Source organism: Pelophylax lessonae (genome assembly GCF_965119305.1).
Source record: "Pelophylax lessonae genome assembly, chromosome: 9".
NCBI classification, from domain to species: Eukaryota; Metazoa; Chordata; class Amphibia; order Anura; family Ranidae; genus Pelophylax; species Pelophylax lessonae.
Genome location: NC_138776.1, coordinates 269,771,107 through 269,843,195, shown reverse-complemented (window position 1 = coordinate 269,843,195; position 72,089 = coordinate 269,771,107). Strand labels below are relative to the sequence as shown.

Genomic DNA, 72,089 nt, shown 5'->3' with positions numbered 1-72,089 from the left:
TCTAGATTAAACATCATAGGGAAAAAGGCAATGCACTCCTTTGGAAGTGCTAAAAATACTTGCATTGCAGTTACCTCTGCAGGAAGGGAGGTACAAAAACCTGCTTATAGGCCGTCCTCATCTTCCTTTTAGGAATTGTTTGAAGAGGGTTAAATTGGTCAGTTGACTGATCCTACAAGGGAAAAGCTTGACATGGTCAGAGTTGAGACTCCTTGCACAGGGAGAGATGTAACAAACTCCTTTACAGTGTCTTGACTACCTGTGGCAACCTGTTGGTAGGGGCCATCTTCCTCCCTGGATGTCTGAACAAAGCAGGACATTTATACAGGGATTTTCCTGTAAAGCACCAAAGGCCCAGTCTACGGTGTGCCTAATACATGCAGATCTGGAGAGGCTTAATAGAAAGTGTCCATCAGTCAGCTTCCCATACACCAGCTTTATGAGGCCTGCAGAAGGGCTGACAATCCAGGAACAGTATCAGTAAGGAAGACGCTGCCCCCTCCAGCTATAACCTGCATAGAGCAGCCACAGTATAGAGGGATTAGGCTGCAGCGGCACAAGGACCTGTCGCAGTAAGAAATAAATCCATGATAAACAGACACGGTGCAAAGGAGAACTCCATATTATAAAGAAATAAAATATTATAACATATAAAATTGTTACTCTAGCTATGTTGTATTTCTTTTTTTTTTTTTTTTAATTCGTAATTCAAACTACGGCTGCTAAAGTCTCCTAAGCTGTCAAAAAAGACAGTATAACAGTTGTTTGATTGCTGGGTGAGAAAAACCCGTAAGGGGTTAATTACTGCTAAAGGAATACTGACACTGCAGCTTCTCACATCAGAGCACCGTCCCAGCAGGTGAATAATCAAACAGACCCTGCCATACAGATGTAGAGCCCTCCTAGGTAGGGGCTAGAATGAGTGGATATAGTTTTTGGTTCCTCTGCCTAACAGGGACACAGCTCATGCTGTCTTGATGTTTCACACTGATCCAATAGCCATGGAGTATATTGGACAGTGGGTGGAGTCCTGGCAGATGAGAGCATGGATGTCTGTAGCAATGTTGTTGAAGTATTTTTCTAATTTGGGTATGTTGTCTAGTATAAGGTGTTATTAAACCGACTATTTCTGTTTTTGGTTGTTTCAGGCCTCGGAACATAACTTCCTCTCTTTTGTGCTTATAAGCCCTATTGTAAACTTTTTCGCAGTGTAGTAGCCTCTAATAAGCAATCTCTTTGGAAGGGAGTCCGCCTCCCGTTTAAAATCTTCGTTGTTCGAACAGATTGGATGCAATCTAAGATACTGGGAGTAGGGTATACTATGTACCGGGGGGTATGGATGAAAGCTATTGGCATGTAAAACCGTGTTCCTGGCTGTTGGTTTTCTATAAAGTTTAGTTTCTATCCCGCCTTCTTCTTGTATAAGAATTTGTAAGTCTAAGATCACACTACTACACATATACGGTATCTCACAAAAGTAAGTACACCCCTCACATTTTTGTAAATATTTTATTCTATCTTTTCATGTGACAACACTGAAGAAATGAGACTTTGCTACAATGTAAAGTAGTGAGTGTACAGCTTGTATAACAGTGTAAATCTGCTGTCCCCTCAAAATAACTCAACACACAGCCATTAATGTCTAAACCGATGGCAACAAAAGTGAGTACACCCCAAGTGAAAATGTCCAAAGATGAAGAAAAACGGCGTTATCGGTTGATCCCTCGCACTTTCGTTAATTGGTTGCAAGCATTTGCGATTCTAGCTAGCATCATTGGAGAGCGGAACCCCCGAACATTGTTCGGCTCTTTTCTGCTTCTTGGATGCCATAGGCGAAGCTTACAGGGTTTATGGTAGTTCGGCGTGGCTGCTGTAGGACGAGCAGTTCTGGCAGCGCAAAGCTATACGATCGTCCTTGAGGTGGGACCACAAGGACATTAGCCTCTGGATGCAGCTTATGTCATTGGCGATGGCCCCAAATCAGTTTTTTCCAGGGTGGGCCGGCGTTCCAAGGTGTGGTGGGAGGTGCTGTGGGTAGCGGATCTGGATAGCAGCGACCCAGACGTTCGTTTGGTGGTTCTATATTTTATGGCTAGACAATTCGAGCAGGACGTGTCAGCATCCGCCATAGCTCGCAAGTTGTCCAGCCTGGCTTTCTTGTTTAAGTTGCAGGGGAACTGTGATTTTACGAAGGATTTAGTTGTTCGGCAAGCTCTGAAGGGGTATGGCCGGTCTCACGTCCTGTGTCATTTCCCCTCCTGTTGGATATTGTCGCCACTGTGTTTTTCAAGTTATGAAGTCCACATGTTTAGGGCAGCATTCTGCCTCGTGTTTTTTGGGACTTTTAGGATTGAGGAGCTGGTTAGCCCTTCCAAGGTAGTTTCAGGGGGCTTGCTGGCGCATGATGTCTCCTGCACTGGGGATGAGGTCAGCCTGTTGCTCCGCAGGTCCAAAACGGATCAGACGGGTAGGGGCGCGCGGGTCAGGTTGTTTGCCATGCCTACATCGCCTTTGTGCCCAGTGGGCGTGGTGCAGGATTTTCTGTCAATACGGGTGTGGGTAGCTCATTTTTAATCCATGCTGACGGGTCTTCTTTGTCCAGATTTCAGTTTATCGCGGTGTTTCGAAAGTGTTTGAATGTACTGCGTTTCGATGCCAAATGCTGTGCCTCACACTCCTTCCGTATCAGGGCGGCCACGGAAGCCGCCCGATGGGGGTTGGATGAGGAAGCGGTTAAGCGGATTGGAAGGTGGGATTCAAAGAGGTTTTTGTTGTATGTTCGTCCTCATCTGTTGTAAGTTTAGTGGGGTATGTCAGTGTTTGTGTCTGGTTCCACAATTTACCTTTTAGACGGGCTCCAGCACTTAGAGACCGGCTTGTTCAGAGCGAGTACAAAGGACATTCCACCCTTAACCCCTGTAACTACAAAGGGACGTACATGTGTGGGTCCTGCAACTATTGCAGATATATGTACACATATAAAAATCCCACATTACCCAATGGCACCAAATTTCAAGCTAGACACTTTGCAAATTGCCGCACGCATGGGGTTGTGTATCTATTACTGTGTGATTGCGGCTGTTTTTATGTCGGGAAAACCAAACGAGTTTTGGAGACGCATTTACCGACATATCAGAAGTATGCAAACCTGTGATCCCAAGTTGCCACTGGGACGCCATGTCACCCTGGTACATTCTGGGAAATTCCCCAAACCCAAATTTCTTGTTCTAGATCGTATCCATCCCAGCTCCAGGGGCGGAGACTGGAACAAGCGTCTCCTGCAGCTGGAGCTGAGATGGATCTATTCCCTTAAGGCTACTGAACCCCCAGGCTTGAATGAGGCAGTCTCTTTCAAGCCGTTTTTGGAAGGTTTTAATTCAGGAGGTATGGAGAGATAGAATATTACTAGTTTTGTCCGGCCCCCTTTTCGGGGTTTTCTTTATAATCTAGTCTTGTCATCATTCTCTGTTCTTTTTTGTAGTTTCATTTGTTTTTTCCCTCCACATATAATAGCTGTCTGATTGTAAAAAAACAGGTATGATTGTTCCTTACCGATGCTGATAACAATGAGGACCCTTTAATAAAAACAAATGATTTCATATCCATTCTTATAATGAATCCCTATTACGCTGTTATATACATCTCAATGTTTAAAAGATTATTGTCAGTCATGTAATACTATGCACAATTTTTATTGATAAATTAAATTGTGTTTTCCTATAGGTAGTTGATGGGTTTGTGTGTCCCCTTCCACTTGGTCAACCCGGTGTTCTAAAATTTAGTCGGACCCTCGTCACTTCCGGTGATACTACGTCACCACCAGCTGGAGCGACAGCTGTTGCGAGCCCCGGTGCGCATGCGCCCAAGACATTTTCCAGGTCAGATGAAATTTTAAGACTTTGCTAACAGCTGACTGAGAGGAGGCGGGGCTGAGGTGGGACGACAACACCGCCGCAGGAAAATTTTACAACACCGCCGCATCAAGAGCTGACTTAGAGGGGACTGTCCGTCCCGAGGAGGCGGGAAGGAAGTGAATATATATAATTTTAGAACACCGCCTGAGGTCCCTAGACTTTCGCACTCAGAGCCACTTCCGCCTGTTCTCCCGATACTTCCGCCCTTACTGACACATACCTCCGCCTGAGGTCCATAGACTTCCGCCCTCACATAGAAGTGAATTCCGCATTCTCTATGGAAAGTAATAGAGAACTAATAGAGAACCCCTCTAAGTCAGCTCTGCTTGCTCGATGATGCGGCGGTGTTATACAATTTTCCCGCGGCGGTGTTGTCGTCCTACCTCAGCCCCTCCTCCTCCTCCTCTCAGTCAGCTGTTAGCAAAGAATAACATTTTATTGGACCTGGAAAATATCTTGGGCGCATGCGCACCGGGGCTCGCAACAGCTGTCGCACCAGCTGGTGGTGACATAGCATCACCGGAAGTGACGAGGGTCTGGAATTTTCACGGGTCCGATGACATTTTAAAACACCGGCACGGGAAGAGGCACCCCTAGGCAGCGTAGGTCTTTTACTGCTGACACTTTGCAAGTGTCCACCGCGCTTCCTCCCATAGCTTCGCCTACGCATGACGCAGCGGTAGCATCACTTCTGTGCCGGTGGGGCGCGAGTAGCCGACCACGCCCCCAAAGCATCACACGGCAACGTGCGTCAGGTAAGAGACTTTGAGATCTCATCTGGCAGCCTTCAATTAATTTGCTCTGGAATATCTTGCACTCTGGGGGCTTCTATTCTAGAGGATTCCCCACTTTGCATACATTTTTGTATTTTTACATTGAAATGTTTTTTATTTATTTTTTCTTTGGTTTTCAAAAGCAATTGGACACTTATATGATCAGTATCTGATATATTGTTTGTGGTTGTTGGTGCCCCAGGTCAAGTATGGGATTTTATGGGCAGGAGTATGCGACAATAAGCAGAAATAGTATAATACACAAAATTTATTGCATTGTAGCAATATATATACAACAATTAAATAGTGACTTTAATGGGTAAAGTCCCATTGTGCAGTGAAGAGGAAGAAATAAAGTGTGTTTGGCATGTGGTAATAAGTGACTTAGAAGTGGTTAGTAAGTGGTCTTGCTCTGCTGTTCATCATGTCAAAGACTGGGATGAGTGCAGAGAAGGTGCCAGATCGGTGATCCGACATGTTTCGGCCAACTTAGGCCTTTATCAAGGATATTTCACCGATTCTACAGATAATCAAAAAAAGAGGGGTATCAGGTAGGGCAATATTGTACTGAAAACATACATAATTTAAACATCTGTAGGTTAACCTACAATTGTATTGTCCACTTCCTAAGACCATGCCTTCCCAGGTTTTGTCCAGGTGCTGCAGGAACAAATATGCTGCATGAGTACATTGAAGGAGTATAAAAAGTGTTTAAAAGGCTTCAAAACTGGTGGTATTTACTTGCTGAATCGAAAGACCCGATCCAGGATCCAATGTGGCTTTGAGTGGCAGAATCCACATTGATTGAGATCGTCTAACAGTTTGGGAGATTTTGTAAAAATATATATATTTTCAAGTAAGTAGATTGATTATCTTTGTTTATATAAAATTATATAAATTATATATTAAGGTAAGTAGAAACAAAAAAGGGGATTAGAGAAAAGAAAAAATCCCCAAAGTTTTGGAGGGGGATGTAGGAAGTTCCCCTCATCTGTTAGACTTACGTTTTGAGAAGGTATAGTTAAGGGCAGCACATGTTCTCCGGGTCCATCTCCTCCCTCGGTGTGGGAGAGACTGAAGCAACCGGAGTGTTCCCCGGCCTTTTAAGGCAGCCGCGCATGCGCAATGATGCGCTGCGTGATGCCGGGCAGGTCGAGTCCGTCGCACGGTGAGATGTGCGTCTGCGCAGTGTCAGGGCGCATCCCTTGTAACCGTGCGGACGTGCCTGCGAGGCCGCCGACACAGTTGTAGAAGCTGAAATCCCTGTGCGGGATCTAGGAGGGTGAGGACACCGACCATTCAGTTTCAGGAGCCCCGAACGGGGCTTTCTGTGCCGGGAGCCACTGGATTTCTATGTGGGGAGGCAGAAGGAAGTGGATACATATTGTTCCATATTGTAAAGGCAAATAAATAAATCAAATAAAGTGTAATAGCAATATAAGATAATAAGGTAATAATTTCAAAAGTACAATTGCAGCAAAATAATACAAGGAGGAAAAGATTCCTGCGGAGAGATATGCAATGGGTCAGGGTGGGAGACATAGAGTCGGGTACCCTTGGTCCAGACTTACGGTCAAAGATCCTCAAGAAGTAACGTAGAAGGGGGATATTTGTGCGGAAGTTTTATTGATTGGACCTTCCAGACTATAGAGTAAAAATGAAAAAATATTGAATAAATGGAAATAAAGTAAAATAAAATAAAATAAGAAATAAAAAATAAAATAAAATAAAAATAAAAATAAAAAATAAAAAATAAAAAATAATAAAATAGAAAATAAAATAAAAATAAATAATTATAAAGTTAAAGAATGAAAAAACGAAAAAAAATGAAATGAAAATAAGGAGAAGGGGGAAGCGAAATTGATAAATATAAAGTGATCAATTCGGTAGGATTGGAGCATGTATGTGATACCATCGGTTGGATGGAAAGGAGAATAAGTGGTGATAAGAGTCAAACAGGAACAAAAACAAAAGATCGGTGCAATCTAATTCTATTTACTCATTGTATAGAAGTAGGTTGATTTGGAGGTTGGTGGCGCCCCAATCGATTGCATTGTGGTGCAATCTGAATAATTAGGGGATAATTCCAAATGTTTAGGTTGTTTGGGATGACCAGACTAATCTGTTTTGCCAGATGAAAAGCCCTGAAGAAATGGGCGGTAGCTTTGTGCTTCGTTTAATCCGGGTGAAGTTGTGGCTTTAAGTTGTACAATCCAGCGCATTTCTAGTTGTAAAAGAATCTTATTCCAGTCACCGCCTCGTAACGGGACATGGATTCTGTCCAGAGCCATGAAGTTGATTTTAGGCATTTTATAATTGTGATGATCCCTTATATGTCTCCCTAATGGGACGTAAAAGTTGCCAACGTGCATAGTCTGTAAATGCTGGTTCACCCGTTTGCCGAACTCCTGTCGGGTCTTCCCGATATAGAAAGATCCGCATTCACAAGTCATCATATAAACAATTCCTTTCTCCCAAGAAGAAAGGATGACGGAAGAGGAGGAAAAGAATGTGGGGGATCTGGTTGGTGATGAGTGGGAGACACTTATGTCTGGTATTCAAACCAGCTTCAGGGTCAAAGAACAAACCGAATCAGACATTCTAGCGTTATTCAGAACCCTCCAAAAACACCTAGAGAGAAAATCCTCACTACACTGGCATATCAAAACTTTTGAACGCTATATCAGCGAGAAAATTAATCCTGTAGGCCTCAGAATTCAAATTTTTCCCACTATGGAAAATATTACCGCCCAACTAAAGAAGGAATGGGAAAACCAACTCAACGAATGTTCACGCAACCTGATGATTCTTCTACAAGAAGAATATCTAAGGCAAATAAAATCTTTGGATCTTGACATCAAAAAGACCTATGAACAACTGGCCCCCCTTAAAAAAGCTGAGTTATACAGTGAACAAGAAAAGAAACTCAAACTACATATAGAAGAATATGGCAAAGATATCCTTCGTAAAAAAGAAAGGAAGTACTGGCGGGACAAAAACGCCTTTGCACAAGGCAGGGCCTACAAATGGTCCAATCAACGCCCTAATCGCAAAACTCAATACGGTAGATCTACTGACAGAACAGGACAACCATACTACTCCTCAGATTCCTCTTCATATAATTCTGGCACAGAACACTACAAAAACAGAAGACGTGAACCCACCAAACCACATGAACCTCAACCAAGACCAGACGAGGAAAATACAAAAGAAACAGAACCCCAAGAAACGACCCTGACTCAGGAAGAACAAGCATCACATTCCGGGAACCTACACCCACCTCTTAAACATCATGATATCTTCACGAGATCTAAAGTGGACCTCAAACAACAGCAACAGGGGGGTTTTTTAGGGAAAACCCCAAAACCCCCAAAAAAACATCAAACGGAGAAGAAACAGGATCTAGAAAAACGGTCATAAATCTATCACCTCATATTCTGACAGAAGATCAAAAAGAGGTACTGTCACTTGGACTCTCCTTTTGTCCGAATACCAGTATAGACAGATTTGAAACTATTAAAGATGTAAATCTATTTGCCAGAAACCTACTACTAAAAACCTTTTATCAAAAAAAACAATCTACACAACAACAAACCACACCAGCATTCACTGCGGCAGAGTTCAGAGCCATCCGCGACCTCAATTTACTGCTTCAGGAAAGTGATCTTGATGATTGGGAGGATCCAACTGAATCGGACAAAGAACCTGATGGCGACGACCAGGAAACCACCCCTGACCAACCGCCCTTCAAAAAGAAATCCAACAAATTCCCATCTCTCAACATCAATCCGGCTATCGCACTATTTGTGCGACAAACGTCTCAAGACATCGAAGCGATCAAAGAGAAAAGACATGCATCTAATTTAACGAGAAAACAACAACAAGCCCTTCAGGAACTCAGAGATAACGACGACATCGTTATCAAGCCTTCAGACAAAGGAGGGAATGTGGTTATCATGTGCAAAGAAAAATACAAAAAAATGTGCCATACTATACTTTCCAACACAAAATGCTACAAAAAGATTTCCCCCATAATGACAAAAGCACATGATCAAACCTTTTACTCTAAAGTAGACAATGCATTCAAGGAAGGCACTATATCGCAAACTCTGTGGGAATACATAAGGACACCACATCCCAAAATACCTACATTATACGCATTACCTAAACTACATAAGAACATGGAAGAACCACCGGGAAGACCAATTATCTCCGGCAACGGAAGCATCTCAGAGTCTATGAGTACAGTAATTGATAGGTACTTACGTCCTCATGTCAAAGAATTACCATCATACACACAAGACACACTCCACCTCCTCAAAATACTTAACGATATCACCATACCAGAAGACACATACCTGATCACCATCGATGTCGAATCGTTATACAACAACATACCCCACGCCAAAGGGCTACAAATAATTGAGAAGACACTCCGATGCCACAGTGAACGAGACCAAAAGTTTAACAACTTCATCACGGATATGTTACAATTTATACTCAATCATAACGTCTTCTCCTTTGGCGGCAATTATTACATTCAAACCTGCGGGGTAGCAATGGGGACCAGCTGCGCCCCCTCCTATGCAAACATCTACTTGGGCTCATGGGAACAAGACTTTCTATCTAAAGAGGAGAACTCCATCTACGCTGAAAAAATCCTTATATGGCAACGATATATCGATGACATATTGATAGTATGGGACGGACCGGAAAACATGATACAGGAACTACTAACGAAGATGAACCAGAATGAACACAATATGTTCTTTACAATGACCTACAGTAAACAACAAGTATCTTTCCTCGACACTTCAATTTACAAAGACCCGACGGGAAAAATTTCCACCACCCTATACAGAAAGGAAACAGCAGGCAACTCCATTCTTTACGCCTCTAGCTTTCACCCACAACCCTTAATCAAATCCATACCTTACAGCCAATATCTCAGATTGAAGAGAATCTGTACTGATCCAGCCAAATTCCAACTGGAAGCCAACGCACTGACTGCCCGATTGCTACAAAGAGGCTACACCAAAACCTCGTTACGCAAGGCATTTAACCGTGCCAACTACAAAGATAGACAAACACTTCTCTTTAAAAACAAAGAATCAACAAAAACCGAACCCGACACCCGAATTATTATAAGATATACCAACGAACATCAGCAGATTCGAAATATCCTTAACAAAAATTGGTCCATCCTCATGGAAGAACCAAACACCGCAAAACTCCTACCAAAACATCCACCTATCACCTTCAGGAAGGCAGGCTCCCTGCAACAACAATTAGTACATAGCGAGTACAAAGAGGGATCGAGAAAAGACCCTTGTAGAACCAAGGGCACCTTCCCATGCGGGAGCTGTGCTCAATGTCATGTTATCCGTCCAACCACAAATATTACCTTACCTAATGGGGAACTATTCCGCCCCAAACATTTTTGCAACTGCAAAACGAAAGGAATTGTTTATATGATGACTTGTGAATGCGGATCTTTCTATATCGGGAAGACCCGACAGGAGTTCGGCAAACGGGTGAACCAGCATTTACAGACTATGCACGTTGGCAACTTTTACGTCCCATTAGGGAGACATATAAGGGATCATCACAATTATAAAATGCCTAAAATCAACTTCATGGCTCTGGACAGAATCCATGTCCCGTTACGAGGCGGTGACTGGAATAAGATTCTTTTACAACTAGAAATGCGCTGGATTGTACAACTTAAAGCCACAACTTCACCCGGATTAAACGAAGCACAAAGCTACCGCCCATTTCTTCAGGGCTTTTCATCTGGCAAAACAGATTAGTCTGGTCATCCCAAACAACCTAAACATTTGGAATTATCCCCTAATTATTCAGATTGCACCACAATGCAATCGATTGGGGCGCCACCAACCTCCAAATCAACCTACTTCTATACAATGAGTAAATAGAATTAGATTGCACCGATCTTTTGTTTTTGTTCCTGTTTGACTCTTATCACCACTTATTCTCCTTTCCATCCAACCGATGGTATCACATACATGCTCCAATCCTACCGAATTGATCACTTTATATTTATCAATTCCGCTTCCCCCTTCTCCTTATTTTCATTTCATTTTTTTCGTTTTTTCATTCTTTAACTTTATAATTATTTATTTTTATTTTATTTTCTATTTTATTATTTTTTATTTTTATTTTTATTTTATTTTATTTTTTATTTCTTATTTTATTTTATTTTATTTTACTTTATTTCCATTTATTCAATATTTTTTCATTTTTACTCTATAGTCTGGAAGGTCCAATCAATAAAACTTCCGCACAAATATCCCCCTTCTACGTTACTTCTTGAGGATCTTTGACCGTAAGTCTGGACCAAGGGTACCCGACTCTATGTCTCCCACCCTGACCCATTGCATATCTCTCCGCAGGAATCTTTTCCTCCTTGTATTATTTTGCTGCAATTGTACTTTTGAAATTATTACCTTATTATCTTATATTGCTATTACACTTTATTTGATTTATTTATTTGCCTTTACAATATGGAACAATATGTATCCACTTCCTTCTGCCTCCCCACATAGAAATCCAGTGGCTCCCGGCACAGAAAGCCCCGTTCGGGGCTCCTGAAACTGAATGGTCGGTGTCCTCACCCTCCTAGATCCCGCACAGGGATTTCAGCTTCTACAACTGTGTCGGCGGCCTCGCAGGCACGTCCGCACGGTTACAAGGGATGCGCCCTGACACTGCGCAGACGCACATCTCACCGTGCGACGGACTCGACCTGCCCGGCATCACGCAGCGCATCATTGCGCATGCGCGGCTGCCTTAAAAGGCCGGGGAACACTCCGGTTGCTTCAGTCTCTCCCACACCGAGGGAGGAGATGGACCCGGAGAACATGTGCTGCCCTTAACTATACCTTCTCAAAACGTAAGTCTAACAGATGAGGAGAACTTCCTACATCCCCCTCCAAAACTTTGGGGATTTTTTCTTTTCTCTAATCCCCTTTTTTGTTTCTACTTACCTTAATATATAATTTATATAATTTTATATAAACAAAGATAATCAATCTACTTACTTGAAAATATATATATTTTTACAAAATCTCCCAAACTGTTAGACGATCTCAATCAATGTGGATTCTGCCACTCAAAGCCACATTGGATCCTGGATCGGGTCTTTCGATTCAGCAAGTAAATACCACCAGTTTTGAAGCCTTTTAAACACTTTTTATACTCCTTCAATGTACTCATGCAGCATATTTGTTCCTGCAGCACCTGGACAAAACCTGGGAAGGCATGGTCTTAGGAAGTGGACAATACAATTGTATGTTAACCTACAGATGTTTAAATTATGTATGTTTTCAGTACAATATTGCCCTACCTGATACCCCTCTTTTTTTGATTATCTGTAGAATCGGTGAAATATCCTTGATAAAGGCCTAAGTTGGCCGAAACATGTCGGATCACCGATCTGGCACCTTCTCTGCACTCATCCCAGTCTTTGACATGATGAACAGCAGAGCAAGACCACTTACTAACCACTTCTAAGTCACTTATTACCACATGCCAAACACACTTTATTTCTTCCTCTTCACTGCACAATGGGACTTTACCCATTAAAGTCACTATTTAATTGTTGTATATATATTGCTACAATGCAATAAATTTTGTGTATTATACTATTTCTGCTTATTGTCGCATACTCCTGCCCATAAAATCCCATACTTGACCTGGGGCACCAACAACCACAAACAATTTCGTCGGGATGGTGGCAGAAACGACTATAATCTTCCAATGTAAGATCCAAAAAACTTATCTCTTCAGTATCTGATATATTATTATTGTTATATTTCCCGTATCTGGTTTTTCAGTTTCATTCAGGTACAGACCCATTTCTTACATATTAAATACTTAGACTGCAACAAACTTATTTATTGTCAATTCTTCATGAATTGACATAGATTTTTATAATTTTTTGAGGCAAAAAAACATATTGTAAGTTTGTTTCTTATACTTGTCTTACTGCAGCTTTGCATGATTTGGTCTGGTTTGAATTGCTAAGCCCTATTGGACTCCCGCTGTTCCGAGTGATTCGTGGGCGCACTACCCATTAACTCCTTGTGTTTGGCTACAATCATCCATAAGGGTCTCACCTCATGACCACGCAGCACCGGCTGGGCTCAACCTTTCCCTGTTTTTATTTAACAAGCACTTTGTCATTTACTGTGCAAACCAACCACGTAAGTGAAATATGTTTTTTTCTCAGATGTTTTTCTATGATCAGTCAAGTCACTGTGCATAAGTTTTGTGCCAGATTGTATGAATAGTTACATGTTATATACCATATACTGTTATATACATATTTCAATACTTACAGAAAAGTTTCCAGAGTAACCCCTGATGAAGAGGTGATTGACCTCGAAACGCGTCGGGTATCCAATTTGGAATGGATGGGTGAGTTTCCACAATCTTGCACATGTCATATATGCTTGTTTATGCTTTTAATGCGACACATTTGTCTGCCTTTTTTTGTATATTCTACTTGTCAATAAATTATAACTTTTTAAACACGACCTTTTTGGCATCTTCATTGTGCCTAAAAAGTCCCACCCAAGGGGAACCACAATTTTTTGTTTTCCATAAAGGGATGTGGCACATTTTTCTAGAGGACCACAACGGGAGCACACACAGATAGTGTTTGTGTCTGTGTTTTTTCTATGTGAGGCTATTGAGGTTGGCGTTATTTCGCTTTGTTTTTTGTTCTTTTCTTTCAGGTACTCAACCATGCCACATCTGGATATTGGGACACTCCTATGTGTTTTGGGGTGCCAGGCGAGCAGACATTCGTACCAATGGGAGACAACTAGGGCTCCCTAGACAAGAGGCCTGCGTCCGCTGGCTGGGGGTGCCGTGGATGATGTGGAGCAGGGTAGTGCCAGAAATGTATAGGTTTCCGAGATTAGATAGGCAGCCGGTGGTGCTAGTGCTTCATGTGGGAGGCAACGATTTGGCAGTTAGGTCCATGCAGGAACTCACACGGGACATCAAGCTTGATTTCCTTCGTCTCCGGGTTTCGTTCCCGCAGTTGATCATTGTATGGTCTAACATCGTTGCCCGCACTGCATGGCGTTATGCCAGGTCGGTGGAGCGTATCAACAGGGCCCGCATCAAAGTGAATAAGGCGGTTGGAAAATTTGTTTGTCGCAATGGGGGAGTGGTGGTGTGGCATCTGGAGTTGGAGGTTGAGACCTTGAGGTACCTGCAGGGGGATGGTGTGCATCTTAATGCAGTTGGGACAGATTTTTGGGCTCTGAGGCTGCAGAACGGTATACAGCGGGCTTTAAGGGTGTGGAGGGGCACTCAAGGGTAAGGTTTCACCTTTTGGTGTGCTATGGCTGTTTTTGTTGGTCTTTGCTGGCAGGTGCATGAACATTGAAGACAAGATAATGGTTCTGGACCCATTGGTGGTAGGTGTCCCTCTGGTGCGTTCCAGTTGATGTTAGTTTAACTGGAAGGTAAAATGGGTGCACTGCGGGTAGTGTGTTGTCTCCAAGCTTGTGTTTTGCGGCTGGAGGTCTTATATGATTAGGGGGCCCACAGTGTATTATCGGAACATTTAATGGGGCCTATAAGACAAACAAAAAGCTTAATGACATTTTTTATGTTTCTGTTTTAAGGAATGTTTTTTCCTTTATGTTAATTTAAGTTTTGATTTGTTAATAAAGGGCCGCTATGGCTAATTTATTCCACTCACAGTCGTTGGGATAAGGTAAGGGGGTAAGGTGCTTGTGGGTGGGGTTTTGGGCCTTTCAGCCAGGTATGGGAGAAGGACATCTGTTCTACACTGATCATGGACTGGGAGAAGGGACCACGCCATTTTTTTCTATTGCTGGGCAATGCCGGCATTCTTTTCTTTCCATTCATCTGTCAGTGGGGAAGCCCGATGAAAGCTGATGAGTTATGGTTGGCAAGGATGCGGGTAGGGATGATCGAACTTTTGAAAAGTTCGGTTCGGCCAGAACATCCGAACTTCCCGAAAGTTCGGCCCGGATTTCAGAACCCCATTGAAATCAATGGGACCCGAACTTCGGTAATCAAAAAACACAATTTTTAAGCCCTAAAACCCAATAAATGCCCCTAAAAAGTGCCTAGGGTTCTGGGTCATGCCCCATTAACTATTAATCACACAAAAAAAAGCCAATTATTGGAAAAAAAAAAAAAAAAAGAGAGATTTTTTGATTTTGACTTTGGATTTAGTATCTGGGGGGTCTAAAAGGTGTACATGTGAAGTTTCAGCTCTGTAGCATGTCCAGAACCATAAAAAAAAGATTGTTTGTATTAGAACACTTTCAGATCACCAATATGGCTTCTCGGTTTGCACAGCACCTTACCGCTTTAATAGCAGGCATTTTTTTGGGTTCTTTGGAGTCAGAAAAAACATCTGAACTTGTGTATAGTGGTACTGTGCACACGTTCAGATGTTTTGCCTGCCTCCAAAAACCCCCAAAAAATGCCTGCAACAACACACCTGGGCGTTTTTTTTTTTTTGACGCTAGCGTTTTTTTGTGCATTTTTTGGGGTTCTTTTGAGGCAGGCAAAACATCTGAACTTGTGTATAGTGGTGTATATACACACATACTTATATGTTTATACACACCTAGACATATATAGGTGTGATAGTAGCAGAAATATATCAGTGTAAATGATTTAATTAGCGCAAGCATATATTTCTGCTACTATCACACCTATATATGTCTAGGGGTATATATACAGACATATATGTGTATATATACCCCCTATACACATGTTCAGATGTCATGTCTGACATCAAACATGTCCTCAAAAAAGCACTGGCAGTGGCAACCCCTGCAGCATAAAAAATGCTTGCTGGTGAGAAGCCATATGCCTGTGCCGAAGCAACTCAGAGAAATTATCATTTCTCTATAGCGGTCACCCTGACATGGAAGGGTTTGGTCACCCTGCCATGGCAGTCACTGTCAGTTCACCCTACACTACATTACGGTCACCCTGGCACGTCACACTTTCCCTACAGAAACTAAATTTTTGAAGCTAACTAAAGTGTAAAGGAGCACTCTAACTACACTAGATATCCCTTTCCTCACACTAATAAATGCTAAATTACACTTTTAAAGTAAAATTAACAGAACTGCTTCCACTCTCTTCCATGTCCTGTATAACAATGCTAGGAATTTGGCGGGGGCTATCTTATATACTGGGGGGCGTATTCACTAATGATTGGTCTAGAGACCCCCTAGTCACTACAATCACATTCCTAGCATTCTCCTGCCCCCTCAATTGGCTTTTACTAATGGTTCTGGTCCAATCACGGGCTTTTAAAGCCCATTTCCTGAAGCATTGCATTTTGGTCGGTTCTGGTTGCCGAATTCTGAACTTTTTGGGCAAAAAGTTCTAAATTCGGCCGAACCTCGAACACCCAATGTTCGGGCCGAACCAATGGTGGACCCGAACCGTTCGATCATCCCTAGATGCGGGCGGCCGGCTTCCCAGCTTGCTGCTTAACAACCAGCTATTTCTTCACACAGAATTTGCATCGGTTGATCGTTTTTTTTTTGACTGATCCAAATTCGAATTGTTCTGAAAAGTTGGAATTCGTTAGAAAATGAATAAACAAAACTAATTTTAACATATTTCAATAAAATTCATTACAATTTAATATTGAGATTTGGATACATCCGAATCTAGGAATAAACAAAAATTTGTCCGAATTTGTATTCGCACCGAAACAAATTTCACGTGTCTAACACTTAATGGCCACCCGCTCCCAGCCAATGCAAATGGCCTCCGATGGCAGGGCCAACTGTCCAGGCATGGATCCTCTTCATATGTGTGCCAGAACACCACCCCGCTGATAGCTGGGGACTCAATGACCACTCAGGACATCCTGAAAGACTTCTGGAAGCTCCTGACATCCCGCACAGCTGCCCAGCACCAGCCCCGCCCACGAATACTTCCAATAGGTAGGAAAACTTCATACAAAAATGGTCCTATATGTGAGGACAAAAAAGGAACGCAGCCAGTGGCTTATCCTGAACATTTATGGGGGTGGGGTCTCATGGGGGGAGGAAAGAGGGCGGGGCTACCCAAACATATGCTGCCATGGACATCTGTCAGGAAGCACATTATGGCCACTAGATGGAACTGACCATTATAGGAAATCCCTTTTCACCATGACTGGGGGAATGCGGGTCACATTTCCTCAACACATTTATAACAACCAGACCTGTAAGTGTTTGTGAAATCTTCCCGCACAAAATGTACTCAGCCAATGAAAGGTAAGGACTCCATTTTTATTTTTCTCCTGCTATCAATGGCCAACATGGGACAACACTTCATCCATGTCTTTGGTGATCTCTGATCTCCTTATGAAGTGTTTCTTACATGATGAAGATCAGCCATGGAGTATATCTGAGGTGTATATCAGGGTGTGCTTCTTCCCCACATGTCCACCAACATTCATATACAAGACATTTCCCGCACTCAAGGCACTAATACACCTCCGGGGTTGTGTGAGACCCCTGATGTACAGGAAGACAGGACTTCAGTGAGGAACAATTCCCTCACTCAGGACAGGAAAGTTCATTCTCCTCCGTGTGAGATTTCTGATGTGTGGAAAGATGGGACTTCTGTGCAAAACATTTCCCGCACTCAGGACAGGAATACGGCTTCTCCCCCGTGTGAGATCTCTGATGTCTGTAAAGAGTGGACTTCTGTGAAAAACATTTCCCGCACTCAGGACAGGAATACGGCTTCTCACCAGTGTGCGATCTCTGATGTGTGGAAAGAGCGGACTTCTGTGAAAAACATTTCCCGCACTCAGGACAGGAATACAGCTTCTCACCAGTGTGCGATCTCTGATGTGTGGAAAAAGCGGACTTCCCTGAAAAACATTTCCCACACTCAGGACAGGAATACGGCTTCTCACCAGTGTGCGATCTCTGATGTGTGGAAAGATAGGACTTCTCTGAAAAACATTTCCCGCACTCAGGACAGGAATACGGCTTCTCACCAGTGTGCAAGCTCTGATGCTTGGAAAGAGTGGACTTCTCTGAAAAACATCTCCCGCACTCAGGACAGGAATAAGGCTTCTCTCCAGTGTGCGATCTCTGATGCGCAGAAAGAGTAGACTTCTGTGAAAAACATTTCCCGCACTCAGGACAGGAATACGGCTTCTCACCAGTGTGATATCTCCGATGTTTGGAAAGAGTGGACTTCTCTGAAAAACATTTCCCGCACTCAGGACAGGAATACGGCTTCTCACCAGTGTGCAATCTCTGATGCTTGGAAAGAGTGGACTTCTCTGAAAAACATTTCCCGCACACAGGACAGGAATACGGCTTCTCACCAGTGTGCAATCTCTGATGTGTGGAAAGATTTGACTTCTGTGAAAAACATTTCCCGCACTCAGGACAGGAATACGGCTTCTTATCTGTGTGCAATCTCTGATGTGTGGAAAGATTTGACTTCTCTGAAAAACATTTCCCGCACTCAGGACAGGAATACGGCTTCTCACCAGTGTGCAATCTCTGATGTGCGGAAAGATTGGTCTTCTGTGAAAAACATTTCCCACACTCAGGACAGGAATATGGCTTCTCACCAGTGTGCAATCTCCGATGTGTGGAAAGAGCGGACTTCTGTGAAAAACATTTCCCGCACTCAGGACAGGAATACGGCTTCTCACCAGTGTGAGACCTTTTATGCACATTAAGTTTGTATTTAAAACGGAAACACTTCCCGCACTCAGTACAGGAGAACCTCTTATCTGTTGTAAGGACAGCATCATCCCTCACAGTTTTAGGTTCCCCAGGATAAGAGGAATACGATGGTTCGGCACTGTCCCTCACAGTCTGAGGTTCCTCAGGATAAGAGCAATACGATGGTCCATCTACACTGTGTGGTGCCGGATGGACATTTGTGGTAGCCGGGTTTTCTCCTGGACTATACTGTGTGATGTCCTCATCTTCTACTTTACAGTCTGGAGACAAAGTGAGACAATCCTCTGAGGTTTTCCTCATCTCCCGTCCATCTACTAAAATAGAAATACAAAGATTATTACTAGACATCAGCAGATTGGTTCCCCTAAACCAGGACTTCGCCCACTTCAGGCAGCTTTGTCTCGGAGGATCCTACAATTCCCCCCTCAAGGTAACTAGTAAATGGGTTCTCTGATCTCCTACCAGTTCATTTCATTATTCATGGACCTTAGTCAGAGAGTGAGGAAACAACGAGAAAACTGAATTTTTGTAAAATCTTACCGTAAAATTCCTTTCTCTCAGTCCTCCGACAGTCGCCACCCACTCATACCGTCTTCACCAATGGGGTATTCACTTCCTCTCCTTAGGAGTAGCTAGGCATAAGACTTGTTAAAACAAAAGCATTTACATAGACACACCTATGGGGGCTGTCCCACTAGTCCAATACCCCCCCCCCCCCGGCAATAGCCATCCCAACTCAGTTTGGTAGCAAGCAGTTAAGTGTATAAGAACCCCAAAAGAGGGGCAGGGGCGGCGACTGTCGGAGGACTCAGAGAAAGGAATTTTACGGTAAGTTTTTACAAAAATTTAGTTTTCTCTTACGTCCTCCGACAGTCGCCGCCCACTCATACAGTCTTCACCAATGGGGATGTCCCAAAGCAGTGTAGACATGAGGGGTGGGCAATGCAACCGCCAGAAAGGCAACGCAGTACCCACATCAGAGCAAGGAACCTTACATGAACAGCAAGGGAACCCCCTGGGCAACAAAAAAGCTCAACAGGAGCAACAACCCAGGAAAGCAAATAACCAAAGGGTTAAACAACCCCAACAGCCAGGGACCCACATAAAACCTGGGTCCCCTATTGTACTGCCACACAGAGAACTTTGCGGCCAAAGGAGGCATCAGCTGATGCCAGAACATCAAGTTTGTAGAAGTTAGAAAAGGTGTGCACTGACGACCAAGTCGCAGCCTTGCACACCTGGGCCACCGAGGCCTGATGCCGGAAAGCCCAGGACGCACTCACCGACCTGGTAGAGTGCACCTTGACAGGGAAGGGTGGTACCCGTTCCCTCAACGAATAGACCTGAACAATTGTCTGTCTGATCCATTTTGCAATGGTCGCCGCAGACGCAGCCATACCCTTCCGAGGTCCCTCAGGAAGGATAAAGAGAGAATCCGATTTCCGAAAGGATTCAGTCGACGACAGGTAAACCCTGATCACACTGACAACATCCAAAGAATGCAAGGCAATTTCTTTAGGATGCTTAGGATTCGCACAGAGCAAAGGTAACACAATGTCCTCATTGAGGTGAAAATCCGAAACCACCTTCGGAAGAAAGGACGAGTTAGGTCGCAAGACCACCTTATCCTTATGAACCACCAGGTAAGGAGAGGGGCAAGATAACGCCGCCAACTCCGACACTCTGCGAGCAGAAGTGATCGCTACCAGAAAGGCAACCTTTTTAGACAGCAGAGGTAACGAAATCTCCCTGATGTTTTCAAACGGGGAACGTTGTAACACAGACAGAACCAGGCTCAAGTCCCACGGAGGTAGAGGCTCCCTTCTAGGAGGGGCCAAGTGACGCACCCCTTGAATGAAGGTGCGAAGCAAAGAATTAGACGCCACAGGGCGCTGAAAAAGTACAGCCAGTGCAGATACCTGGCCCTTAATCGTGGCCAGCGCAAGGCGCTGGTCCACACCAGATTGTAGGAAAGCCAACACTCTCGCCACCGAATAAGAACGAGGAGAGAAGCCCCTGGACTCACACCAGGCAAAATAAGCTTTCCAGGTACGGTAATAAATCTTACCAGACGAGGCTTTTCTAGCCTTGAGTAAGGTAGGAATGACCTCTGAGGAGAGACCCCTGTCTCTCAGGACCTGACTTTCAACAGCCATGCCATTAAAGCCAGGCACTGTAAAGCAGGATGGAAGATCGGTCCCTGAGACAGCAGATCTTCCCGCATTGGCAGCCGCCATGGAGGCTCAACGGCCAGGTGAACGATGTCCGTGTACCAGGACCGGCGTGGCCTGTCCGGCGCCACCAGAATCACCTGTGTTTGTTCCGAGGCCAACCTGCTAAGGAACCTGGACAACAACTGAATCGGAGGAAAGGCATAGATCAGACGATACTGATGCCAAGGCACCACCAGCGCATCTGAGGCGTCTGCCAGAGGATCGCACGTTCTTGCCACGAACCATTCCACCTTGTGGTTTAGCCGAGACGCAAACAGATCCACATTCGGGGATCCCCACTTCGCACACAGCATTTGAAATACCTCCAGGAGCAGGGACTATTCCCCCTGGTCCAGAGTCTGGCGGGCTCATATAATCGGCCTGCCAATTCTCCACACCCGGAATGTGAACTGCCGATATCGCCGGGACATGAGTCTCGGCCCAAGACACAATACCGGTCACTTCCTGGGCCGCCCGGGCACTCCTGGTGCCCCCTTGGTGGTTGATGTACGCCACCGCAGTGGCATTGTCTGTCTGACCAATGGAGCAGGCACAGCCTGATCGCTCTCAATTCCAATGTTTATCGGAAGGGAGGACTCCTCATCCGACCAATTGCCCTGGGCAGATAGGTTGCCCAGGACGCCACCCCAGCCCGACAGGCTGGCATCTGTTGTAATCACCGTCCACAGTAACGGCCGGAAGGACTTCCCTTCCGACACAGCTGGGGACTGAAGCCACCACAAGAGATCTATTCTGGTTTGGCGACTCAGAGACACTCTCAGGTCCAAGGACTGAGGAAGTCTGTCCCACCTGGCCAGGATCTCCGCTTGGAGAGACCGCGTGTGAAACTGTGCAAATGGTTATCGCCTCGAAGGCCGATACCATCAACCTCAGGGACCGCATACAGTTCCTGAGTGACGAGGATTCGTTGTCCCTGAAGGACCTGACCTCGGACTGCAGGGTCCGGAGCTTGTCCTCCGGCAAGAACACCTTTACTTGAGCAGAGTCCAGAACCATTCCCAAATACGGGAGACGAACCGAAGGAGACAAGGTCGACTTCTGAATGTTGATGGTCCAACCGAACTCCTGGAGCGTCTGGATCGTAGTGGACAGATCGCGCAGTAGGCTCTGACTGGCACTCGATCTTAACAAGAGATCGTTCAGGTATCCCAAGACCGCAATGCCCTGTGCCCGTAACAGGCCCAGAACAGGCGCCAATAGCTTGGTAAAGACCCTTGGAGCCGAAGCGAGACCAAAGGGTAACGCCACAAACTAATAATGATCCTCCGCGATGGCAAACCGGAGGTACCTCTGATGACCCTCGAAAATGGGGATGTGTAGATACGCATCCTTCAGGTCGATAGAGGCCAGGAATTCTCCCGGACTCAGAGAGGCCACCCCCGGGCGGAGCGATTCCATGCGGAACTTTCGAACACGCACAAAGTGGTTCAGAGCTTTCAAGTCCAGAATTGGATGCACTTTGCCCTCCTTTCTGGGCACAGTGAACAGATTCGAGTAAAACCCCCGAAACCTGTCCCGATGAGGCACCGGGACGATTACCTCCTTGGCAAGGAGATCCTTCACTGCTTGATGCAGGTCTTGTAACCGCCCTGGGGTCAAATGAAGATTTGAGGGAAAGAATCTGTCTGCCGGCTGTGAAAGAAATTCGATCTTGTACCCTGATCGAATGATTTCCTGAACCCACCTGTCCTGAACTCGGAGCAGCCAAGGTTGGAGGAAACCACGCAAACGTCCCCACACCCCTGAAATGGGTGAGGGCGCCCCTTCAGGCAGAGGCGGAAGGAGCCGCCGCACCAGCTTGGCCGGATCTTTGTTTGCCGGCCCAGGGCTTTTTCTGGCCACCCTGGCCCTTGAAGGGTTTTCCCTTGTTCTGCGCTTTGAAGGCGCGAAAGGACCCCTGATTAGGTTTAGAGGCGGGACCCCGCTTGCCACGGAAAAACTTGCCTTTAGGATTCTGGGGCAGCAGAGTGCTCTTGCCCCCAGTGACTCCCTTAACCAATTCATCCAGGGATTCTCCAAAAAGGCGAGACCCCGCATAGGGAATGTCAGCCACCGCCTTTCTAGATTTCTGGTCAGCCGACCAGCTCTTCAACCATATCAGCCGACGGTTAAGCACCGCGACACTGGACAGGCGCGCAGCCAAAGGGGCCTCATTTAAGGCCGCATCGCACAAATACATGACCCCTTGATAAATCTTGTCCACCATCTCCACGGTAGTGGGGGGAGCAGAATCAGCCACGAGTGTTCGTCTGAGCACCTTGGTCCAATCCGCAACAGCCTGAGCCGCCATGACAGAGGCGAAAATAGGTTTCAGCACGGACCCCTGCCACCATGTAAGAATGGCGCGCAAGAGATTCCAGCCTCCTACCCGTAGGATCCCTAAATACCGGAGAATCTTCGGTGGGAACCAGAGTAGCCTTGTTCAATCTGGCTACAGTGTGATCCACTTGAGGAGCCACACACCAGCGTGCAACCATAGTAGACGCAAAAGGGTAGAGAAGTTGAAACCTTTTAGGCACCGTGAAGGTGTGTTTCAAATTGCGCCATTGCTCATTCACAGTGTGATGAAACTCAGCGGGGCAGGGAAAAACCTGCGCCGTCTTACGGGTCCTGTGTGTACCAAAAGAGGACACAATGCCCGGAGGATTGGACTCATCCTCTAAATGCAGTGTTTCTTTAATGGCAGAAATCAGCGCGTCCATAGCTGCGCGTTCCTCTGGCGTCCCAGGGGGGGAATCATCCACCCCTGTAACCTCCGTCTCCCCCTCAGACTCTTGCGGGTCCTGAGAAGAGCGAGACCCTTAAAGGGGTACGCTACCTACAGCAACCATGTCACATTCAGAATCAGAAGAAAAAGAAATCCTAGGCCTTTTTCTAGCAGCACGCTCATCAGCACATCCATTTTGGACACCAAAGTCGCCACAACAGCAGCCAAATTAGTCAGAGTAGAGGATTCAGAAGAACTTGAATCCCCCACCAAGGCTGGAGGGAATTTGCTGTCCTGGGATTCCATTGCAAAAAAAGTTTTTTTTTTATTTTTTATTAAAAGGTACTGGCCCTTTAAGCACACCGCTACAATGACTGTGGAACACAGACCCCCCCGCAGGAACAAACTGAAGCCAGGAAGATTCCACAATGGAGGAAAAGAAAGGACAGCAGTACAGAGCCCCACAAGTGTATTACCAGCTCCTTCGGTCGCTCCTGAGTAAAGGAAGGAAGTGATGTCACCGCAGAGACTGAACTGAGGCTGCAGGCTAAGGAAACATGGATGCCAATATAAAGTAATGGGAGGCTTCGGCAAAATGGCCGCCGACATGTGCTCGGAACGATCGTTTGCCACACACAAGATGGTGCTGCAAGGCGCCAAAACACACTACGTACAATGCTGTATAAGCGCCCATAGTGAAGCCAGACATGCTGCCCACAACAAAAATGGCGGACCGGCGGTTTTTAATCCCGCAGCGGTCGCCGCACGTGTCTGTAACTCCAAGCACCCATAGTGACACAGGAGAGGGATCCCCCAAAACCCCACACAGCGCTGGCTGCGAGAGAAAAAAAAACCCACAGGGACCGGGATCAGGGAGCCCAAAACACACAGACACAGGGGACACCACAGACACACAGGACTGCCGACCCCAGACAGAGGCCCCACACAGAGTGTACTTACCTGTACCAGATGGCAGGGGAGTGCCGTCACCCAAAAACGCAGGACACCAGAAGTGCATGGACGAACCGTGGATGTGTCCGGTGAGGTAGCCACCTCACAGGCTGCATCCCTGAGGACAGGGATGGGTCGTTTACGAGGCCAGGGCGAACACATAGCCTGCGAAACGCTCAATGGCGGGCTGGGATTCCATGTGACCCTCTGTCCTGGATAACCAGGACGACCAGTCTGATTCCCAGCTCCACAAACTCCATCTTCATCGCAGATCCGACTAACTAAAAGATAAGCAGCTAGCAAAGCAAAGAGAAAATTACATTTTCAGAAAATAAAATCATGAAATAGAAGAAGAAGGCTGAGACTGTAGCCCCAGCACAGGGAAGCCTATCTACTCCTGAACTAGGAAGAAGACAAACTGAGTTGGGATGGCTATTGCGGGGGGGGGGGGGGGGGGGGGGTATTGGACCAGTGGGACAGCCCCCATAGGTGTGTCTATGTAAATGCTTTTGTTTTAACAAGTCTTATGCCTAGCTTCTCCTAAGGAGAGGAAGTCAATACCCCATTGGTGAAGACTGTATGAGTGGGCGGCGACTGTCGGAGGACTTAAGAGAAATGTCTTTTATAGGAGTGACAGTGATGAAGGGATTATAGGACGAGTGTCCCCTCCCCCTCTATCACTCATTGCCATCTTCCCAACACAAGAAGTCCCGCACTTCCTTATTTAGTCCATGATTTAGACATGAATAGCAGCGGGGCTGAGCCCCACCAGAGGTCAGAGAGTGAGGATGGGGGGAGAACAACCAAGATGAAGACTGGGCTGATCCTGAAGACCACTATCATTGGGTTACTGACTCCTCCCTTATTATCACTTTCTGTTTAAGGTTCCATAGTTGGAGGATGTTATCACATTATTATCACCATGTAAAAGTCTGTCCTCCAATCAGATCATCAGATATAAAATGTCCAGCTGGTAGGAAATGGGAGTAACAAAAGAGAATTCATATTATGTGTATATATAGCAGTGGGTAGAGGGGAGAGAGCAGAAGTCAGGAGTATGTAATGTACAACATAGAGTATATAGTGCAGGAGTCAGGAGTATGTAATGTACAACATAGAGTATATAGTGCAGGGGTCAGGAGTATGTAATGTACAACATAGAGTATATAGCGCAGGGGTCAGGAGTATGTAATGTACAACATAGAGTATATAGTGCAGGGGTCAGGAGTATGTAATGTACAACATAGAGTATATAGTGCAGGGGTCAGGACTCATAATATTTGTGTTCAGCAATCAGCTGCAGAGGTCCCACACCGCTGCCTCACATCTCCCACTCATTGACTTGGGTGTGAGACTATACAGACATATCCCTCCACCCGGCACAGCCATCAAATAACAGAGCAAGTAACCCCGGGAGAATTGTTCTGTCAGAGAACTTGCTAGACCCGGGCATGGGGCAGAAGAACCAAGGTACATACCCCAGGTGTCTCGGTCAAGCAACGTCTATGGTAAAAAACCAACATTTTGCTGCCAGCTGAACCCCAGAATCTCCATAAATCCAGTCTAGAGACATAAATTGTGTCTGCAGCACAGAGAAGGAAGATTATCCGAGAGAAATACAGGAATACAGGACAGGGAACACAGCTCAGGAAAGTGACCAGGGTATTACAGGCCAATATCACCCAGTCCCCGCCCTACTCTGGACCAATCAGTGAGCAGTATGGGTGGAGGAATGTATTTAGTGTTAATGACCCACCTGTGCTGATCTCTGTAGGAGTGTCCTCCTCTATAAATGTCCCCGTTATTCCATCCTCCTCCATAGACTGCTGATCATCCCTCACATACGTCTCTTCTTCTTCTGCTTTAACCTCAAATTCTATATCGATTGGATCTTCACTCTAAACCAAGAAAATGAGAGAGAATATCATCTGGAAGATATAAGCTTTATTATTGTGATATTATATATAAAAAACACATCCTCTCCAGAAGTCCATGTTCTAGATGCTCCAATCCACCAACCTTGTAACATTGAGGGATGGTGTGACCTTCCTGTGTGGAATCCCGGGAATACAGAGGACGGGGACATCTCTCTGGTGGGTTCCTGGTATTAGGTGGCTCCATCATATTCATGTGTCCTTCTCTAAACTCCTCCATCACTCCATACTCCTCATCATACTCTTCTTTAGCATCAATATTATCACCCTCCAAGTTTCCACTCTGAATATATAACATTTTCATTGTAACAAACATGCTTGTATATAAATTATAACTACCAATAATTGTTCCTCATCTACCTGATGATGGTGGGGGATGGTGTGACCTTCCTGTGTGTAATCCCGGGAATACAGAGGACGGGGACATCTCTCTGGTGGGTTTCTGTAGCTGGATGACTCCTCCATGGTGTCCTGATACAGATATTTGCATTCCTTTAGAATCTCTGACTCCTCCATCACCCCATCCTCATCATCCTCCTCTTTTATCTCTTCTTTAACCTCAACTTTAGAATCTCTCAGGTTTCCACTCTGAATATATAATAAAAATGACATCAATGGTAACAATGCAGATAATGTACAGATCCTAATGATACTATCAGTGATTGTTCCTCATCTACCTGATGATGGTGGGGGATGGTGTGACCTTCCTGTGTGGAATCCCGGGAATACAGAGGACGGGGACATCTCTCTGGTGGGTTCCCATTACTGGATCCATCTGTAGGAAACACACACACTGACTGAATACATTGTTTCTATGTGTTTATCAGATGATGGGGGATCTAGGTGGATCCTCCGTACTGCTCTCTCCTTTACAATAAAGTCTCCTCTTACCCGGTGATGTGAGGGGCGGCTGATTCTCCATCATGATGTCCTTCCCAGCACCGCTCACCTCTCCTGTCAGTAACTCGATGATCTCTCTGGTGACTTCTAGAATCTTCTTTTTATTTCTCTATTCTATCAGGGAGGGAGGTGGAGGCAATGTGATGGTCATATGATCTCCAGACTTCACAGGAGGAAAACTCTAGATTCAAACACAAATAGTAAAATCAAATGACATTCCCAGAATCCTCCTCCCCTCTCTGGTCAGGTCTCTTTTTATTTAAACCCCACTTCATGCTGAGGTTTCTAATATTACATACAATGCAGGTCCAGCAGCCCTACTTTGAAAGTAAGGAGGCCTGGGGTTCAGCCCACATCCTAAGAGCATCAGAAATAAAGAGTTGGATAGCGGGATATTGGAGAGAGGAGCTGTGAGATCAGTGTGAGGTCATTGGATTCTCTGACTCTGATTGGAGAGACATTGGGAGGAGGAGCTGTGAGGTCAGTGTGGTGTCATAGGATATTCTGACTCTGATTGGAGGGACATTGGAAGGCGGAGCTGTGTGGTCAGTGTCATGTCATAGGATATTCTGACTCGGATTGGAGGGACATTGGGAGGAGGAGCTGTGGGGGGCGCTGTGTGAGGTTTCTGCACACAAAGAATCATATTCTCCCGGGTGCGTCCCACCTCTTCTAAAATTAAAGATGAACTTTTTCTGTGGGCTTTGTCAGGACTCATCATATTCCTGTGACCTCCGTGTACTCCAGAGACTTTACTGATCACATTTTAGGATGAATATCTGAGACTGGGATCATTATGGAAAAAAAAAAAAAAACAATTCCGGATATTTACTACAAATTAAATTTTTTCCTCTTTATTATTTGAATCCTAAAAAATAAAGACGTACATATTCCAATCCTCCCTAAATACACCCCCCCCCACTAATAAAAGTAGTATAATCCGTTTGTCAGGAGTGTGTTGTTGTCAGGGCTGGGCTTCTGCTATTAATAGCAGCTCTCTACTCAGTGCACAGAGGCTGCTCAGCTGTCGGGTAATTACCAGCCATTCATTGTTTCCACAGTGACTCACCTGGTTACCATTACCTGACTCATTAGTCCAGCCTACAGCCAGCCCCTTTTTGCTATTTAAACTGCCTTACTCATTTCCTCCGTGCCTTTCCTGGTCAACATCTCTAGCGTGTCTCTGCTGTGTTCCTGTTATGACTTGCCCTAGCTGACGTCTCTTCTGATTTCTGATCCTGATTTTTGGCTTCTGACAACGCGGATTTCTGATCCCGGCTTGTGTGATTACCCGCTCTGTCTTCCAAACCCTGGCTTCTGTTTTTGACCGTTCCTGTTATGTGTAATTTTTGCTATTACATTAAAGGTGCGATTTTTAACTACATTTTCTGTCTCTGCCTGGTTTATGGTTGCTGACAGTTAATTGTGCTCTTGCTCATCATTCCAGCATCCTGGTTTTGGCTGTGATGTATTGTTTCTTTATTTCAGTCTATCTGCAAAGTGAGTGATGTGGTCAGTCTCTGGGTGGAGACCAAATCTGATTGAAGCCAGCCAAGCCTGCAGTCCCATGCTTGTGATATTGCGTTTGTAACACGTGCTCCAAGCTCTCTGTTTGTCTGCCCTGCTGTTTGGATTCCCTTGTTGAAGGCCTTAATTCAGATCTCGACTACTCTCTGAACTCTGCCTGCCTTTTGACTACAGATTTGACCCTGACTATTCTGAACCTTGCCTGCCTTGTAACTGGACTGTCGTTGAACCACTCTGCCTGTCTGCCAACTGCAAGTACCAGGTTGCTGTGCTCAGTTCGTTCCTGCCCTGGTGGGGTGGCCAGGCATCATAGCATTATGATCAAACTTAAAAGGTGCTGCGCCAGGAACAAAGTGTAACATATAATGGAAATCAATCTGTGTATACAATTGAAAATGCCATCTCAATGTCCATATAACATAAGTGCATTCCGGTATCCAGAAACAAAGTGTAACATATATCGGAAATCAATCTGTGTATACAATAAAAAGTGCAATCTCAGTTTCCATAAATTATAGGTTCCGGTATCCAGAACTGTGATCACCCAATAACGTGATTAGTACAAAATACTGAGCTCCACTCCACCGCCACCAGAGATCTAAGCCTCTCACCTTTAACTTTGACCCAGAGACCAGAGCCAAACAAAGCTTTTACCTCTCAGGGGTCATAGGATGGTGTGGAGGTTTCACTAACGGATGCACTGGGACCAGGTAACCGCGATGGTGCCACTCTCACACAGGGCACAAAGAGATCACCACATAAGCAGAAAAGCAGAAAGAAATTTAATGCTCTCCGTTCGGGTTAAGCATATACAGCCGTTTATTTAAATAAAGGTACTCACAAGCGCACAAGTGGCTTCTTGGAGACATGCTCGTAATACAATAAGACCGCACAACAAAGAGGATGCAGCCAGCAGCAGGAAAGGCTCCGCTCCCCTATACGCCTTACGTCTTTGCCGATAGGGCGCTGACTTTAACAGTAGAGCTCTAGAGAGCATTAATTTCTTTCTGCTTTTCTGCTTATGTGGTGAGCTCTTTGTGCCCTGTGTGAGAGCGGCACCATCGCGGTTACCTGGTCCCAGTGCATCCGTTAGTGAAACCTCCACACCATCCAGTGACACCTGCCTGTGACCCCTGAGGGGTAAAAGCTTTGTTTGGCTCAGGTCTCTGGGTCAAAGTTTAAGGTGAGAGGCTTAGATCTCTGGTGGCGGTGGAGTGGAGCACAGTATTTTGTACTAATCACGTTATTGGGTGATCACAGTTCTGGATACCGGAATGCACCTATGATTTATGGACACTGAGATTGCACTTTTTATTGTATACACAGATTGATTTCCATTATATGTTACACTTTGTTTCTGGTGCAGCACCTTTTAAGTTTGATCAAATTGTATTGTGTAAGTGAATAACACTATTTTGTGTTAGCTGCCGGATCTTCTTATTTTATACACTGTTTTGGGTTTGTACACTGGTTGATTATATCCCTGCTCTGAGATGAATTTATTTATTTTTGATTATAACTGCGCTGATAGTTTTTCTGCACAACATTCATCATAGCATTGTGTTTAAGTCTTGGGGGCAACTGAGTATCGGTAGGCCTGCTTGCCTTATGGGAAAGGAGGCTGCTATAGGCGAAGAACACAGAAGCCAGCTATAGTGTCTGACCACCTGCGTTAGGGGTAAGCGTGACATTGTTAGTATAGATGTAGGAATTCTACAATAGATTGATGAGGTGAGAAGGTCATTGGTGGAAAAGGAGCCATCACCAATATGAAGGAAATGTATCAGCCCTGTAAGTGGGGGAATGCTATGACCCTGAAGGGGTACATCTACGTTTCCACACTATATATGGCTGGGGAGCGCACATCTTTCTATAAGTGGGCGCACTTTAGCTCTGCACTTCAGCGATTGCACAAAGCGAGAATACACAGCAAACTACTTTGAAAAACGCCAAACAGACTGCAGGTGACCTTGTTTCCCCATTCCGCTCTCCTTCCTCTCTGTAACATGCACTTTCTACCAATTCTTCTGATAGTTGTGTCCTCACTCCTTAATCTCCCTTTCTTCACCCCTCTTCTCCACCCCACAGCCTGTATATATCACCCTCACTTCTGTCCTCTCCCTATTCCTGCACTCACCCAACTCCTGCTAATTCTAAACCCACGTGCTAATAAAACCTCCAGAACCCTGAGGCATGTACCTTCATATATATTGCAATCCCATATTACCTCCCTCACCCTTCTGCTTCTCCCAACCTCTGGAGATTAAACCCCAAACCCTGGGCCTCCATTGCTGAACTGTATCCAAAGCTCCCATCACCCCATGCCCTCTGGCAAGAGCAGCAATCCACACAATTTAGTTTATAACCCTCTTATTCCCAAAACCAGCCTCCACCTTCTCTTGCGCCCTTTGGAATGCCTGCTCTGTCTGTAACAAACTAGCTTCTGTCCATGACCTCTTTATCACTACTTGCTGTTACTGAAACCTGGCTTCATGAATCCAACACTGCTGCTCCTGCTTCCCTCTCCCATGATGGACTTCACTGGACTCCCTTCCCGAGACCCTGTGGATGGAAGGGAGGTGGAGTGGGAATCCTTCTAGCCCCACATAGCATCTTTCAGGTACTTCACCCACCTGCCTCTCTGTCACTCTCCTCATTTAAGGCACATTGTATTTATCGATTTTCCCCAGCTTATTTTAGAAGTGCTGCCTGTGATCTATCTGCCTCCTGGACTCGTATCAACCTTTCTTGATGACTGGCTACCCTACTTTCTCTTTTCTGAAATTCCCAAAATAATTCTCGGTGATTTCAACATCACTGTTAAAACTAACATTCCTGCTACTTCTAAACTTTTCAGTCTAACCTCCTCTTTTGACCTGAAGCAATAGATTCATGCTTCCACTTTGATGGCAACACCCTTGACTATGTATTCTCCTACCAATGCACTCTGTGCAAGCTCTCCAACCATCCTTTTTCTCTCTCTGATCACCACAATATTAGTTTCACAATCTCCCAGACTTTCACCCCCTCTCCCTCCAACCACCTAACAGTTACCCATAGAAACCTTCCCCACCTAACCCTTCTCTTCCCTGCTACTGACCACCTCTATGACAAAATCTCACCCATGTCCTGCCACACTCTAACCACTTCTGTCTACAATAAATCTCTGTCCTCCACCCTGGATGAGCTTGCCCCCCTCAATGCACACAGATTTAGGTCCCGACCCCTACAACCGTGGCAAACAGAGGACACCAGAAGTCTCAAAAAACATCTCTTGAGCGCCTGTGGTGTAAGAATAAGTCTTCTAAAGACTTCAACCAATATAAATCTGCCCTCCAAAAATACAAATCCTGTTTCCTCACTGCCAAGCAGACCTATTTTATCACTCTCATTAATAATTTATCTTCCCATGGCCATCAACCCTTCTCTACCCTTAACGCTACTTCGTCCTCAACTGCCTTCATCCACTAACTGATCCACTGCCCAGGAGATCGCCAATCACTACAAAAATAAGATTGATACAATTCGTGATGAGATCTCCGCTGTACAGATATCAGTCCATATTCACCGGCACAATAAACTCTTCCCTTTTTCAACCTTGCTACTATACACGAGGTTGCTAAACTTTTTTCAACACCCACCTAACCACCTGCTCCCCGTACCCTTGCAAATATTGAGGTCACCCTCTGACTCTATCCTACACTCTGTAACCCACATCTTCAATCACTGCCTCTCTTCTGGCATCACTCCCATACTTATAAAGACCTTCATTGGACCCCACCAATCTTAACAACCTACACCCTATCTCCTTGCTCCCCTTTTCCTCCAAACTTCCTGAATGTCTAGTCTAAAACCAACTGAGCGACAATAATCTTCTTGATCCCTTTTAATCAGGATTTCATCCTCAACACTCCACAGAAACTGCTCTCCTTAAACTTCCAAATCATCTGCTAATGGCCAAATCCAATGGACACTATTCTGTACTCCTACTTCTGGACCCCTCTGCTGCCTTTAACACAGTAGACCACCCCCTCCTTCTTAAAAAAACGCCAATCCTTTGGTCTCCGTGACTGTACTCTTAGCTAGTTCTCATCCTACCTATCCCACCACACCTTCAGAGTCACAACTTTACTTCCTCCTCTCCTCTTCCTTTCTCCGTCGGGGTCCCACAAGGGTTCTGTTCTTGGACCACTCCTGTTCTCCATCTAAACCTCTTGCCTGGGTGAGCTCATAGCCTCCATGCCTTCCAATACCATTTCTACACTGAGGACACCCAAATATTTGTCTCTACCCCTCAGCTCACTCCATCAGTCTCCTCACATATAACTGGCTTCCATTCAGTGTCCTCCACCCTCTGCCAAACCCTCCACTGGCTTCCATTCAGTTTCCTCCACCCCTCTCTGCCAATCCCTCCACTGGCTTCCTTTCAGTGTCCTCCACCCCTCTCTGCCAATCCCTCCACTGGTTTCCATTCAGTGTCCTCCACCCCTCCCTGCCAATCCCTCCACTGGTTTCCATTCAGTGTCCTCCACCCCTCCCTGCCAATCCCTCCACTGGTTTCCATTCAGTGTCCTCTACCCCTCTCTGCCAATCCCTCCACCGGCTTCCATTCAGTGTCCTCCACCCCTCTCTGCCAATCCCTCCACTGGCTTCCATTCAGTGTCCTCCACCCCTCTCTGCCAATCCCTCCACTGGTTTATATTCAGTGTCCTCCACCCCTCTCTGCCAATCCCTCCACTGGTTTACATTCAGTGTCCCCCACCCCTCCCTGCCAATCCCTCCACTGGTTTCCATTCAGTGTCCTCTACCCCTCTCTGCCAATCCCTCCACCAGCTTCCATTCAGTGTCCTCCACCCCTCTCTGCCAATCCCTCCACCGACTTCCATTCAGTGTCCTCCACCCCTCTCTGCCAATCCCTCCACTGGCTTCCATTCAGTGTCCTCCACCCCTCCCCACCAATCCCTCCACTGGCCTCCATTCAGTGTCCCCCCAAAGCCATCCACAACTCAGCTCTCAGTTACATCACTAACCTAGTCTCACAATACCAAACAAAACATTCTCTTTGTTCCTCCAAAGACCTCCTGCTCTCTAGCTCCCTCGTTACCTCCTCCCATGCTTGACACCAAAGATTCTCCTGAGCCTCTCCCATCTTCTGGAACTCCCTATCCCAATTTGTCTGCCTGTCTCCTACTCTGTCCACTTTTAGATCATCCCTGAAAATCCTTCTCTTCAGAGAAGCCTTTCCTGCCCCACCTAACTGGAGATTTATTTTCTCCATCAGCTCATCCCCCACAGTAATTGCCTTTTGTATCCTTTGACCCTCCCTCTTAGATTGTAAGCTCTAATGAGCATTGTAACTGTAATGTCTGTCCTCACGTTGTGCAAACTGTTGGCACAATACAGGGGTGTAACTACAGAGGTTGCAATTGCAACTGGGCCCCATGCTCCACTTGGATAGGAGGGGTGGTGGGGGCAGCATGTAGAGAAATCACTGTCCTCATTTTTCCTCCTGTGGCTGCAGGGGGGAAATGGAGGAGATTGGTTCCCCTGTATGCTGCCCCCCCCCCACTCCTCCTATCCAGTTCATTTGTGTTCTGCTGTTTCTGGGCCCCTGTGTGCTGCCCTGCCCCCCCCACCTCCACTGTGATCCCTCCCCTCTCCTGCCGGCTGCAGCAGGGGATGTGTCACAAATAGAGAACCAGGAAGGGGGTCGGTAAATATGTAATTTACCAGCTCCTTCCTTTTCTGAATGGACAGAGTCATAGTCAGTGACATTGTAAAAAAATAAAATAAAATTATAAAAATAATACATTTAAAGTATCAAAAAATAAAAACTACTGACACCAGTGGGTGAACTTCCAGGATCGCAAAGGTCACACTTGCAACCAGGTCCTGGCATTCCACCACCATGGGAAGGGCCCCAAGATGGCAGGAAAAAGGGCCACTGCAGAACTTGTGAAAGGGTCCTGCTGCAAGACTGTAATAAAGGGCCCCGCAACGAGAGTAAAGGGCCCCAGGATCAGTGTGAAGAGCTCCAGGCTTGAAGGGAAGGGCCCCGGCCAGGGGGGCCCTTCATGGTTTCTAGCACCGGGTCCCTGCGCCTCTGGCACAATATAAATTCTGTATAATAATAATAATAATATATGTGTGTATCATCAACTGCTGGAGATAAAAGAGGTAACAGTGACTATGGAGGAAGAGGACGGACATGACGGGGGGGGGGGGGTTACTGGGTGAAAAAAAGATCTTATTACCTCCTCTGCTGCCACTCCCAGCAATGTCTCCTCGCTACTTCATCCTGACTCACCTCTCACCCGGAACTTCCTATTTATACCTGACATCACTTCCTGTCTGTAGCTGACATCACTCCCTGTCTTTCATAGAGACTTCCTGTCTGGATAGAAATGAGATCATCACCTTGTGGAGCTCAGAGGAACTGCAGCCCCGAGAAACGTCTCGTAGTGTGAACACGGCCTTGTGCTGTGTGTGTATGTACTGTATATCCTTATAGATGGGTCATCTCCACTCCCACCAAGGGGGGGGGGGAAATATATTACTGCCTATTACAATAAGGTGACCGTTTTTTTTAAATGAAATCCAGGGACATTTATTTTTTTATTGGCAAATGGTAAACTATTTTATAATCATATTTTCTTCTAATGATATATGTGGTGTATGTGGGATGTGTTTATGGAATGATTGTAAGATAAATACGTTTTCCTCCATGAGACAGAAAAAAAAAAAGATACTTCTTAGAATTTTTTGGGATATGACTACCAAATGTTAAGAAGATAAGAGGAAAAACTCGGAGGGGGGGATGGGGCAGCAAAATTCAAATCCAACCCGGGCAGGAGTGATGGTGTCACCCTCTCTGCAAAAGGTAAGAAATATTGCAGAGCTGCAATAGTGGTGAGACCCCCCAATATATATATATATATATATATATATATATATAAAATCATAATAATAAAATATGCACATCAATTGTACATTGTATTACGATTATATATCGGGGGGTCTCACCACTATTTGCACATTGCAGCTCTGCGATATTTCTTCTGTTTTGCAGAGAGGGTGACACCATCACTCCTATATTCTAATACACGGGATGATTAGCATCTCTGTTATTATTATTGTATGTGGGGGGTTTCACCATTATTTGCACATTGAAGCTCTGCAATATCTCAGAATATTTGTGCAGAGGGGGTGACATCGTCACTGCTATGTTGCAATACATTGGTGGATTTGCACTGGATATTCATGTATAGGTGTCACCATTGCACTTATAAGTCCATTTGTAGAATATTATAGATGAAATGTAGGGCAGTGCTGCATTTTTGGCTTTTTATTGTTGCACATTAGATGAGGGAACCAGATAACAAGATTCTCTTATTGCTTTTCAGATTTTTTTACTAGCTTTGTAGATGTTTTACTGGATTTTTTATTGCCTCTGTGTACTGGTAACCAGTGGCCCTGCCTATTGGTGGTCAGTGCAACCCCATGTACGCTGGTGGGGTGTGTGCCCCCTGTATGCTGGAGGTCAATGTGTCCCCTGTATGCTGGTGGTCAGTGTGCCCCCTGTATGCTGGCGGTCAGTGTGCCCCTGTATGCTGGAGGTCAGTGTGCCCCTGTATGCTGGAGGTCAGTGTGCCCCTGTATGCTGGAGGTCAGTGCGCCCCCTGTATGCTGGCGGTCAGTGTGCCCCTGTATGCTGGAGGTCAGTGTGCCCCTGTATGCTGGAGGTCAGTGTGCCCCTGTATGCTGGAGGTCAGTGCGCCCCCTGTATGCTGGAGGTCAGTGTGCCCCTGTATGCTGGAGGTCAGTGTTCCCCCTGTATGCTGGAGGTCAGTGTTCCCCCTGTATGCTGGAGGTCAGTGTTCCCCCTGTATGCTGGAGGTCAGTGTCCCCCCTGTATGCTGGAGGTCAATGTGTCCCCTGTATGCTGGTGGTCAGTGTGCCCCCTGTATGCTGGTGGTCAATGTGTCCCCTGTATGCTGGAAGTCAGTGTGACCCCTGTATGCTGGAGGTCAGTGTTCCCCCTGTATGCTGGAGGTCAGTGTGCCCCCTGTATGCTGGAGGTCAATGTTCCCCCTGTATGCTGGAGGTCAGTGTTCCCCCTGTATGCTGGAGGTCAGTGTGTCCCCCTGTATGCTGGAGGTCAGTGTGCCCCCTGTATGCTAGCGGTCAGTGTGCCCCCTGTATGCTGGTGGTCAGTGTGCCAATGGGTTGTTTGAACTGAACAACCCAGTGCTGCAAGGTGATGACCACTAAGACATTCTGCTGCTTTTCCCTTCTGTTCAATTTGCAGCACTCTTCTAGCATGAGCTTCTAGATTAAACATCATAGGGAAAAAGGCAATGCACTCCTTTGGAAGTGCTAAAAATACTTGCATTGAAGTTACCTCTGCAGGAAGGGCGGTACAAAAACCTGCTTATAGGCCATCCTCATCTTCCTTTTAGGAATTGTTTGAAGAGGGTTAAATTGGTCAGTTGAGTGGTCCTACAAGGGAAAAGCTTGACATGGTCAGAGTTGAGACTCCTTGCACAGGGAGAGTTGTAACAAACTCCTTTACAGTGTCTTGACTACCTGTGGCAACCTGTTGGTAGGGGTCATCTTCCTCCCTGGATGTCTGAACAAAGCAGGAAATTTATACAGGGATTTTCCTGTCAAGCACCAAAGGCCCAGTCTATGGTGTGCCTAATACATGCAGATCTGGAGAGGCTTAATATAAAGTGTCCATCAGTCAGCTTCCCATACACCAGCTTTATGAGGCCTGCAGAAGGGCTGACAATCCAGGAACAGTATCAGTAAGGAAGACGCTGCCCCCCTCCAGCTATAACCTGCATAGAGCAGCCACAGTATAGAGGGATTAGGCTGCAGCGGCACAAGGACCTGTCACAGTAAGAAATAAATCCATGATAAACAGACACGGTGCAAAGGAGAACTCCATATTATAAAGAAATAAAATATTATAACCTATATAATTGTTACTCTAGCTATGTTGTATTTCTTTTTTTTTTTTTTTAATTCGTAATTCAAACTACGGCTGCTAAAGTCTCCTAAGCTGTCAAAAAAGACAGTGTAACAGTTGTTTGATTGCTGGGTGAGAAAAACCCGTAAGGGGTTAATTACTGCTAAAGGAATACTGACACTGCAGCTTCTCACATCAGAGCACCGTCCCAGTGGGTGAATAATCAAACAGACCCTGCCATACAGATGTAGAGCCCTCCTAGGTAGGTGCTAGAATGAGTGGATATCGTTTTTGGTTCCTCTGCCTAACAGGGACACAGCTCATGCTGTCTTGATGTTTCACACTGATCCAATAGCCATGGAGTATATTGGACAGTGGGTGGAGTCCTGGCAGATGAGAGCATGGATGTCTGTAGCAATGTTGTTGAAGTATTTTTCTAATTTGTGTATGTTGTCTAGTATAAGGTGTTATTAAACCGACTATTTCTGTTTTTGGTTGTTTCAGGCCTCGGAACATAACTTCCTCTCTTTTGTGCTTATAAGCCCTATTGTAAACTTTTTCGCAGTGTAGTAGCCTCTAATAAGCAATCTCTTTGGAAGGGAGTCCGCCTCCCGTTTAAAATCTTCGTTGTTCGAACAGATTGGATGCAATCTAAGATACTGGGAGTAGGGTATACTATGTACCGGGGGTTTGGATGAAAGCTATTTGCATGTAAAACGTGTTCCTGGCTGTCGGTTTTCTATAAAGTGTAGTTTCTATCCCGCCTTCTTCTTGTATAAGAATTTGTAAGTCTAAGATCACACTACTACACATATACGGTATCTCACAAAAGTAAGTACACCCCTCACATTTTTGTAAATATTTTATTCTATCTTTTCATATGATAACACTGAAGAAATGACACTTTGCTACAATGTAAAGTAGTGAGTGTACAGCTTGTATAACAGTGTAAATCTGCTGTCCCCTCAAAATAACTCAACACACAGCCATTAATGTCTAAACCGATGGCAACAAAAGTGAGTACACCCCAAGTGAAAATGTCCAAAGATGAAGAAAAACGGCGTTATCGGTTGATCCCTCGCACTTTCGCTAATTGGTTGCAAGCATTTGCGATTCTAGCTAGCATCATTGGAGAGCGGAACCCCCGAACATTGTTCGGCTCTTTTCTGCTTCTTGGATGCCATAGGCGAAGCTTACAGGGTTTATGGTAGTTCGGCGTGGCTGCGGTAGGACGAGCAGTTCTGGCAGCGCAAAGCTATACGATCGTCCTTGAGGTGGGACCACAAGGACATTAGCCTCTGGATGCAGCTTATGTCATTGGCGATGGACCCAAATCAGTTTTTTCCAGGGTGGGCCGGCGTTCCAAGGTGTGGTGGGAGGTGCTGTGGGTAGCGGATCTGGATAGCAGCGACCCAGACGTTCGTTTGGTGGTTCTATATTTTATGGCTAGACAATTCGAGCAGGACGTGTCAGCATCCGCCATAGCTCGCAAGTTGTCCAGCCTGGCCTTCTTGTTTAAGTTGCAGGGGAACTGTGATTTTACGAAGGATTTAGTTGTTCGGCAAGCTCTGAAGGGGTATGGCCGGTCTCACGTCCTGTGTCATTTCCCCTCCTGTTGGATATTGTCGCCACATTGGGGACCCTGTGTTTTTCAAGTTATGAAGTCCACATGTTTAGGGCAGCATTCTGCCTCGTGTTTTTTGGGACTTTTAGGATTGAGGAGCTGGTTAGCCCTTCCAAGGTAGTTTCAGGGGGCTTGCTGGCGCATGATGTCTCCTGCACTGGGGATGAGGTCAGCCTGTTGCTCCGCAGGTCCAAAACGGATCAGACGGGTAGGGGCGCGCGGGTCAGGTTGTTTGCCATGCCTACATCGCCTTTGTGCCCAGTGGGCGTGGTGCAGGATTTTCTGTCAATACGGGTGTGGGTGGCTCATTTTTAATCCATGCTGACGGGTCTTCTTTGTCCAGATTTCAGTTTATCGCGGTGTTTCGAAAGTGTTTGAATGTACTGGGTTTCGATGCCAAATGCTGTGCCTCACACTCCTTCCGTATCAGGGCGGCCACGGAAGCCGCCCGATGGGGGTTGGATGAGGAAGCGGTTAAGCGGATTGGAAGGTGGGATTCAAAGAGGTTTTTGTTGTATGTTCGTCCTCATCTGTTGTAAGTTTAGTGGGGTATGTCAGTGTTTGTGTATGGTTCCACAATTTACCTTTTAGACGGGCTCCAGCACTTAGAGACCGGCTTGTTCAGAGCGAGTACAAAGGACATTCCAACCTTAACCCCTGTAACTACAAAGGGACGTACATGTGTGGGTCCTGCAACTATTGCAGATATATGTACACATATAAAAATCCCACATTACCCAATGGCACCAAATTTCAAGCTAGACACTTTGCAAATTGCCGCACGCATGGGGTTGTGTATCTATTACTGTGTGATTGCGGCTGTTTTTATGTCGGGAAAACCAAACGAGTTTTGGAGACGCATTTACCGACATATCAGAAGTATGCAAACCTGTGATCCCAAGTTGCCACTGGGACGCCATGTCACCCTGGTACATTCTGGGAAATTCCCCAAACCCAAATTTCTTGTTCTAGATCGTATCCATCCCAGCTCCAGGGGCGGAGACTGGAACAAGCGTCTCCTGCAGCTGGAGCTGAGATGGATCTATTCCCTTAAGGCTACTGAACCCCCAGGCTTGAATGAGGCAGTCTCTTTCAAACCGTTTTTGGAAGGTTTTAATTCAGGAGGTATGGAGAGATAGAATATTACTAGTTTTGTCCGGCCCCCTTTTCGGGGTTTTCTTTATAATCTAGTCTTGTCATCATTCTCTGTTCTTTTTTGTAGTTTCATTTGTTTTTTCCCTCCACATATAATAGCTGTCTGATTGTAAAAAAACAGGTATGATTGTTCCTTACCGATGCTGATAACAATGAGGACCCTTTAATAAAAACAAATGATTTCATATCCATTCTTATAATGAATCCCTATTACGCTGTTATATACATCTCAATGTTTAAAAGATTATTGTCAGTCATGTAATACTATGCACAATTTTTATTGATAAATTAAATTGTGTTTTCCTATAGGTAGTTGATGGGTTTGTGTGTCCCCTTCCACTTGGTCAACCCGGTGTTCTAAAATTTAGTCGGACCCTCGTCACTTCCGGTGATATTACGTCACCACCAGCTGGAGCGACAGCTGTTGCGAGCCCCGGTGCGCATGCGCCCAAGACATTTTCCAGGTCAGATGAAATTTTAAGACTTTGCTAACAGCTGACTGAGAGGAGGCGGGGCTGAGGTGGGACGACAACTCCGCCGCAGGAAAATTTTACAACACCGCCGCATCAAGAGCTGACTTAGAGGGGACTGTCCGTCCCGAGGAGGCGGGAAGGAAGTCAATATATATAATTTTAGAACACCACCTGAGGTCCCTAGACTTTCGCACTCAGAGCCACTTCCGCCAGTGTTCTCCTGATACTTCCTCCCTTACTGACACATACCTCCGCCTGAGGTCCATAGACTTCCGCCCTCACATAGAAGTGAATTCCGCATTCTCTATGGAAAGTAATAGAGAACTAATAGAGAACCCCTCTAAGTCAGCTCTGATTGCTCGATGATGCGGCGGTGTTATACAATTTTCCCGCGGCGGTGTTGTCGTCCTACCTCAGCCCCTCCTCCTCCTTCTCTCAGTCAGCTGTTAGCAAAGAATAACATTTTATTGGACCTGGAAAATATCTTGGGCGCATGGGCACCGGGGCTCGCAACAGCTGTCGCACCAGCTGGCGGTGACGTAGCATCACCGGAAGTGACGAGGGTCTGGAATTTTCACGGGTCCGATGACATTTTAAAACACCGGCACGGGAAGAGGCGCCCCTAGGCAGCGTAGGTCTTTTACTGCTGACACTTTGCAAGTGTCCACCGCGCTTCCTCCCATAGCTCCGCCTACGCATGACGCAGCAGTAGCATCACTTCTGTGCCGGTGGGGCGCGAGTAGCCGACCACGCCCCCAAAGCATCACACGGCAACGTGCGTCAGGTAAGAGACTTTGAGATCTCATCTGGCAGCCTTTAATTAATTTGCTCTGGAATATCTTGCACTCTGCGGGCTTCTATTCTAGAGGATTCCCCACTTTGCATACATTTTTGTATTTTTACATTGAAATGTTTTTTATTTATTTTTTCTTTGGTTTTCAAAAGCAATTGGACACTAATATGATCAGTATCTGATATATTATTATTGTTATATTTACCGTATCTGGTTTTTCAGTTTCATTCAGGTACAGACCCATTTCTTACATATTAAATACTTAGACTGCAACAAACTTATTTATTGTCAATTCTTCATGAATTGACATAGATTTTTATAATTTTTTGAGGCAAAAAAACATATTGTAAGTTTGTTTCTTATACTTGTCTTACTGCAGCTTTGCATGATTTGGTCTGGTTTGAATTGCTAAGCCCTATTGGACTCCCGCTGTTCCGAGTGATTCGTGGGCGCACTACCCATTAACTCCTTGTGTTTGGCTACAATCATCCATAAGGGTCTCACCTCATGACCACGCAGCACCGGCTGGGCTCAACCTTTCCCTGTTTTTATTTAACAAGCACTTTGTCATTTACTGTGCAAATCAACCACGTAAGTGAAATATGTTTTTTTCTCAGATGTTTTTCTATGATCAGTCAAGTCACTGTGCATAAGTTTTGTGCCAGATTGTATGAATAGTTACATGTTATATACCATATACTGTTATATACATTTTTCAATACTTACAGAAAAGTTTCCAGAGTAACCCCTGATGAAGAGGTGATTGACCTCGAAACGCGTCGGGTATCCAATTTGGAATGGATGGGTGAGTTTCCACAATCTTGCACATGTCATATATGCTTGTTTATGCTTTTAATGCGACACATTTGTCTGCCTTTTTTTGTATATTCTACTTGTCAATAAATTATAACTTTTTAAACACGACCTTTTTGGCATCTTCATTGTGCCTAAAAAGTCCCACCCAAGGGGAACCACAATTTTTTGTTTTCCATAAAGGGATGTGGCACATTTTTCTAGAGGACCACAACGGGAGCACACACAGATAGTGTTTGTGTCTGTGTTTTTTCTATGTGAGGCTATTGAGGTTGGCGTTATTTCGCTTTGTTTTTTGTTCTTTTCTTTCAGGTACTCAACCATGCCACATCTGGATATTGGGACACTCCTATGTGTTTTGGGGTGCCAGGCGAGCAGACATTCGTACCAATGGGAGATAACTAGGGCTCCCTAGACAAGAGGCCTGCGTCCGCTGGCTGGGGGTGCCGTGGATGATGTGGAGCAGGGTAGTGCCAGAAGTTTATAGGTTTGCGAGATTAGATAGGCAGCCGGTGGTGCTAGTGCTTCATGTGGGAGGCAACGATTTGGCAGTCAGGTCCATGCAGGAACTCACACGGGACATCAAGCTTGATTTCCTTCGTCTCCGGGTTTCGTTCCCGCAGTTGATCATTGTATGGTCTAACATCGTTGCCCGCACTGCATGGCGTTATGCCAGGTCGGTGGAGCGTATCAACAGGGCCCGCATCAAAGTGAATAAGGCGGTTGGAAAATTTGTTTGTCGCAATGGGGGAGTGGTGGTGTGGCATCTGGATTTGGAGGTTGAGACCTTGAGGTAACTGCAGGGGGATGGTGTGCATCTTAATGCAGTTGGGACAGATTTTTGGGCTCTGAGGCTGCAGAACGGTATACAGCGGGCTTTAAGGGTGTGGAGGGGCACTCAAGGGTAAGGTTTCACCTTTTGGTGTGCTATGGCTGTTTTTGTTGGTCTTTGCTGGCAGGTGCATGAACATTGAAGACAAGATAATGGTTCTGGACCCATTGGTGGTAGGTGTCCCTCTGGTGCGTTCCAGTTGATGTTAGTTTAACTGGAAGGTAAAATGGGTGCACTGCGGGTAGTGTGTTGTCTCCAAGCTTGTGTTTTGCGGCTGGAGGCCTTATATGATTAGGGGGCCCACAGTGTATTATCGGAACATTTAATGGGGCCTATAAGACAAACAAAAAGCTTAATGACATTTTTTATGTTTCTGTTTTAAGGAATGTTTTTTCCTTTATGTTAATTTAAGTTTTGATTTGTTAATAAAGGGCCGCTATGGCTAATTTATTCCACTCACAGTCGTTGGGATAAGGTAAGGGGGTAAGGTGCTTGTGGGTGGGGTTTTGGGCCTTTCAGCCAGGTATGGGAGAAGGACATCTGTTCTACACTGATCATGGACTGGGAGAAGGGACCACGCCATTTTTTTCTATTGCTGGGCAATGCCAGCATTCTTTTCTTTCCATTCATCTGTCAGTGGGGAAGCCCGATGAAAGCTGATGAGTTATGGTTGGCAAGGATGCGGGTAGGGATGATCGAACTTTTGAAAAGTTCGGTTCGGCCAGAACATCCGAACTTCCCGAAAGTTCGGCCCGGATTTCAGAACCCCATTGAAATCAATGGGACCCGAACTTCGGTAATCAAAAAACACAATTTCTAAGCCCTAAAACCCAATAAATGCCCCTAAAAAGTGCCTAGGGTTCTGGGTCATGCCCCATTAACTATTAATCACACAAAAAAAAGTTCTTACAAATTGTCATTTTTGATAAAAAAGCCAATTATTGAAGAAAAAAAAAAAAAAAAAGGAGAGATTTTTTGATTTTGACTTTGGATTTAGTATCTGGGGGGTCTAAAAGGTGTACATGTGAAGTTTCAGCTCTGTAGCATGTCCAGAACCATAAAAAAAAGATTGTTTGTATTAGAACGCTTTCAGATCACCAATATGGCTTCTCGGTTTGCACAGCACCTTACCGCTTTAATAGCAGGCATTTTTTTGGGTTCTTTGGAGTCAGAAAAAACATCTGAACTTGTGTATAGTGGTACTGTGCACAAGTTCAGATGTTTTGCCTGCCTCCAAAAACCCCCAAAAAATGCCTGCAACAACACACCTGGGCGTTTTTTTTTTTTGACGCTAGCGTTTTTTTGTGCATTTTTTGGGGTTCTTTTGAGGCAGGCAAAACATCTGAACTTGTGTATAGTGGTGTATATACACACATACTTATATGTTTATACACACCTAGACATATATAGGTGTGATAGTAGCAGAAATATATCAGTGTAAATGATTTAATTAGCGCAAGCATATATTTCTGCTACTATCACACCTATATATGTCTAGGGGTATATATACAGACATATATGTGTATATATACCCCCTATACACATGTTCAGATGTCATGTCTGACATCAAACATGTCCTCAAAAAAGCACTGGCAGTGGCAACCCCTGCAGCATAAAAAATGCTTGCTGGTGAGAAGCCATATGCCTGTGCCGAAGCAACTCAGAGAAATTATCATTTCTCTATAGCGGTCACCCTGACATGGAAGGGTTTGGTCACCCTGCCATGGCAGTCACTGTCAGTTTACCCTACACTACATTACGGTCACCCTGGCACGTCACACTTTCCCTACAGAAACTAAATTTTTGAAGCTAACTAAAGTGTAAAGGAGCACTCTAACTACACTAGATATCCCTTTCCTCACACTAATAAATGCTAAATTACACTTTTAAAGTAAAATTAACAGAACTGCTTCCACTCTCTTCCATGTCCTGTATAACAATGCTAGGAATTTGGCGGGGGCTATCTTATATACTGGGGGGCGTATTCACTAATGATTGGTCTAGAGACCCCCTAGTCACTACAATCACATTCCTAGCATTCTCCTGCCCCCTCAATTGGCTTTTACTAATGGTTCTGGTCCAATCACGGGCTTTTAAAGCCCATTTCCTGAAGCATTGCATTTTGGTCGGTTCTGGTTGCCGAATTCTGAACTTTTTGGGCAAAAAGTTCTAAATTCGGCCGAACCTCGAACACCCAATGTTCGGGCCGAACCAATGGTGGACCCGAACCGTTCGATCATCCCTAGATGCGGGCGGCCGGCTTCCCAGCTTGCTGCTTAACAACCAGCTATTTCTTCACACAGAATTTGCATCGGTTGATCGTTTTTTTTTTGACTGATCCAAATTCGAATTGTTCTGAAAAGTTGGAATTCGTTAGAAAATGAATAAACAAAACTAATTTTAACATATTTCAATAAAATTCATTACAATTTAATATTGAGATTTGGATACATCCGAATCTAGGAATAAACAAAAATTTGTCCGAATTTGTATTCGCACCGAAACAAATTTCACGTGTCTAACACTTAATGGCCACCCGCTCCCAGCCAATGCAAATGGCCTCCGATGGCAGGGCCAACTGTCCAGGCATGGATCCTCTTCATATGTGTGCCAGAACACCACCCCGCTGATAGCTGGGGACTCAATGACCACTCAGGACATCCTGAAAGACTTCTGGAAGCTCCTGACATCCCGCACAGCTGCCCAGCACCAGCCCCGCCCACGAATACTTCCAATAGGTAGGAAAACTTCATACAAAAATGGTCCTATATGTGAGGACAAAAAAGGAACGCAGCCAGTGGCTTATCCTGAACATTTATGGGGGTGGGGTCTCATGGGGGGAGGAAAGAGGGCGGGGCTACCCAAACATATGCTGCCATGGACATCTGTCAGGAAGCACATTATGGCCACTAGATGGAACTGACCATTATAGGAAATCCCTTTTCACCATGACTGGGGGAATGCGGGTCACATTTCCTCAACACATTTATAACAACCAGACCTGTAAGTGTTTGTGAAATCTTCCCGCACAAAATGTACTCAGCCAATGAAAGGTAAGGACTCCATTTTTATTTTTCTCCTGCTATCAATGGCCAACATGGGACAACACTTCATCCATGTCTTTGGTGATCTCTGATCTCCTTATGAAGTGTTTCTTACATGATGAAGATCAGCCATGGAGTATATCTGAGGTGTATATCAGGGTGTGCTTCTTCCCCACATGTCCACCAACATTCATATACAAGACATTTCCCGCACTCAAGGCACTAATACACCTGCGGGGTTGTGTGAGACCCCTGATGTACAGGAAGACAGGACTTCAGTGAGGAACAATTCCCTCACTCAGGACAGGAAAGTTCATTCTCCTCCGTGTGAGATTTCTGATGTGTGGAAAGATGGGACTTCTGTGCAAAACATTTCCCGCACTCAGGACAGGAATACGGCTTCTCCCCCGTGTGAGATCTCTGATGTCTGTAAAGAGTGGACTTCTGTGAAAAACATTTTCCGCACTCAGGACAGCAATGTGGCTTCTCACCAGTGTGCAATCTCTGATGTGTGGAAAGATTGAACTTCTGTGAAAAACATTTCCCGCACTCAGGACAGGAATACGGCTTCTCACCAGTGTGCGATCTCTGATGTGTGGAAAGAGCGGACTTCTGTGAAAAACATTTCTCGCACTCAGGACAGGAATACAGCTTCTCACCAGTGTGCGATCTCTGATGTGTGGAAAAAGCGGACTTCCCTGAAAAACATTTCCCACACTCAGGACAGGAATACGGCTTCTCACCAGTGTGCGATCTCTGATGTGTGGAAAGATAGGACTTCTCTGAAAAACATTTCCCGCACTCAGGACAGGAATACGGCTTCTCACCAGTGTGCAAGCTCTGATGCTTGGAAAGAGTGGACTTCTCTGAAAAACATCTCCCGCACTCAGGACAGGAATAAGGCTTCTCTCCAGTGTGCGATCTCTGATGCGCAGAAAGAGTAGACTTCTGTGAAAAACATTTCCCGCACTCAGGACAGGAATACGGCTTCTCACCAGTGTGATATCTCCGATGTTTGGAAAGAGTGGACTTCTCTGAAAAACATTTCCCGCACTCAGGACAGGAATACGGCTTCTCACCAGTGTGCAATCTCTGATGCTTGGAAAGAGTGGACTTCTCTGAAAAACATTTCCCGCACACAGGACAGGAATACGGCTTCTCACCAGTGTGCAATCTCTGATGTGTGGAAAGATTTGACTTCTGTGAAAAACATTTCCCGCACTCAGGACAGGAATACGGCTTCTTATCTGTGTGCAATCTCTGATGTGTGGAAAGATTTGACTTCTCTGAAAAACATTTCCCGCACTCAGGACAGGAATACGGCTTCTCACCAGTGTGCAATCTCTGATGTGCGGAAAGATTGGTCTTCTGTGAAAAACATTTCCCACACTCAGGACAGGAATATGGCTTCTCACCAGTGTGCAATCTCCGATGTGTGGAAAGAGCGGACTTCTGTGAAAAACATTTCCCGCACTCAGGACAGGAATACGGCTTCTCACCAGTGTGAGACCTTTTATGCACATTAAGTTTGTATTTAAAACGGAAACACTTCCCGCACTCAGTACAGGAGAACCTCTTATCTGTTGTAAGGACAGCATCATCCCTCACAGTTTTAGGTTCCCCAGGATAAGAGGAATACGATGGTTCGGCACTGTCCCTCACAGTCTGAGGTTCCTCAGGATAAGAGCAATACGATGGTCCCTCTACACTGTGTGGTGCCGGATGGACATTTGTGGTAGCCGGGTTTTCTCCTGGACTATACTGTGTGATGTCCTCATCTTCTACTTTACAGTCTGGAGACAAAGTGAGACAATCCTCTGAGGTTTTCCTCATCTCCCGTCCATCTACTAAAATAGAAATACAAAGATTATTACTAGACATCAGCAGATTGGTTCCCCTAAACCAGGACTTCGCCCACTTCAGGCAGCTTTGTCTCGGAGGATCCTACAATTCCCCCCTCAAGGTAACTAGTAAATGGGTTCTCTGATCTCCTACCAGTTCATTTCATTATTCATGGACCTTAGTCAGAGAGTGAGGAAACAACGAGAAAACTGAATTTTTGTCAATCTTACCGTAAAATTCCTTTCTCTCAGTCCTCCGACAGTCGCCACCCACTCATACCGTCTTCACCAATGGGGTATTCACTTCCTCTCCTTAGGAGTAGCTAGGCATAAGACTTGTTAAAACAAAAGCATTTACATAGACACACCTATGGGGGCTGTCCCACTAGTCCAATACCCCCCCCCCCCCGGCAATAGCCATCCCAACTCAGTTTGGTAGCAAGCAGTTAAGTGTATAAGAACCCCAAAAGAGGGGCAGGGGCGGCGACTGTCGGAGGACTCAGAGAAAGGAATTTTACGGTAAGTTTTTACAAAAATTTAGTTTTCTCTTACGTCCTCCGACAGTCGCCGCCCACTCATACAGTCTTCACCAATGGGGATGTCCCAAAGCAGTGTAGACATGAGGGGTGGGCAATGCAACCGCCAGAAAGGCAACGCAGTACCCACATCAGAGAAAGGAAACTTACATGAACAGCAAGGGAACCCCCCTGGGCAACAAAAAAGCTCAACAGGAGCAACAACCCAGGAAAGCAAATAACCAAAGGGTTAAACAACCCCAACAGCCAGGGACCCACATAAAACCTGGGTCCCCTATTGTACTGCCACACAGAGAACTTTGCGGCCAAAGGAGGCATCAGCTGATGCCAGAACATCAAGTTTGTAGAAGTTAGAAAAGGTGTGCACTGACGACCAAGTCGCAGCCTTGCACACCTGGGCCACCGAGGCCTGATGCCGGAAAGCCCAGGACGCACTCACCGACCTGGTAGAGTGCACCTTGACAGGGAAGGGTGGTACCCGTTCCCTCAACGAATAGACCTGAACAATTGTCTGTCTGATCCATTTTGCAATGGTCGCCGCAGACGCAGCCATACCCTTCCGAGGTCCCTCAGGAAGGATAAAGAGAGAATCCGATTTCCGAAAGGATTCAGTCGACGACAGGTAAACCCTGATCACCCTGACAACATCCAAAGAATGCAAGGCAATTTCTTTAGGATGCTTAGGATTCGCACAGAGCAAAGGTAACACAATGTCCTCATTGAGGTGAAAATCCGAAACCACCTTCGGAAGAAAGGACGAGTTAGGTCGCAAGACCACCTTATCCTTATGAACCACCAGGTAAGGAGAGGGGCAAGATAACGCCGCCAACTCCGACACTCTGCGAGCAGAAGTGATCGCTACCAGAAAGGCAACCTTTTTAGACAGCAGAGGTAACGAAATCTCCCTGATGTTTTCAAACGGGGAACGTTGTAACACAGACAGAACCAGGCTCAAGTCCCACGGAGGTAGAGGCTCCCTTCTAGGAGGGGCCAAGTGACGCACCCCTTGAATGAAGGTGCGAAGCAAAGAATTAGACGCCACAGGGCGCTGAAAAAGTACAGCCAGTGCAGATACCTGGCCCTTAATCGTGGCCAGCGCAAGGCGCTGGTCCACACCAGATTGTAGGAAAGCCAACACTCTCGCCACCGAATAAGAACGAGGAGAGAAGCCCCTGGACTCACACCAGGCAAAATAAGCTTTCCAGGTACGGTAATAAATCTTACCAGACGAGGCTTTTCTAGCCTTGAGTAAGGTAGGAATGACCTCTGAGGAGAGACCCCTGTCTCTCAGGACCTGACTTTCAACAGCCATGCCATTAAAGCCAGGCACTGTAAAGCAGGATGGAAGATCGGTCCCTGAGACAGCAGATCTTCCCGCATTGGCAGCCGCCATGGAGGCTCAACGGCCAGGTGAACGATGTCCGTGTACCAGGACCGGCGTGGCCTGTCCGGCGCCACCAGAATCACCTGTGTTTGTTCCGAGGCCAACCTGCTAAGGAACCTGGACAACAACTGAATCGGAGGAAAGGCATAGATCAGACGATACTGATGCCAAGGCACCACCAGCGCATCTGAGGCGTCTGCCAGAGGATCGCACGTTCTTGCCACGAACCATTCCACCTTGTGGTTTAGCCGAGACGCAAACAGATCCACATTCGGGGATCCCCACTTCGCACACAGCATTTGAAATACCTCCAGGAGCAGGGACCATTCCCCCTGGTCCAGAGTCTGGCGGCTCATATAATCGGCCTGCCAATTCTCCACACCCGGAATGTGAACTGCCGATATCGCCGGGACATGAGTCTCGGCCCAAGACACAATACCGGTCACTTCCTGGGCCGCCCGGGCACTCCTGGTGCCCCCTTGGTGGTTGATGTACGCCACCGCAGTGGCATTGTCTGTCTGACCAATGGAGCAGGCACAGCCTGATCGCTCTCAATTCCAATGTTTATCGGAAGGGAGGACTCCTCATCCGACCAATTGCCCTGGGCAGATAGGTTGCCCAGGACGCCACCCCAGCCCGACAGGCTGGCATCTGTTGTAATCACCGTCCACAGTAACGGCCGGAAGGACTTCCCTTCCGACACAGCTGGGGACTGAAGCCACCACAAGAGATCTATTCTGGTTTGGCGACTCAGAGACACTCTCAGGTCCAAGGACTGAGGAAGTCTGTCCCACCTGGCCAGGATCTCCGCTTGGAGAGACCGCGTGTGAAACTGTGCAAATGGTTATCGCCTCGAAGGCCGATACCATCAACCTCAGGGACCGCATACAGTTCCTGAGTGACGAGGATTCGTTGTCCCTGAAGGACCTGACCTCGGACTGCAGGGTCCGGAGCTTGTCCTCCGGCAAGAACACCTTTACTTGAGCAGAGTCCAGAACCATTCCCAAATACGGGAGACGAACCGAAGGAGACAAGGTCGACTTCTGAATGTTGATGGTCCAACCGAACTCCTGGAGCGTCTGGATCGTAGTGGACAGATCGCGCAGTAGGCTCTGACTGGCACTCGATCTTAACAAGAGATCGTTCAGGTATCCCAAGACCGCAATGCCCTGTGCCCGTAACAGGCCCAGAACAGGCGCCAATAGCTTGGTAAAGACCCTTGGAGCCGAAGCGAGACCAAAGGGTAACGCCACAAACTAATAATGATCCTCCGCGATGGCAAACCGGAGGTACCTCTGATGACCCTCGAAAATGGGGATGTGTAGATACGCATCCTTCAGGTCGATAGAGGCCAGGAATTCTACCGGACTCAGAGAGGCCACCCCCGGGCGGAGCGATTCCATGCGGAACTTTCGAACACGCACAAAGTGGTTCAGAGCTTTAGTCCAGAATTGGATGCACTTTGCCCTCCTTTCTGGGCACAGTGAACAGATTCGAGTAAAACCCCCGAAACCTGTCCCGATGAGGCACCGGGACGATTACCTCCTTGGCAAGGAGATCCTTCACTGCTTGATGCAGGTCTTGTAACCGCCCTGGGGTCAAATGAAGATTTGAGGGAAAGAATCTGTCTGCCGGCTGTGAAAGAAATTCGATCTTGTACCCTGATCGAATGATTTCCTGAACCCACCTGTCCTGAACTCGGAGCAGCCAAGGTTGGAGGAAACCACGCAAACGTCCCCACACCCCTGAAATGGGTGAGGGCGCCCCTTCAGGCAGAGGCGGAAGGAGCCGCCGCACCAGCTTGGCCGGATCTTTGTTTGCCGGCCCAGGGCTTTTTCTGGCCACCCTGGCCCTTGAAGGGTTTTCCCTTGTTCTGCGCTTTGAAGGCGCGAAAGGACCCCTGATTAGGTTTAGAGGCGGGACCCCGCTTGCCACGGAAAAACTTGCCTTTAGGATTCTGGGGCAGCAGAGTGCTCTTGCCCCCAGTGACTCCCTTAACCAATTCATCCAGGGATTCTCCAAAAAGGCGAGACCCCGCATAGGGAATGTCAGCCACCGCCTTTCTAGATTTCTGGTCAGCCGACCAGCTCTTCAACCATATCAGCCGACGGTTAAGCACCGCGACACTGGACAGGCGCGCAGCCAAAGGGGCCTCATTTAAGGCCGCATCGCACAAATACATGACCCCTTGATAAATCTTGTCCACCATCTCCACGGTAGTGGGGGGAGCAGAATCAGCCACGAGTGTTCGTCTGAGCACCTTGGTCCAATCCGCAACAGCCTGAGCCGCCATGACAGAGGCGAAAATAGGTTTCAGCACGGACCCCTGCCACCATGTAAGAATGGCGCGCAAGAGATTCCAGCCTCCTACCCGTAGGATCCCTAAATACCGGAGAATCTTCGGTGGGAACCAGAGTAGCCTTGTTCAATCTGGCTACAGTGTGATCCACTTGAGGAGCCACACACCAGCGTGCAACCATAGTAGACGCAAAAGGGTAGAGAAGTTGAAACCTTTTAGGCACCGTGAAGGTGTGTTTCAAATTGCGCCATTGCTCATTCACAGTGTGATGAAACTCAGCGGGGCAGGGAAAAACCTGCGCTGTCTTACGGGTGCTGTGTGTACCAAAAGATGACAATGCCCAGAGGATTGGGCTCATCCTCTAAATGCAGTGTTTCTTTAATGGCAGAAATCAGCGCGTCCATAGCTGCGCGTTCCTCTGGCATCCCAGGGGGGGGAATCATCCACCCCTGTAACCTCCGTCTCCCCCTCAGACTCTTGCGGGTCCTGAGAAGAGCGAGACCCTTAAAGGGGTACGCTACCTACAGCAACCATGTCACATTCAGAATCAGAAGAAAAAGAAATCCTAGGCCTTTTTCTAGCAGCACGCTCAGTCATCAGCACATCCATTTTGGACACCAAAGTCGCCACAACAGCAGCCAAATTAGTCAGAGTAGAGGATTCAGAAGAACTTGAATCCCCCACCAAGGCTGGAGGGAATTTGCTGTCCTGGGATTCCATTGCAAAAAAAGTTTTTTTTTTTATTTTTTATTAAAGGTACTGGCCCTTTAAGCACACCGCTACAATGACTGTGGAACACAGACCCCCCCGCAGGAACAAACTGAAGCCAGGAAGATTCCACAATGGAGGAAAAGAAAGGACAGCAGTACAGAGCCCCACAAGTGTATTACCAGCTCCTTCGGTCGCTACTGAGTAAAGGAAGGAAGTGATGTCACCGCAGAGACTGAACTGAGGCTGCAGGCTAAGGAAACATGGATGCCAATATAAAGTAATGGGAGGCTTCGGCAAAATGGCCGCCGACATGTGCTCGGAACGATCGTTTGCCACACACAAGATGGTGCTGCAAGGCGCCAAAACACACTACGTACAATGCTGTATAAGCGCCCATAGTGAAGCCAGACATGCTGCCCACAACAAAAATGGCGGACTGGCGGTTTTTAATCCCGCAGCGGTCGCCGCACGTGTCTGTAACTCCAAGCACCCATAGTGACACAGGAGAGGGATCCCCCAAAACCCCACACAGCGCTGGCTGCGAGAGAAAAAAAACCCCGCAGGGACCGGGATCAGGGAGCCCAATACACACAGACACAGGGGACACCACAGACACACAGGACTGCCGACCCCAGACAGAGGCCCCACACAGAGTGTACTTACCTGTACACGATGGCGTGGGGTGCCTCATATCAAAACGCAAAAACGGCCACCCTCAGATGGCAGGGGAGTGCCGCCAGCCAAAAACGCAGGACACCAGAAGTGCATGGACGAACCGTGGATGTGTCCGGTGAGGTAGCCACCTCACAGGCTGCATCCCTGAGGACAGGGATGGGTCGTTTACGAGGCCAGGGCGAACACATAGCCTGCGAAACGCTCAATGGCGGGCTGGGATTCCATGTGACCCTCTGTCCTGGATAACCAGGACGACCAGTCTGATTCCCAGCTCCGCAAACTCCATCTTCATCGCAGATCCGACTAACTAAAAGATAAGCAGCTAGCAAAGCAAAGAGAAAATTACATTTTCAGAAAATAAAATCATGAAATAGAAGAAGAAGGCTGAGACTGTAGCCCCAGCACAGGGAAGCCTATCTACTCCTGAACTAGGAAGAAGACAAACTGAGTTGGGATGGCTATTGCGGGGGGGGGGGGGGTATTGGACCAGTGGGACAGCCCCCATAGGTGTGTCTATGTAAATGCTTTTGTTTTAACAAGTCTTATGCCTAGCTTCTCCTAAGGAGAGGAAGTCAATACCCCATTGGTGAAGACTGTATGAGTGGACGGCGACTGTCGGAGGACTTAAGAGAAATGTCTTTTATAGGAGTGACAGTGATGAAGGGATTTTAGGACGAGTGTCCCCTCCCCCTCTATCACTCATTGCCATCTTCCCAACACAAGAAGTCCCGCACTTCCTTATTTAGTCCATGATTTAGACATGAGTAACAGTGGGCTGAGCCCCACCAGAGGTCAGAGAGTGAGGATGGGGGGGAGAACAACCAAGATGAAGACTGGGCTGATCCTGAAGACCACCATCATTGGGTTACTGACTCCTCCCTCATTATCACTTTCTGTTTAAGGTTCCATAGTTGGAGGATGTTATCACATTATTATCACCATGTAAAAGTCTGTCCTCCAATCAGATCATCAGATATAAAATGTCCAGCTGGTAGGAAATGGGAGTAACAAAAGAGAATCCATATTATGTGTATATATAGCAGTGGGAAGAGGATAGAGAGCAGAAGTCAGGAGTATGTAATGTACAACATAGAGTATATAGTGCAGGGGTCAGGAGTATGTAATATACAACATAGAGTATATAGTGCAGGGGTCAGGAGTGTGTAATGTACAACATAGAGTATATAGTGCAGGGGTCAGGTGTATGTAATGTACAGCATAGAGTATATAGTGCAGGGGTCAGGAGTATGTAATGTACAACATAGAGTATATAGTGCAGGGTTCAGGACTCATAATATTTGTATTCACTAATCAGTTGCAGAGGTCGCACACCGCTGCCTCCCATCTCCTGAGACTGCCCTCAGTGACTTGGGTGTGAGACTATACAGACATATCCCTCCACCCGGCACAGCCAGCAAATAACAGAGCAAGTAACCCCGGGAGAATTGTTCTGTCAGAGATCTTGGTAGACCCGGGCATGGGGCAGAAGAACCAAGGTACATACCCCAGGTGTCTAGGTCAAGCAACATCTATGGTAAAAAAAACAACATTTTGCTGCCAGCTGAACCCCAGAATCTCCATAAATCCAGTCTAGAGACATAAATTGTGTCTGCAGCACAGAGAAGGAAGATTATCCGAGAGAAATACAGGAATATAGGACGGGGAACACAGCTCAGGAAAGTTACCAGGGTATTACAGGCTGATATCACCCAGTCCCCGCCCTACTCTGGACCAATCAGTGAGCAGTATGGGTGGAGGAATGTATTTAGTGTTAATGACCCACCTGTGCTGATCTCTGTAGGAGTGTCCTCCTCTATAAATGTCCCCGTTATTCCATCCTCCTCCATAGACTGCTGATCATCCCTCACATACGTCTCTTCTTCTTCTGCTTTAACCTCAAATTCTATATCGATTGGATCTTCACTCTAAACCAAGAAAATGAGAGAGAATATCATCTGTAAGATATAAGCTTTAATATTGTGATATTATATATAAAAAACACATCCTCTCCAGAAGTCCATGTTCTAGATGCTCCAATCCACCAACCTTGTAACATTGAGGGATGGTGTGACCTTCCTGTGTGGAATCCCGGGAATACAGAGGACGGGGATATCTCTCTGGTGGGTTTCTGTAGCTGGATGACTCCTCCATGGTGTCCTGATACAGATTTTTGCATTCCTTTAGAATCTCTGACTCCTCCATCACCCCATCCTCATCATCCTCCTCTTTTATCTCTTCTTTAACCTCAACTTTAGAATCTCTCAGGTTTCCACTCTGAATATATAATAAAAATGACATCAATGGTAACAATGCAGATAATGTACAGATCCTAATGGTACTATCAGTGATTGTTCCTCATCTACCTGATGATGGTGAAGGATGGTGTGATCTTCCTGTGTGGAATCCCGGGAATACAGAGGACGGGGACATCTCTCTGGTGGGTTCCCATTACTGGATCCATCTGTAGGAAACACACACACTGACTGAATACATTGTTTCTATGTGTTTATCAGATGATGGGGGATCTAGGTGGATCCTCCGTACTGCTCTCTCCTTTACAATAAAGTCTCCTCTTACCCGGTGATGTGAGGGGCGGCTGATTCTCCATCATGATGTCCTTCCCAGCACCGCTCACCTCTCCTGTCAGCAGCTCGATGATCTCTCTGGTGACTTCTAGATTCTTATTTTTATTTCTCTATTCTATCAGGGATGGAGGTGGAGGCAATGTGATGGTCATATGATCTCCAGACTTCACAGGAGGAAAACTCTAGATTCAAACACAAATAGTAAAATCAAATGACATTCCCAGAATCCTCCTCACCTCACTGGTCAGGTCTCTTTTTATTTAAACCCCACTTCATGCTGAGGTTTCTAATATTACATACAATGCAGGTCCAGCAGCCCTACTTTGAAAGTAAGGAGGCCTGGGGTTCAGCCCACATCCTAAGAGCATCAGAAATAAAGAGTTGGATAGCGGCATATTGGAGAGAGGAGCTGTGAGATCAGTGTGAGGTCAAAGGATTCTCTGGCTCTGATTGGAGAGACATTGGGAGGAGGAGCTGTGAGGTCAGTGTGGTGTCATAGGATATTCTGACTCTGATTGGAGGGACATTGGAAGGCGGAGCTGTGTGGTCAGTGTCATGTCATAGGATATTCTGACTCTGATTGGAGGGACATTGGGAGGAGGAGCTGTGGGGGGCGCTGTGTGAGGTTTCTGCACACAAAGAATCATATTCTCCCGGGTGCGTCCCACCTCTTCTAAAATTATAGATAAACTTTTTCTGTGGGCTTTGTCAGGACTCATCATATTCCTGGGATCTCCGTGTACTCCAGAGACTTTACTGATCACATTTTAGGATGAATATCTGAGACTGGGATCATTATGGAAAAAAAAAAAAACAATTCCGGATATTTACTACAAATTAAATTTTTTCCTCTTTATTATTTGAATCCTAAAAAATAAAGACATACATATTCCAATCCTCCCTAAATACACCCCCCCCCCCCCACTAATAAAAGTAGTATAATCCGTTTGTCAGGAGTGTGTTGTTGTCAGGGCTGGGCTTCTGCTATTAATAGCAGCTCTCTACTCAGTGCACAGAGGCTGCTGAGCTGTCGGGTAATTACCAGCCATTCATCGTTTCCACAGTGACTCACCTGGTTACCATTACCTGCCTCATTAGTCCAGCCTACAGCCAGCCCCTTTTTGCTATTTAAACTGCCTCGCTCATTTTCTCTGTGCCTTTCCTGGTCAACATCTCTAGCGTGTCTCTGCTGTGTTCCTGTTATGACTTGCCCTAGCTGACGTCTCTTCTGATTTCTGATCCTGATTTTTGGCTTCTGACAACGCGGATTTCTGATCCCGGCTTGTCTGATTACCCGCTCTGTCTTCCAAACCCTGGCTTCTGTTTTTGACCGTTCCTGTTCTGTGTTATTTTTGCTATTACATTAAAGGTGCGATTTTTAACTACATTTTCTGTCTCTGCCTGGTTTATGGTTGCTGACAGTTAATTGTGCTCTTGCTCATCATTCCAGCATCCTGGTTTTGGCTGTGATGTATTCTTTATTTCTTTCTTTCTGTCTGTCTATGTGAGTGATGTGGTCAGTCTCTGGGTGGAGACCAAATCTGATTGAAGCCAGCCAAGCCTGCAGTCCCATGCTTGTGATATTGCGTTTGTAACACGTGCTCCAAGCTCTCTGTTTGTCTGCCCTGCTGTTTGGATTCCCTTGTTGAAGGCCTTAATTCAGATCTCGACTACTCTCTGAACTCTGCCTGCCTTTTGACTACAGATTTGACCCTGACTATTCTGAACCTTGCCTGCCTTGTAACTGGACTGTCGTTGAACCACTCTGCCTGTCTGCCAACCGCAAGTACCAGGTTGCTGTGCTCAGTTCGTTCCTGCCCTGGTGGGGTGGCCAGGCATCATAGCATTATGATCAAACTTAAAAGGTGCTGCGCCAGAAACAAAGTGTAACATATAATGGAAATCAATCTGTGTATACAATTGAAAATGCCATCTCAATGTCCATATAACATAAGTGCATTCCGGTATCCAGAAACAAAGTGTAACATATATCGGAAATCAATCTGTGTATACAATAAAAAGTGCAATCTCAGTTTCCATAAATTATAGGTTCCGGTATCCAGAACTGTGATCACCCAATAACGTGATTAGTACAAAATACTGTGCTCCATTCCACCGCCACCAGAGATCTAAGCCTCTCACCTTAATCTTTGACCCAGAGACCAGAGCCAAAGAAAGCTTTTACCTCTCAGGGGTCACAGGCAGGTGTCACCGGATGGTGTGGAGGTTTCACTAACGGATGCACTGGGACCAGGTAACCGCGATGGTGCCGCTCTCACACAGGGCACAAAGAGATCACCACATAAGCAGAAAGAAATCTAATGCTCTCCGTTCGGGTTAAGCATATACAGCCGTTTATTTAAATAAAGGTACTCACAAGCGCACAAGTGGCTTCTTGGAGACATGCTCGTAATACAATAAGACCGCACAACAAAGAGGATGCAGCCAGCAGCAGGAAAGGCTCCGCTCCCCTATACGCCTTACGTCTTTGCCGATAGGGCGCTGACTTTAACAGTAGAGCTCTAGAGAGCATTAGATTTCTTTCTGCTTTTCTGCTTATGTGGTGAGCTCTTTGTGCCCTGTGTGAGAGCGGCACCATCGCGGTTACCTGGTCCCAGTGCATCCGTTAGTGAAACCTCCACACCATCCAGTGACACCTGCCTGTGACCTCTGAGGGGTAAAAGCTTTGTTTGGCTCAGGTCTCTGGGTCAAAGTTTAAGGTGAGAGGCTTAGATCTCTGGTAGCGGTGGAGTGGAGCACGGTATTTTGTACTAATCACGTTATTGGATAATCACAGTTCTGGATACCGGAATGCACCTATGATTTATGGACACTGAGATTGCACTTTTTATTGTATACACAGATTGATTTCCATTATATGTTACACTTTGTTTCTGGTGCAGCACCTTTTAAGTTTGATCAAATTGTATTGTGTAAGTGAATAACACTATTTTGTGTTAGCTGCCGGATCTTCTTATTTTATACACTGTTTTGGGTTTGTACACTGGTTGATTATATCCCTGCTCTGAGATGAATTTATTTATTTTTGGTTATAACTGCGCTGATAGTTTTTCTGCACAACATTCATCATAGCATTGTGTTTAAGTCTTGGGGGCAACGGAGTATCGGTAGGCCTGCTTGCCTTATGGGAAAGGAGGCTGCTATAGGCGAAGAACACAGAAGCCAGCTATAGTGTCTGACCACCTGCGTTAGGGGTAAGCGTGACATTGTTAGTATAGATGTAGTAATTCTACAATAGATTGATGAGGTGAGAAGGTCATTGGTGGAAAAGGAGCCATCACCAATATGAAGGAAATGTATCAGCCCTGTAAGTGGGGGAATGCTATGACCCTGAAGGGGTACATCTACGTTTCCACACTATATATGGCTGGGGAGCGCACATCTTTCTATAAGTGGGCGCACTTCAGCTCTGCACTTCAGCGATTGCACAAAGCGAGAATACACAGCAAACTACTTTGAAAAACGCCAAACAGACTGCAGGTGACCTTGTTTCCCCATTCCGCTCTCCTTCCTCTCTGTAACATGCACTTTCTACCAATTCTTCTGATAGTTGTGTCCTCACTCCTTAATCTCCCTTTCTTCACCCCTCTTCTCCACCCCACAGCCTGTATATATCACCCTCACTTCTGTGCTCTCCATATTCCTGCACTCACCCAACTCCTGCTAATTCTAAACCCACGTGCTAATAAAACCTCCAGAACCCTGAGGCATGTACCTTCATATATATTGCAATCCCATATTACCTCCCTCACCCTTCTGCTTCTCCCAACCTCTGGAGATTAAACCCCAAACCCTGGGCCTCCATCGCTGAACTGTATCCAAAGCTCCCATCACCCCATGCCCTCTGGCAAGAGCAGCAATCCACACAATTTAGTTTATAACCCTCTTATTCCCAAAACCAGCCTCCACCTTCTCTTGCGCCCTTTGGAATGCCTGCTCTGTCTGTAACAAACTAGCTTCTGTCCAGGACCTCTTTATCACTACTTGCTGTTACTGAAACCTGGCTTCATGAATCCAACACTGCTGCTCCTGCTTCCCTCTCCCATGATGGACTTCTCTGGACTCCCTTCCCGAGACCCTGTGGATGGAAGGGAGGTGGAGTGGGAATCCTTCTAGCCCCACATTGCATCTTTCAGGTACTTCACCCACCTGCCTCTCTGTCACTCTCCTCATTTAAGGCACATTGTATTTATCGATTTTCCCCAGCTTATTTTAGAAGTGCTGTGATCTATCTGCCTCCTGGACTCGTATCAACCTTTCTTGATGACTGGCTACCCTACTTTCTCTTTTCTGAAATTCCCAAAATAATTCTCGGTGACTTCAACATCACTGTTAAAACTAACACTCCTGCTACTTCTAAACTTTTCAGTCTAACCTCCTCTTTTGACCTGAAGTAATAGATTCATGCTTCCACTTTGATGGCAACACCCTTGACTATGTATTCTCCTACCTATGCACTCTATGCAAGCTCTCCAACAATCCCTTTTCTCTCTCTGGTCACCACAATATTAGTTTCACAATCTCCCAGACTTTCTCCCCCTCTCCCTCCAACCACCTAACAGTTACCCATAGAAACCTTCCCCACGTAACCCTTCTGTTCCCTGCTACTGACTACCTCTATGACAAAATCTCACCCATGTCCTGCCACAATCTAACCACTTCTGTCTACAATAAATCTCTGTCCTCCACCCTGGATGAGCTTGCCCCCCTCAATACACACAGATTTAGGTCCCGACCCCTACAACCGTGGCAAACAGAGGACACCAGAAGTCTCAAAAAACATCTCTTGAGCGCCTGTGGTGTAAGAATAAGTCTTCTAAAGACTTCAACCAATATAAATCTGCCCTCCAAAAATACAAATCCTGTTTCCTCACTGCCAAGCAGACCTATTTTATCACTCTCATTAACAATTAGTCTTCCCATGGCCATCAACCCTTCTCTACCCTTAACGCTACTTCATCCTCAACTGCCTTCATCCACTAACTGATCCACTGCCCAGGAGATCGCCAATCACTACAAAAATAAGATTGATACAATTCGTGATGAGATCTCCGCTGTACAGATATCACTCTGTATTCACCGGCACAATCAACTCTTTCCTTTTTCAACCTTTTTCAACCCTGCTACTATACACGAGGTTGCTAAACTTTTTTCAACACCCACCTAACCACCTGCTCCCCGTACCCTTGCAAATATTGCGGTCACCCTCTGACTCTATCCTACACTCTTTATCCAACATCTTCAATCACTCCCTCTCTTCTGGCCTCACTCCCATACTTAAAAAGACCTTCATTGGACCCCACCAATCTTAACAACCTACACCCTATCTCCTTGCTCCCCTTTTCCTCCAAACTTCCTGAATGTCTAGTCTAAAACCAACTGAGCGACAATAATCTTCTTGATCCCTTTTAATCAGGATTTCATCCTCAACACTCCACAGAAACTGCTCTCCTTAAACTTCCAAATCATCTGCTAATGGCCAAATCCAATGGACACTATTCTGTACTCCTACTTCTGGGCCCCTCTGCTGCCTTTGACACAGTAGACCACCCCCTCCTTCTTAAAAAACTCCAATCCTTTGGTCTCAGTGACTGTACTCTTAGCTAGTTCTCATCCTACCTATCCCACCACACCTTCAGAGTCACAACTTTACTTCCTCCTCTCCTCTTCCTTTCTCCGTCGGGGTCCCACAAGGGTTCTGTTCTTGGACCACTCCTGTTCTCCATCTAAACCTCTTGCCTGGGTGAGCTCATAGCCTCCATGCCTTCCAATACAATTTCTACACTGAGGACACCCAAATATTTGTCTCTACCCCTCAGCTCACTCCATCAGTCTCCTCACATATAACTGGCTTCCATTCAGTGTCCTCCACCCTCTGCCAAACCCTCCACTGGCTTCCATTCAGTTTCCTCCACCCCTCTCTGCCAATCCCTCCACTGGCTTCCTTTCAGTGTCCTCCACCCCTCTCTGCCAATCCCTCCACTGGTTTCCATTCAGTGTCCTCCACCCCTCCCTGCCAATCCCTCCACTGGTTTCCATTCAGTGTCCTCTACCCCTCTCTGCCAATCCCTCCACCGGCTTCCATTCAGTGTCCTCCACCCCTCCCTGCCAATCCCTCCACTGGCTTCCATTCAGTGTCCTCCACCCATCTCTGCCAATCCCTCCACTGGTTTTCATTCAGTGTCCTCCACCCCTCCCTGCCAATCCCTCCACTGGTTTCCATTCAGTTTCCTCCACCCCTCTCTGCCAATCCCTCCACTGGTTTCCATTCAGTGTCCTCTACCCCTCTCTGCCAATCCCTCCACTGACCTCAATTCAGTGTCCCCCCAAAGCCATCCACAACTCAGCTCTCAGTTACATCACTAACCTAGTCTCACAATACCAAACAAAACATTCTCTTTGTTCCTCCAAAGACCTCCTGCTCTCTAGCTCCCTCGTTACCTCCTCCCATGCTTGACACCAAAGATTCTCCTGAGCCTCTCCCATATTCTGGAACTCCCTATCCCAATTTGTCTGTATCTCCTACTCTGTCCACTTTAGATCATCCCTGAAAATCCTTCTCTTCAGAGAAGTCTTTCCTGCCCCACCTAACTGGAGTTTTATTTTCTCCATCAGCTCATCCCCCACAGTAATTGCCTTTTGTATCCTTTGACCCTCCCTCTTAGATTGTAAGCTCTAATGAGCATTGTAACTGTACTGTCTGTCCTCACGTTGTGCAAACTGTTGGCACAATACAGGGGTTGCAATTGCAACTGGGCCCCATGCTCCACTTGGATAGGAGGGGTGGTGGGGGCAGCATGTAGAGAAATCACTGTCCTCCTTTTTCCTCCTGTGGCTGCAGGGGGGAAATGGAGGAGATTGGTTCCCCTGTATGCTGCCCCCGCCACTCCTCCTATCCAGTTCATTTGTGTTCTGCTGTTTCTGGGCCCCTGTGTGCTGCCCTGCCCCCCCACCTCCACTGTGCTCCCTCCCCTCTCCTGCCAGCTGCTGCAGGGGATGTGTCACAATAGAGAACCAGGAAGGGGTCGGTAAATATGTAATTTACCAGCTCCTTCCTTTTCTGAATGGACAGAGTCATAGTCAGTCACATTGTAAAAAAATAAAATAAAATTATAAAAAATAATACATTTAAAGTATCAAAAAATAAAAACTACTGACACCAGTGGGTGAACTTCCAGGATCGCAAAGGTCACACTTGCGACCAAGCCCTGGCATTCCACCACCATGGGAAGGGCCCCAAGATGGCAGGAAAGAGGCCCACTGCAGAACTTGTGAAAGGGTCCTGCTGCAAGACTGTAATGAAGGGCCCCGCAACGAGAGTAAAGGGCCCCAGGATCAGTGTGAAGAGCTCAAGGCTTGAAGGGAAGGGCCCCGGCCAGGGGGGCCCTTCATGGTTTCTAGCACCGGGGCCCTGCGCCTCTGGCACAATATAAATTCTGTACAATAATAATATATGTGTGTATCATCAACTGCTGGAGATAAAAGAGGTAACAGTGACTATGGAGGAAGAGGACGGACATGACGGGGGGGGGGGTTACTTGGTGAAAAAAAGATCTTATTACCTCCTCTGCTGCCACTCCCAGCAATGTCTCCTCGCTACTTCGTCCTGACTCACCTCTCACCCGGAACTTCCTATTTATACCTGACATCACTTCCTGTCTGTAGCTGACATCACTCCCTGTCTTTCATAGAGACTTCCTGTCTGGATAGAAATGAGATCACCACCTTGTGGAGCTCAGAGGAACTGCAGCCCCGAGAAACGTCTCGTAGTGTGAACACGGCCTTGTGATGTGTGTGTATATACTGTATATCCTTATAGATGGGCCATCTCCACTCCCACCAAGGGGGAGAGAAATATATTACTGCCTATTACAATAAGGTGACCAGATTTTTAAAATGAAATCCGGGGACATTTATTTTTTTATTGGCAAATGGTAAACTATTTTATAATCATATTTTCTTCTAATGATATATGTGGTGTATGTGGGATGTGTTTATGGAATGATTGTAAGATAAATACGTTTTCCTCCATGAGACAGAAAAAAAAAAAGATACTTTTTAGAATTTTTTGGGATATGACTACCAAATGTTAAGAAGATAAGAGGAAAAACTTGGAGGGGGGGATGGGGCAGCAAAATTCAAATCCAACCCGGGCAGGAGTGATGGTGTCACCCTCTCTGCAAAAGGTAAGAAATATTGCAGAGCTGCAATAGTGGTGAGACCCCCCGATATATATATATATATATATATATATATATATATATATATATATAATCATAATAATAAAATATGCACATCAATTGTACATTGTATTACGATTATATATCGGGGGGTCTCACCACTATTTGCACATTGCAGCTCTGCGATATTTCTTCCGTTTTGCAGAGAGGGTGACACCATCACTCCTATATTCTAATACACGGGATGATTAGTAGCTCTGTTATTATTATTGTATGTGGGGGGGTTTCACCATTATTTGCACATTGAAGCTCTGCAATTTCTCAGAATATTTGTGCAGAGGGGGTGACACCATCACTGCTATGTTGCAATACATTGGTGGATTTGCACTGGATATTCATGTATAGGTGTCACCATTGCACTTATAAGTCCATTTGTAGAATATTATAGATGAAGTGTAGGGCAGTGCTGCATTTTTGGCTTTTTATTGTTGCACGTTAGATGAGGGAACCAGATAACAAGATTCTCTTATTGCTTTTCAGATTTTTTTACTAGCTTTGTAGATGTTTTACTGGATTTTTTATTGCCTCTGTGTACTGGTAACCAGTGGCCCTGCCTATTGGTGGTCAGTGCAACCCCATGTACGCTGGTGGGGTGTGTGCCCCCTGTATGCTGGAGGTCAATGTGTCCCCTGTATGCTGGCGGTCAGTGTGCCCCCTGTATGCTGGCGGTCAGTGTGCCCCTGTATGCTGGAAGTCAGTGTGCCCCCTGTATGCTGGAGGTCAGTGTGCCCCCTGTATGCTGGAGGTCAATGTTCCCCCTGTATGCTGGAGGTCAGTGTTCCCCCTGTATGCTGGAGGTCAGTGTGCCAATGGGTTGTTTGAACTGAACAACCCAGTGCTGCAAGGTGATGACCACTAAGACATTCTGCTGCTCTGTCCTTCTGTTCAATTTGCACCACTCTTCTAGCATGAGCTTCTAGATTAAACATCATAGGGAAAAAGGCAATGCACTCCTTTGGAAGTGCTAAAAATACTTGCATTGCAGTTACCTCTGCAGGAAGGGAGGTACAAAAACCTGCTTATAGATCATCCTCATCTTCCTTTTAGGAATTGTTTGAAGAGGGTTAAATTGGTCAGTTGAGTGGTCCTACAAGGGAAAAGCTTGACATGGTCAGAGTTGAGACTCCTTGCACAGGGAGAGATGTAACAGACTCCTTTAGAGTGTATTGACTACCTGTGGCAACCTGTTGGTAGGGGTCATCCTCCTCCCTGGATGCCTGAACAAAGCAGGACATTTATACAGGGATTTTCCTGTCAAGCACCAAAGGCCCAGTCTATGGTGTGCCTAATACATGCAGATCTGGAGAGGCTTAATAGAAAGTGTCCATTAGTCAGCTTCCCATACACCAGCTTTATGAGGCCTGCAGAAGGGCTGACAATCCAGGAACAGTATCAGTAAGGAAGACGCTGCCCCCCTCCAGCTATAACCTGCATAGAGCAGCCACAGCATAGAGGGATTAGGCTGCAGCGGCACAAGGACCTGTCACAGTAAGAAATAAATCCATGATAAACAGACACGGTGCAAAGGAGAACTCCATATTATAAAGAAATAAAATATTATAACCTATATAATTGTTACTCTAGCTATGTTGTATTTCTTTTTTTTTTTTTTTAATTCGTAATTCAAACTACGGCTGCTAAAGTCTCCTAAGCTGTCAAAAAAGACAGTGTAACAGTTGTTTGATTGCTGGGTGAGAAAAACCCGTAAGGGGTTAATTACTGCTAAAGGAATACTGACACTGCAGCTTCTCACATCAGAGCACCGTCCCAGCAGGTGAATAATCAAACAGACCCTGCCATACAGATGTAGAGCCCTCCTAGGTAGGTGCTAGAATGAGTGGATAGAGTTTTTCGTTTCTCTGCCTAACAGGGACACAGCTCATGCTGTCTTGATGTTTCACACTGATCCAATAGCCATGGAGTATATTGGACAGTGGGCGGAGTCCTGGCAGATGAGAGCATGGATGTCTGTAGCAATGTTGTTGAAGTATTTTTCTAATTTGTGTATGTTGTCTAGTATAAGGTGTTATTAAACCGACTATTTCTGTTTTTGGTTGTTTCAGGCCTCGGAACATAACTTCCTCTCTTTTGTGCTTATAAGCCCTATTGTAAACTTTTTCGCAGTGTAGTAGCCTCTAATAAGCAATCTCTTTGGAAGGGAGTCCGCCTCCCGTTTAAAATCTTCGTTGTTCGAACATATTGGATGCAATCTAAGATACTGGGAGTAGGGTATACTATGTACCGGGGATTTGGATGAAAGCTATTGGCATGTAAAACGTGTTCCTGGCTGTCGGTTTTCTATAAAGTGTAGTTTCTATCCCGCCTTCTTCTTGTATAAGAATTTGTAAGTCTAAGATCACACTACTACACATATACGGTATCTCACAAAAGTAAGTACACCCCTCACATTTTTGTAAATATTTTATTCTATCTTTTCATATGATAACACTGAAGAAATGACACTTTGCTACAATGTAAAGTAGTGAGTGTACAGCTTGTATAACAGTGTAAATCTGCTGTCCCCTCAAAATAACTCAACACACAGCCATTAATGTCTAAACCGATGGCAACAAAAGTGAGTACACCCCAAGTGAAAATGTCCAAAGATGAAGAAAAACGGCGTTATCGGTTGATCCCTCGCACTTTCGCTAATTGGTTGCAAGCATTTGCGATTCTAGCTAGCATCATTGGAGAGCGGAACCCCCGAACATTGTTCGGCTCTTTTCTGCTTCTTGGATGCCATAGGCGAAGCTTACAGGGTTTATGGTAGTTCGGCGTGGCTGCGGTAGGACGAGCAGTTCTGGCAGCGCAAAGCTATACGATCGTCCTTGAGGTGGGACCACAAGGACATTAGCCTCTGGATGCAGCTTATGTCATTGGCGATGGCCCCAAATCAGTTTTTTCCAGGGTGGGCCGGCGTTCCAAGGTGTGGTGGGAGGTGCTGTGGGTAGCGGATCTGGATAGCAGCGACCCAGACGTTCGTTTGGTGGTTCTATATTTTATGGCTAGACAATTCGAGCAGGACGTGTCAGCATCCGCCATAGCTCGCAAGTTGTCCAGCCTGGCTTTCTTGTTTAAGTTGCAGGGGAACTGTGATTTTACGAAGGATTTAGTTGTTCGGCAAGCTCTGAAGGGGTATGGCCGGTCTCACGTCCTGTGTCATTTCCCCTCCTGTTGGATATTGTCGCCACATTGGGGACCCTGTGTTTTTCAAGTTATGAAGTCCACATGTTTAGGGCAGCATTCTGCCTCGTGTTTTTTGGGACTTTTAGGATTGAGGAGCTGGTTAGCCCTTCCAAGGTAGTTTCAGGGGGCTTGCTGGCGCATGATGTCTCCTGCACTGGGGATGAGGTCAGCCTGTTGCTCCGCAGGTCCAAAACGGATCAGAATGGGTAGGGGCGCACAAATCAGGTTGTTTGCCATGCCTACATCGCCTTTGTGCCCAGTGGGCGTGGTGCAGGATTTTCTGTCAATACGGGTGTGGGTGGCTCTTTTTTAATCCATGCTGACGGGTCTTCTTTGTCCAGATTTCAGTTTATCGCGGTGTTTCTAAAGTGTTTGAATGTACTGGGTTTCGATGCCAAATGCTGTGCCTCACACTCCTTCCGTATCAGGGCGGCCACGGAAGCCGCCCGATGGGGGTTGGATGAGGAAGCGGTTAAGCGGATTGGAAGGTGGGATTCAAAGAGGTTTTTGTTGTATGTTCGTCCTCATCTGTTGTAAGTTTAGTGGGGTATGTCAGTGTTTGTGTCTGGTTCCACAATTTACCTTTTAGACGGGCTCCAGCACTTAGAGACCGGCTTGTTCAGAGCGAGTACAAAGGACATTCCAACCTTAACCCCTGTAACTACAAAGGGACGTACATGTGTGGGTCCTGCAACTATTGCAGATATATGTACACATATAAAAATCCCACATTACCCAATGGCACCAAATTTCAAGCTAGACACTTTGCAAATTGCCGCACGCATGGGGTTGTGTATCTATTACTGTGTGATTGCGGCTGTTTTTATGTCGGGAAAACCAAACGAGTTTTGGAGACGCATTTACCGACATATCAGAAGTATGCAAACCTGTGATCCCAAGTTGCCACTGGGACGCCATGTCACCCTGGTACATTCTGGGAAATTCCCCAAACCCAAATTTCTTGTTCTAGATCGTATCCATCCCAGCTCCAGGGGCGGAGACTGGAACAAGCGTCTCCTGCAGCTGGAGCTGAGATGGATCTATTCCCTTAAGGCTACTGAACCCCCAGGCTTGAATGAGGCAGTCTCTTTCAAGCCGTTTTTGGAAGGTTTTAATTCAGGAGGTATGGAGAGATAGAATATTACTAGTTTTGTCCGGCCCCCTTTTCGGGGTTTTCTTTATAATCTAGTCTTGTCATCATTTTCTGTTCTTTTTTGTAGTTTCATTTGTTTTTTCCCTCCACATATAATAGCTGTCTGATTGTAAAAAAACAGGTATGATTGTTCCTTACCGATGCTGATAACAATGAGGACCCTTTAATAAAAACAAATGATTTCATATCCATTCTTATAATGAATCCCTATTACGCTGTTATATACATCTCAATGTTTAAAAGATTATTGTCAGTCATGTAATACTATGCACAATTTTTATTGATAAATTAAATTGTGTTTTCCTATAGGTAGTTGATGGGTTTGTGTGTCCCCTTCCACTTGGTCAACCCGGTGTTCTAAAATTTAGTCGGACCCTCGTCACTTCCGGTGATACTACGTCACCACCAGCTGGAGCGACAGCTGTTGCGAGCCCCGGTGCGCATGCGCCCAAGACATTTTCCAGGTCAGATGAAATTTTAAGACTTTGCTAACAGCTGACTGAGAGGAGGCGGGGCTGAGGTGGGACGACAACACCGCCGCAGGAAAATTTTACAACACCGCCGCATCAAGAGCTGACTTAGAGGGGACTGTCCGTCCCGAGGAGGCGGGAAGGAAGTGAATATATATAATTTTAGAACACCACCTGAGGTCCCTAGACTTTCGCACTCAGAGCCACTTCCGCCAGTGTTCTCCTGATACTTCCTCCCTTACTGACACATACCTCCGCCTGAGGTCCATAGACTTCCGCCCTCACATAGAAGTGAATTCCGCATTCTCTATGGAAAGTAATAGAGAACTAATAGAGAACCCCTCTAAGTCAGCTCTGATTGCTCGATGATGCGGCGGTGTTATACAATTTTCCCGTGGCGGTGTTGTCGTCCTACCTCAGCCCCTCCTCCTCCTTCTCTCAGTCAGCTGTTAGCAAAGAATAACATTTTATTGGACCTGGAAAATATCTTGGGCGCATGCGCACCGGGGCTCGCAACAGCTGTCGCACCAGCTGGCGGTGACGTAGCATCACCGGAAGTGACGAGGGTCTGGAATTTTCACGGGTCCGATGACATTTTAAAACACCGGCACGGGAAGAGGCGCCCCTAGGCAGCGTAGGTCTTTTACTGCTGACACTTTGCAAGTGTCCACCGCGCTTCCTCCCATAGCTCCGCCTACGCATGACGCAGCGGTAGCATCACTTCTGTGCCGGTGGGGCGCGAGTAGCCGACCACGCCCCCAAAGCATCACACGGCAACGTGCGTCAGGTAAGAGACTTTGAGATCTCATCTGGCAGCCTTCAATTAATTTGCTCTGGAATATCTTGCACTCTGCGGGCTTCTATTCTAGAGGATTCCCCACTTTGCATACATTTTTGTATTTTTACATTGAAATGTTTTTTATTTATTTTTTCTTTGGTTTTCAAAAGCAATTGGACACTAATATGATCAGTATCTGATATATTATTATTGTTATATTTACCGTATCTGGTTTTTCAGTTTCATTCAGGTACAGACCCATTTCTTACATATTAAATACTTAGACTGCAACAAACTTATTTATTGTCAATTTTTCATGAATTGACATAGATTTTTATAATTTTTTGAGGCAAAAAAACATATTGTAAGTTTGTTTCTTATACTTGTCTTACTGCAGCTTTGCATGATTTGGTCTGGTTTGAATTGCTAAGCCCTATTGGACTCCCTCTGTTCCGAGTGATTCGTGGGCGCACTACCCATTAACTCCTTGTGTTTGGTTACAATCATCCATAAGGGTCTCACCTCATGACCACGCAGCACCGGCTGGGCTCAACCTTTCCCTGTTTTTATTTAACAAGCACTTTGTCATTTACTGTGCAAACCAACCACGTAAGTGAAATATGTTTTTTTCTCAGATGTTTTTCTATGATCAGTCAAGTCACTGTGCATAAGTTTTGTGCCAGATTGTATGAATAGTTACATGTTATATACCATATACTGTTATATACATATTTCAATACTTACAGAAAAGTTTCCAGAGTAACCCCTGATGAAGAGGTGATTGACCTCGAAACGTGTCGGGTATCCAATTTGGAATGGATGGGTGAGTTTCCACAATCTTGCACATGTCATATATGCTTGTTTATGCTTTTAATGCGACACATTTGTCTGCCTTTTTTTGTATATTCTACTTGTCAATAAATTATAACTTTTTAAACACGACCTTTTTGGCATCTTCATTGTGCCTAAAAAGTCCCACCCAAGGGGAACCACAATTTTTTGTTTTCCATAAAGGGATGTGGCACATTTTTCTAGAGGACCACAACGGGAGCACACACAGATAGTGTTTGTGTCTGTGTTTTTTCTATGTGAGGCTATTGAGGTTGGCGTTATTTCGCTTTGTTTTTTGTTCTTTTCTTTCAGGTACTCAACCATGCCACATCTGGATATTGGGACACTCCTATGTGTTTTGGGGTGCCAGGCGAGCAGACATTCGTACCAATGGGAGACAACTAGGGCTCCCTAGACAAGAGGCCTGCGTCCGCTGGCTGGGGGTGCCGTGGATGATGTGGAGCAGGATAGTGCCAGAAATTTATAGGTTTGCGAGATTAGATAGGCAGCCGGTGGTGCTAGTGCTTCATGTGGGAGGCAACGATTTGGCAGTCAGGTCCATGCAGGAACTCACACGGGACATCAAGCTTGATTTCCTTCGTCTCCGGGTTTCATTCCCGCAGTTGATCATTGTATGGTCTAACATCGTTGCCCGCACTGCATGGCGTTATGCCAGGTCGGTGGAGCGTATCAACAGGGCCCGCATCAAAGTGAATAAGGCGGTTGGAAAATTTGTTTGTCGCAATGGGGGAGTGGTGGTGTGGCATCTGGAGTTGGAGGTTGAGACCTTGAGGTACCTGCAGGGGGATGGTGTGCATCTTAATGCAGTTGGGACAGATTTTTGGGCTCTGAGGCTGCAGAACGGTATACAGCGGGCTTTAAGGGTGTGGAGGGGCACTCAAGGGTAAGGTTTCACCTTTTGGTGTGCTATGGCTGTTTTTGTTGGTCTTTGCTGGCAGGTGCATGAACATTGAAGACAAGATAAAGGTTCTGGA

At 46.0% G+C, this 72,089-nt stretch overlaps 1 protein-coding gene across 1 annotated transcript; it reads right to left on the bottom strand.

Moving 5' to 3' along the window:
- Positions 1-14,061: 14,061 nt before the first annotated feature.
- LOC309564036 (uncharacterized protein) lies at positions 14,062-71,740 on the bottom strand (the record flags this gene model as incomplete). The annotated part of the gene is made up of 4 exons (XM_082268661.1): positions 14,062-14,298; positions 41,152-41,206; positions 47,019-47,689; positions 71,669-71,740. The coding sequence occupies 4 exons, from the start codon at positions 71,738-71,740 to the stop codon at positions 14,062-14,064; spliced, it is 1,035 nt and encodes a 344-aa protein (XP_082124787.1).
- Between the last annotated feature and the right edge of the window lie 349 nt (positions 71,741-72,089).